The sequence below is a fragment of the Nuphar pumila genome, chromosome 14 (genome assembly GCF_984573655.1).
Source record: "Nuphar pumila chromosome 14, dmNupPumi1.hap1.1, whole genome shotgun sequence".
In the NCBI taxonomy this organism is placed as follows: Eukaryota; Viridiplantae; Streptophyta; class Magnoliopsida; order Nymphaeales; family Nymphaeaceae; genus Nuphar; species Nuphar pumila.
In genome coordinates this window covers 10,185,479-10,257,567 of record NC_143262.1, presented here as the reverse complement: position 1 = coordinate 10,257,567, position 72,089 = coordinate 10,185,479, and the positions used below count along the sequence as shown (strand labels likewise).

The 72,089-nt window shown below is 37.5% G+C and overlaps 3 protein-coding genes across 8 annotated transcripts; all 3 read right to left on the bottom strand.

Annotated features, from left to right (window-relative positions):
* Nucleotides 1–12,145: 12,145 nt before the first annotated feature.
* Nucleotides 12,146–13,459, bottom strand: LOC149816324 (protein indeterminate-domain 4, chloroplastic-like). The gene has a single exon (XM_089987651.1). The coding sequence runs from the start codon at nt 13,372–13,374 to the stop codon at nt 12,277–12,279; it is 1,098 nt and encodes a 365-aa protein (XP_089843777.1). The 5' UTR covers nt 13,375–13,459; the 3' UTR covers nt 12,146–12,276.
* Nucleotides 13,460–21,583: 8,124 nt separating this feature from the next.
* LOC149816323 (putative protein phosphatase 2C 10) lies at nt 21,584–27,273 on the bottom strand. Its single transcript, XM_089988056.1, has 5 exons — nt 27,035–27,273; nt 26,166–26,411; nt 25,799–26,075; nt 22,097–22,251; nt 21,584–22,006 (listed from the first exon to the last, which is right to left on the bottom strand). The coding sequence occupies exons 1-5, from the start codon at nt 27,077–27,079 to the stop codon at nt 21,866–21,868; spliced, it is 864 nt and encodes a 287-aa protein (XP_089844182.1). The 5' UTR covers nt 27,080–27,273; the 3' UTR covers nt 21,584–21,865.
* A 13,655-nt stretch (nt 27,274–40,928) lies between these two features.
* On the bottom strand, nt 40,929–57,750 carry LOC149816322 (cryptochrome-1-like). 6 transcript variants are annotated; one of them, XM_089988053.1, is made up of 5 exons: nt 57,309–57,750; nt 56,937–57,155; nt 43,400–44,106; nt 42,165–43,010; nt 40,929–41,458 (listed from the first exon to the last, which is right to left on the bottom strand). In XM_089988053.1, exons 1-4 carry the CDS (start codon nt 57,616–57,618, stop codon nt 42,213–42,215), a joined length of 2,034 nt encoding a protein of 677 aa, XP_089844179.1. In that variant the 5' UTR covers nt 57,619–57,750; the 3' UTR covers nt 40,929–41,458; nt 42,165–42,212. The 6 variants fall into 6 exon arrangements, with proteins under 6 accessions (XP_089844179.1, XP_089844176.1, XP_089844181.1 ...); XM_089988050.1 differs by having other exon boundaries at nt 41,233–41,458; nt 42,217–43,010; XM_089988055.1 differs by lacking the exon at nt 40,929–41,458 and adding an exon at nt 41,470–41,798.
* Between the last annotated feature and the right edge of the window lie 14,339 nt (nt 57,751–72,089).

The following is a 72,089-nucleotide window of genomic DNA, read 5'->3' as shown; positions in this document are numbered from 1 at the left end:
ACATACAGAAGGAACACAGTTGGTTCATGCAATAGAGAGAAGAAAGATCCTAAAGCATGTCGATCGAGGCGTTACCGTTGGCCGGCGCCGATTGGGAGGATGATGGCGCAGAGTTCTCAGTGGAAGGTGAGGAAGAGGTACCGCCAAATCTGTTGCTGGATAGCTTGGAGGATCTTGGTGATGAGTCCTCAGAGGAAGGTGAGGATGAGATGCCGCCACATCTGTTGGCGGATAGCTGGGAGGAGCATGTTGCTGAGTTGTGGGAGGAAAGTGAGGAAGAGACACCGCCATATAGCTTGGACGTCAGGGAGGTCCTTTTCAGGATCAAGGGTTTGAAGCTTGAGGATGAGAAGCGGATGAAGCCGATGCTGAAGCAATGGGCAAAAGCTGTTGCTTCCTCCGCGAGAAAAATCATGCAAGACTGCCAAGAAAAAGATGGTGGTCATGAAGATCCTGCTTTGAAACAAGTTGATGGAGCTTAGCTATATGGGCTGCATATGTTTAACACTAGTACAACTAATCCAGGTGGAGAGAGAGAGAGAGAGAGAGAGAGAGAGAGAGAGAGGACACTATTGATTCTTTGTTTGATTTTGTTTATTCTTTGATTTTTTTAGTGGGATATACGAAGACTAATGATAAACAAGTTCTACTGAATATGTGTCATTTGCTGGTTCAGTCATGGTTTTTTGTGGTTTGCATAAAATTTGAGGAGTTTCTGTCAAAAAAAAAAAATAGAGAAGAAAAAGAGGAAGAGAGAGATTGGTTGGCTGTGAGATTCTAAAAGGTTTTAAGCGCTTGAAAAGCAATTTAGCACAGGTTTCTTCTTTGCTTGCTTATAGATCAATATGGACTATAATGGTTCGATCCTCGGTGGCAAAAACTCGTGGAGTTTTACACTGTGGATTCAGGCTCCAATTCACCATCGGCATGACACCTGCCGGCCCCGTAAGGGTCGTCCAAACCATAACCGTCGTTTCTCCGTGCTAATTAAAAAAAAGGAGAATAAGGTTCATCAATTTCTTTTTATAGCATTCATCACTATCCAACTCTCGACAGCATAGTTACAATCACTTGGCGCTCATATTAGCGTCATTGAAATTTCCCTGGCACACACAGAAAGTGCACCAGAAAAAGTCTTTCACTGGCACATCTATTTGTTGCACCAGTAAAGATTAGTTTTTTCCGGTCACCATCCAAAACAGATTAAAAAAGCAGACTTTTGGAATTATCTCTCTCTATTCATCGACCACCACCGCTGGCAACTCCCTCTCTTTGTCTCTATGTGCTCCATCTCTCTCTCTCCCTCTCTCTCTCTCCACTCTGTGTTCACCAGTGACCACTGTTGTCGGCTCTCTCTCTCTCCTTCACTGGCCATCACCACCAACCGACAGCTTTCACTTTGTGTTCATTGGCCACTGTCGTCTTTAGGGCTCGCTCTTACAGCTTGCCACCATTGACAAGGTATTTTTAAAAATTTTATAATTTTTTATTTTAAGATTTTATATTTTAATCATTAAATTAGAAATTTATTTAGTGAAATCATGCTAAATCTTTTTTTTATAATTGATTTATATTTTAAAGGTTTTTTATTTAAATTTTTTATTTTATAATTTATTTAGTGAATACAAGCTATTTTTTTTCTTATACATGATTTAGATTATAGGGGTCTTGTATTTTAATTCTTAATTTTGTAATCTATTTAGTGAAATCATTCTAAATCTATGTTTTTTTTCTTAAATATGATTTTGATTTTAGGGGTTTTGAATTTTTATTCTTAATCTTATAGTTTATTTAGTAAATGTATGCTAAATATATTTTTATTATATATTATTTAAATTTTTTGGGTTTTATATTTTAATTTTTAATTTTATAATCTATTTAGTGAAAGCATGCTAAATTAAATTTTTTCTTATATATGATTTAGATTTTAGGAGTTTTGCATTTTAATTGCTAATTTTGTAATATATTGAGTGAATACATGCTAAATCTAATTTTTTCTTATATATGAATAATTTTAAAAGTTTTAAATTTTTATTTCCTAATTGTATAATTTATTTAGTTAATGCATTCTAAATTTATTTTTTTTCTTATATATGATTTAGATTTTAGAGGTTTTACATTTTAATTTCTAATTTTGTAATAGATTTAGTAAATACATACTAAATCTGTTTTGTTTTTTCTTACATATGATTTAGATTTTAGGGGTTTTGTATTATAATTTTTAATTGTATAATTTATTTAGTTAGTGCATTCTAAATATTTTTTTTATATATGGTTTAGAATTTAAGGGTTTTGCATTTTAATTCTTAATTTCATAAAATATTTATTGAAATCATGCCAAATCTATGATATTTTTTTTATATGATTTAAATTTTATGGCTTTTATATTTTAATCATTAATTTTATAATATATTGAGTGAATACATGCTAAATCTATTGTTTATTCTTATATGTGATTTTAATTTTAAGGGTTTTATATTTTAATTCTTAATTATGTAATTTATTTAATGAATGTATGTTAAATTTGTCTTTTTTATATATATTTTGACTTTAGGGGTTTTACATTTTAATTCTTAATTTTATAATATATTTGGTAAATGCATGCTAAATCTGTTTCTTTTTCTTATATATGATATAAATCTTACAATTTTGCATTTTAAATCCTAATTATGTAATATATTCAGTGAATGCAGGCTAAATTTATTTTTTTCTTATATGAATTTAAGGGTTTTATATTTTAATTTTTAATTTTTTAATATATTTAGTGAAAGCATGTTAAATCTGTGGGTTTTTTCTTATATAAGATTTAAATTTTATGAGTTTTTGCATTTTAATTGCTAATTTTATAATATATTGAGTGAATACATGCTAAATTTATTTTTTCTTATATATTATTTAGATTTTAATTTATTATTCAATTTTCAATAAATGCAAAATCCTATACTAGTATCATCACAAACATCGACACAGGAATCTAAAATGAATGTTATTTATGGTTCAATGCATTAGCTAGGAGGACAAGAAGACATACACATGCTTTGGTTGCTAGAGCCTTTCGTCTGAGACATAAGCATAAGTTGTCATTAACAAGTATGGACAACCCATAGGACAAGAGACACAATACCTTAGTAATTTCATAAGAACCGTCACATGAGATCCTTTCCAAACACTTTTACATTTTTTTACTTGACGTGCATTACCACATTATTACAAGAAAGATGCTTTGGCTTTAGTTATGATATGTATATTCTTTATATATATATTATGATTGATTTAATCGTTAACATTTATTCCGTTAACAATAGGTAAGATACGTATATTATTAATGTAGAAAAAATATGAAATTTTGTAGATGATGAAAGGATGGGTGCTGAAGGAATGCTAGAGCATGTATAAACTTTAGTTTATATCTTAGGATGTTCTACAAACAATGTAGTACTCTCAAGGAGTGACTCGTAGCACTTTCACCTTATATCCCTAATAATGAGTAAGAGTGTTTAATGAATAATTTTGATTCTTGTAAATTGATGATTTATATTTTTTATTATATATTAATATCTAATTGTAATAGTCTATATATATCTCACTAACATGTCCTTATAGGCACTAAGTATAAATGAAGAGTTTTATATGATATCAAGATGAAAATGTGTTACACCCCTAAAAATTCAATATTTTTAAACTTTTTCCCAAAACTCAAAATTGTGAGAAAATTTTAAATTTTTTCATTTGAATAAAGTTTTTCATAACTTCCAAAAGTAATGTGTCAACGAGTTCATTTAGGACCATGTTTCAACTATTTCAAATACTGGATGACCCGCCTAAGCGCAAGCGCAAGTGCAAGCGTATGGCCTTCCAGTATCAGATACAGTACGAAACCATTCATAGACACAACTCGATTGAGTTTATTACTCTATAGGAATTCATATATTAAATGTGAAAGACAAAATTTATTTAAAGATTAAGATATTTGAGAAGTTACGTAAAAGTTGATATTCAAAATACAATTCTAATTTTTGTATATAAGAAATGAAACAACATCCATAAGGTGATCTCATTCCAAAATATTTACAAGTCTTTGGCCACAAATCGAAAACAAGAGTAATAATCCAGAAAAATAAAAGTTTATTGGTTTACAATCTTTTAAAAGTAAACCAAGTTTGGATCCCCCTAAGGATCATAGTATATAAGAGTGCCCCTCCAAGTGTGCACCAATCTTGTCCATCATTTCAATCCTCCAAGATAGTATCTGTAATGTTGTAGGACATTAACACGTGCCCTTAGAAAACCTAAAACCAAACTTGAAGAATATAAATTAAGTTTGTAATGACACAACCATAGTATGATTCTCATCATTTATAAAATGAAGGTCAAAGAAATCCACAAATATGACATTTATTCACATTGCATACATTCATTCATTTTCATAGCAATCATTTGCATAAATGAATAAGTAATCGAGCAAAGCACATGTAATTACATAAAAATAAATAGATCAAGTCTCATTGGCCATGTCCAACGTAAAACACACACATGTTTTTTAAACAAATCAAGACTTATGGGTCCTTCATAATCATATCATATGCATTTTTAATTATAAAAGACAAACAGGTCAAACCTATTTGACTAATTTAGTGTATATCATATGTGTATGCTTCTCAAGTATTCAAACTATACAAGTCTCGATAAATTAAGACATTCACATGCATTCTTTCATAAAAGAATAATAAGGTCATTCATATCACAAGTCATTCTATGACATTCACATTCAATCACATGCATATTCACATGTAAACCATATTTATCGAATACATAAATACAAGTCAAAACTCTGGACAAAAGATGCACTCTTGTATCTCCATATTTAAGGAACATGTCCATTATCATGACATTTTCAGTGTGAATTATACGCACAGGCATACCTAACAATCAAGACCTATAAGTCTATAACAGTTTATAACTTTTGCATTCATTCAATTGTATAACAGAGGGACAGGTCAAGCAACCTAGGATTACTGGGCCACAGTCCCAAAAGCATTTTATCTGGCGAGTGTGAACTCTGCAACTCACAAACAATTTAATAGGTGGGTGTAAACTCTACAACTCACAAACATTTTATTAGGTGAGTGTGAACTCTGCAACTCAAGAACATAATCAAAGGCTATCTTTATTTATTTAGACCATCAGTCATCATTCACAATTTTCACAGAAACCTGACCCTTTTTGGGTTGCCTCACAAACCACATTGTCTCACAAGACTCTATGCCACAAAAATCAGGATTAGATAATCACATTCATTAGGCACTCATGCCCCAATAACAGACATGCACCATAAGCAAATGCATATGCAACATACACAAGTGCAACTATATATCTCATAAATCCAATGATATATATATCTCAACCTAAGATATGCATGCATCATAAATTTTATATATAAGCATCAAAATTGAATACATATACATGATCTTTCTCTATGCATGTCATAATTTCATATGCACGTACTCTTATATCACTTGCATCTATGCACAATAAATCAAGAATGCATTTGTATCGAACCAAATGCAAATACCTATCCCATAAACAAATGCATTTTCAACATAGACCCATGAATATACATATTTTCAATCATACTTTTACATGTCCTAACCAATGACATATACAACATTAACACATTCATATCATAAAATCGACACAAAATTATTCATTCCTACAAGTCACTCAAACATCATGATTTACACACAAACACATTGCCTGTGTCTGTGGCACACCTACAAAAGCATTCCATAGTTCCCTTTGCTAAAACCATGTTGAGCATGGTCTCTGACAACAACTGCAAACACACTTCATATTTTTGCTAGTCTAAAATCATGTCAAGCATGATCGCCTAAACCACAACAGGAAGAGCACTTATTATACCCATACATTCAAATCATGCCCTTGCATGATCTCCAACTACTTTTCAGATTTGCATGATGCATTTCATCATACACACTTACTCAGGGTAATTTGCCTCTCGATTTCAACATAATGAGTGCAACTCACATGCATATCTTACAAACCAAAATATCGGCATATAGGCAATCATAACATTCTTAGACATCCCCAATTAAGTGGTGTATGAACGTAACTTGCATTTGCATTTCGGGTAAGCATTTAGGTCCATCAAAATATCCCTAAATATCCACAACTAAGTGTGGTGTATGTGCATAAACAATATGCAACATAACCTTAACTATGCACTAATACTAGCAAAAGCTGAAAATGTGATGTGCATATTAACATGCTTAATTTTGCATATTCATATATTTTTGTGTGCATTAATAATATGTATAATGTCACAATAAAAATCATTATTAATTGTACGCAAAACCTCTTTCGAAATTGGATTTCAAATGCACATAAACTTCGCTTAAAAATGGGTTTTGAAGCGTGCCAAATATCGCATTTAAATCTGAAAATTTTCCTCTCTTGGGCATTTCACCTAACACTTAGCGTGCGGGAAAATTCTCAAGGCAATTCTACATTTCTAGAATATAGAAACACTAAACATAGTTTATTATGCATTGTAAACAATTATAAATGTATATTAAAAATATTAATTCAATATATATTAATGAAATCTAATCATTTTGGCACATATATTACCCAATTATGCAAAACTAGCGATCAGGCAAATTACCAAAACCCACTTATGCGCAATTACACACGTTTGCAACAAAACAAACTAAATAAGCACTCTAAAAGTTCAGTTAGGGTACCCTCGTAGATCCGGCAAATAAATGCTACGAAACCCCAAAAATCATGGGATTTTGCAATCTTCAAAAATCGCTACACTCAAGCAAAGGATCGAACACTTGGCGTTCATGTGCAACACCTAAAAACTCAAGTAGCATAGAATGGGTTGAGCTAGAGCGCTCCCACGCTGATGAAGACAGTTACAACATTGCACTAAACACGAGGCAAGATAGGTTCTATGTTTCCCCCGAACATGCATTGTCGCTATAATGCATGTTCGAGGGTCCCGACTGAGCATCACGTGGTGCTCAGTTGGGTGTATGGGTTCCCTCGGACACCATCGTACACCCCGCAAGTAGGTGTACGACAATATATGAGGGGTTTCATACACTCGACTGAGCACCACGCAACGCTCAGTCGGGACCCCGAACACGCACTGTAGCTACAATGTGTGTTCGACGGAGAACACACAACACCCTCTTGAGAGGGGGGGGGGGTCAGGTGCCCACCCTGCTTCTCTTAAACTCCATATGCACCCTCCCAAACCGGGTCTAATTTGGGTTTGGTTTGGGTTTTATTCAGCCCTAAACCCTAAATTGAGTTACATGGTAAATCCAATATAAACAAATACAATTATAAGTTTTATAAATGTATATCATTTTGATTTTATAAAAATATAAATAATTAAGAAAATTTTTACTTATTTAAAATCCATAAAACCCTAATTTGGGTCAAGCCATAAAACCCTAATTAAGAATATCTTGCAGACATATATTAGAGACAAGATAACTCGGTTGTCTCATATGTGAGATGCATTCGTGGATGGCCTATCACGAGGGGATGTCCTCTCTCAGGTTTTGAGATGAAACAAATATGAACATGCACAAATGTTTGGCATAGAGATGTCCTACAAGGAAGTATTCAGTGCAGGTCCAAGAAGAACATAACTCTTGCATCAAAACACTGTGTATCGTGAGAAGATAGATGTAATGCAAGAGCAACTCACATGTTTAGAATATGAGGTCATAGGGTTGAATGAGATATTGTTGAGAATGGTAGACAACAATAATCAAGTTCCTCACAAACTTTTTATGAAAATTGATATAACTAAATACTTAATCATGTACATGAATTTGTATTTGGTTATATATATGTTTTGTGTAACTATGTGTATGTAATTCTTTCATCTATTTTTATTTGCAGGCCTTATCTACAAGCGTGGTGCACCTCCGGTTCTGAGACTGTCTCCCCTCGATATAATTCATGAACTTTCAAACTGTTTGTATATATTTGAAACAAAATTTATTTATTTTTTGTTATCGAACATCATTTATATGTATGAATTTTTTTTTATTGGTTTAAATATATGCATGAACTTTCAGACTATCTCCTCTTTATGCATGCATTTTTTCATATCGGGTTGAATATGTGCATAGAGTTATGTATGTGTGTATAAAATGTTGGAGTTATATAAGGTTTGAGTTATGTAGTGTTGAATAAAGCTAGTTATGTGTTTATGTATGCATATATATTGTGTTTTTTTGAGGGTTTCATATATGAATGTTGGAGGTATGTAGGGTTGAAATTATAGAGTGTTGAATGAAGATAGTTGTGTATTTATATGCGTATATGTTGTATTTTTTGCAAGGTTTCATATGTGAATGCTGAAGTTATGAAAGGTTGGAGTTATGGAATGTTTGGTGATGAATGAATGAAAGATTATAAGAGTTGATTCGTATTGAATGAAAAATATCAATGCATATTAAAGTTTATTCATTTTAGAATGAATAAACTAGTACATTTTGAATGAATGAAATGAATGAATGTATGAACTGATTCATTTTTGATGAATGAACACGTCAATGAATAAATGAATTTGTGTATTAATAGATTCATTATTGAATGAATGTATGAGTGAGTTATACATGAGACAAACTAAATTAGCGAAAAAATATCATTGACGCTAAAAGCACCAAAGAAACATTTTTTGGGCACTAAAAAGTGTCAAAAAAGCTCTTTTCTAGTGCTATTTTAGTACCAGTCAAAACTCATTCACTGATATATTACCAACGATACTTTTACTGGCACTAACGCTACATTAGCACCAGTAAAAATCTGATTTCTTGTAGTGGTGGTTTGTTGTTCATCTTTCATTGTATTTTTTATGAGGAAAGAAATCACTCATAAAAAAAACGAGTCACTTAATAGGCCCCCTTCCCTACCAGGTAAAACTCTGGGTCGAGGAAAAGGCATCCTAATCAACGGTAGTCAGGGATTATGGTCTAAAATGTTGATAGCAATATAAAATTGAGTTCCTGTTATGCACCAATCAGACTTAGACTTTCTGTTGAAACTTGGATGCATGGCCAGTCCAGATGCAACGTAAGTTCATGATCTCGTTGAGTTGTCATGACACCATTGGCTCCCTGACAATTCAAATTAAAATTATTTAATGTCCGAACCATATATGATGACTGATCCATAGAAATGCCTTCATTGATATTGACTCATCACCAGATCTATAATGGAGCCTGACTCCAGATCCACGTTGAAAACCCTGTCGCCCCACTTGAGATCCAGATAGAGAGAACTCGTAGGCAGCTCTCTCAAACCAGTTTTGAAAAGAGTCTTGTAATCGTCTCTATAACATGGGTGCTCGGCCTGGCTCAGAAATTGAGCTCTGCGAGCAGAGCTACGAGCTAGCTTGTTTAGGTAAATTAGCCGAGCACAAACATGACAAGCTCAGCTCGACTCATATAGGCTCGTTTTACATATTATATATATATATATATATATATATATATATATATATATATATATATATATATATATTATATATATATATATATATATATAACAACAACAACTACGCCTTTTTTAAACACACAAAAACATTTTTTTTTAAACAAGCCAGTCATGACGAGCTCACGAGCTGAGCCCGAGCAAGGGTATAGCCTTAACTAGCCGATCCTGAACAACCCAAGCTTGGCTCATTTGGCTTGTTTACCAACCCTACATGTCATTGGCTTACCATAGGGATGTCAACGGGTCTGTTGTATTCGACCCAGATCCAAATCTGATTAATCAGATTTGGTAGCTAAATCGGATTTGAGTTTGGTATTGCCACCAAACCTGAATCCAATTAAGTATAAATATAGGATTTCAAGCTAGCTGGATCCAGATTTGGTTTTATCTGCTTTTATTCTATTTTGAATCCGATTAGGTCAGACGCAATAATACTTTGATCTGAACAGAGTTGGACCTGTTTACATCCCTAGAATGAGTTGAGATCAAAGGAGTGGTTAAGTGCCATAGCCAATCACATGACAGCATTGTGATTGGCTATGGCAGCCACTCCCTCCATCCCTGCTCCCCCACCGCTCTATGATATAACATTTCTCCAACTTGAACCATATAATGCAGGTGCTGATAATTTCATGTTCTTATCAACCTCCCCAAAAGAGGAAAGACAAAAGGCAAACTCAATATCCAATTAAATCAAGGATGCATCATGAACTATATTTATACAAGAAATAAATAGCTCATGCAAAAGATCTATATCATGATAAGCATTAGAAAGGCTATATTGGAATATTTTTAATAGAAATTAATTTTAGAATGAACGTGAATAGAATGATAACATCAAATATGTTTCTCTAACTTTATAAGAAGAAGAAACAAAGCAAAAAATGGAAAATCGACAATTAAAAACCAACAAAAAGAGAAAAGAAAAGAAAAAGATAAAGAGTATGATGGTATGAGACATTGACTCTACCATGTCATGTACATCATATTTTAACAAGACTTGGTCGGCTTACGGTCTAGCTCATGAACTTGGCCAAGTCAAACAAGGTTTTGTAAAAACTTGCTCAGTCCGGCCAAGAACCAAGTTCAGCCAGACTTGCTGCTCCATGGTGCTCACATCAATATGACTTCCATAGTCACAAATCTCATTATCGGGGTTTACTTGGCAAAGAAAAAAACTTTCATGATATTAACTCATCACTAGAATAAGAATAAGGGCTACCAACTTTTTTTTTTTCATGAACGACCGGAATACCACCGTCGAGATCAGAGACCTAGTTGCGCTCGCTAAACCTACTGTACTTACGATCGTTGTTCGCGATGATGTAAACCTGTGGCACACCCTTGCCCCCAAGGAGTAACTCAACGTTGAGCAAGGGCTTATCCCTTGCCCTCATTAATGTAAGGAGCTCATGTTTATGAGAATAAAACCCTGACCACCTTCCTAGTGACCAAGGCCGCCCCCCTCCACTGCGCCAACCCCCATGGGGCAAAGGGCTACTACCAACTATAAAACAAGCATTTCCTCTAGCTAAGAACTGAAATAATTATAAAAGCAGAAGCAATGGTATCGCGTCCTAAAAATTAGATGATTTATAACTTTTTTTTTATTGACATTCTTGTCTCGTGAGTTGAGAATGTAATTATTTGTATACAGTTTTCATAAAAAAAAAAGTATTACATGGCACAATGTAATTTTTTTCAAACATTATTGAGTTAGTGTTTATAACCCCTTCTCTCTATCGGGCGTAAATAAATAAACTCTTTCTCCAAAATCTCTCTCTTTCTCTCCAATTTTTAATAGGCATAAAATAAAGAAATTTCCCATCTCTCTCTGATAGGTCATTCTCTACTTTTTTTAATAACCATAAAATAAATCTATTTTATAAATTTGTTAAATTATCAAATATGTTATATGTTTATGTGTCTCATTATTTTTACTTTCATTCTTGATAAATGTATATGATATAAACTTTCTTTTACCATTTGAATTATTTTATGGAGCCGGACCATATGGACAGACCGATTATCTAGTGCATAGTTGCTAGAAACGGGTACTGATACACGAAGACTTAAAAAGTTGTACATTTTTATTTGAAACACATATTGATACGAGAAACATTGATGAGTTTCAAATAAACATTGATACAATTTCTAAAAAATGTATTTTTTGATAAAGATACATACAAATTTAAATAACTAAGCATAAATATGTAATCAATCATTATTGTATTATAGCTTTTTTTATAAATTATAATATATATATATATACATATATATAAATTAATAAAAATAGTGCTTTTAAAAAATAAAATGATTGTTTGTAAATAGAAATGTTAGAAACGTGTTTCTAAGTAAGATGCATTTCTTAAGTAATTGAAACAAGATTCTTGTACATTTGATACTTCTGTTTGTGGTTTTGGTTTTAGAAACGACTTTCGTACCGGTATCTAGGACTGATAAGCGAAGTACCAATGCAACTATGGTCTAGTTTCATGATAAAGCAAAATTATTGATTTTCTATTAAAGCAAAATATTTACAAAATTAAAAAAATGGGAAAAAGTAGAAAAAATAACCATTGATGGAGGAGAGAATGGGTGCAAGATTAAAGATTGTTAAACCCTAAAAAACTATACATCACAACCTCAAAACTGAAAGATAAAAATATCAAGAAAACCTATACAATGCAAAAGGCAAGGAAGCCTAAAAAGTTAAAAAAAGAAGAAGAAAAATTAAAATAAAATCTGAAAAACGCCTCCAAATGCGTCGTCATCAGCGGGAACCAGATCCGAAAACCCCAAACCCATTTCGATATCCATATCCATCTGAGACAGATGGAAGTCCTCTTCCAAACGCCCGAAATCCCTCACGTCGATCTTCCCCAACTCCTCCCCGATCGCCTCTCCGGCGAGACCGCTCCCGGACCCCTTCGCCACCGGCCGCTCCTTCCTCTCCTCGACGGCCGGCATGTGGCCCTCGAACAGAGCCATGTGGCCGAAGAACTTCTCCTTCCTAGAGAAGGTCGTCCCGCATGAGCACGCCCACTTCGTCTGCCCGCAACGCTTGAGGTGGCTCTTGAGATCGCCGGCGACTGAGAACGTTTCCCGGTGGCACTTGTCGCACGAGTACGTCCTGGGGCAGTGGCTCCGCTTGAAGTGGTTCCTCGCAAAGACGGCCGACTTGAGCGGCCGGAACCTCGGGTGCCGATTGTTCCGGTCAGAACCTCGGGTGCCGCTTGTTCCGGCCGCAACCGGCGAAGGGGCACGAGAACCGGGGAGGCGGTTTTCTACGCTGGCCTCTTCCTCCGCCGCGGCCGATCGGCTCGGCCGCGCGAGGGCCTCCTGCGTCTTGTACCGGTTCCCGTGGGCGCGCATGTGCATCCGGAGATTCGCGTCCCTCTTGGACCCCTTCCCGCAGATCTCGCAGAAGTGGACGTGCTCCTCCAGGAGCTCCACCGCGTCGATCTCCACGATGTCGATCCCTCCGCCGGACGTCGGCGGAGGAGGAGGAGATGAGGAGGCCGGGATCGTCTTCATATCCGGCAAAAAGTAGGAACCTTGATCAGTCACCCGTCGGCACGACGCGAGGAGGACCCATCCGTTGGCGACGATCCCGCCGATCGCCGAGTCGATTTCCGACGATATCGCCACCCTCTGCTCCCGACTCATCGTCGACGTTTCCCGATCGAGGATCCGACGGACGGTGTCCATCCGCGTTTGGAGAATCGCGAGGTTCTGCATGGGAACCCCGAGATCGACCGACCCCCGGCCGGAAAACGCCGCAACGGACGGTTTCCTGTTGCCGGAGCCAGTACAGAAAGAGAGATTCATCGCCTTCTGTTCTGGGATCGCGAAAACCCTAGCTTCCTCTCCGTCTTCTTCTTCCTTCTGCAGTTGCAACGACTCAGATGGAGAAGCTTCCTCGATGATCCAACGCACGGACTTCAAATAGGGAATAAAATATAATTAATTCCTCCGCGCGTGTGGGGTGGCGCCATGGATCTGCGCAATAAATCGTGGTTTTTTAATTTTCAGGGTTTATTTTGTCTATCAAAAAGTGGAGGGCATGAATGGCCAGGATCCAACTGGGTCAGTGAGACTTGGATTTGGATTTGAATCGTGTTAGAAACAGGGTGTAAGCCTGAGCCATAAATCATAAATATTTGTCATGCTCTGATGCTTGAAAAAAAAAAGTTAATATTTCAAAACACTGCCTATTTTGAAAATATCAACGTTTGTTCATGATAATGAGAATAATGAGAGAAAAACAGCTTTTGAACATCACTATATATTTTTAGTTTTATGAGTATTTTAAATTTTTACCTCTCAAAAAGAATTTTTTTTTATTTTTTAAAACAAAATATTCAATTTATCATGAGATTTTCTTCACTAAGGTTTTCCTAAGAATGAGACTTATGACGTTCCTGTGAAGAGGTTGCATAATGATAAACCGTAATGTTTATTAGGTCTGAATGAAGATCCGAAATTCATATGAAAACAACAGTAACGGGATTTTCTTGGCGAGGTGAAATATTGGGAGAAACTGAAACCTTTTTTTGGGGAAATCTCAAGAAAATGTTGATGAATATAAAATACAAAAAATGTAAATAATGTGGAAGAAAAATATAAGAAACTTAATAGTTTAAAAAGTGGATTTTATCCCATAAATATCGCATGGATACAATGATATTGTCAAAAGAAATGTTATTTTGAAAATAACACGAAATTTAAAAGTTTAAAAAGCATATGAGATATTGTGATATTTGTAGGTGATACCACCTGCCGCGCAGGAAGGTGGGCCCATTAAGTGACCTGGTTCTGAGAGAGAGTTCCTTGTTGTAAAGAAAAAAAAATATTGCCACATTTGTGACATGAGCAACTCTACATCTGGTAGTCAGCAGGAGTTTTACATTTAAAAAAGTGCAAGCATATCAAATTAGATCCATATCCGAGCCAACATCAGACATAAAATGTCAACCCCCGTTTGAAGAAAAGCCGATGGCAATGTATTAGATCCTGATCAAGGGTCTTGTTCGAATCCGATCCATTTAAATCCAAGTCAAAAGGCTTTTTACCAGATTCAAATCATTAAGCTCCCTCTCATCGGCCTATATATATATATATATATATATATATATATATATATAGAGAGAGAGAGAGAGAGAGAGAGACGATATGGTGCTCTAGGAGTACCTACTCCCACATACCAAAAATCATGGTTGTAGGGTTGTATCTTCTCAATTAAACCTTATGGATATACTCAACATAGTTTATTTGATAGGAATCATGCTTTGGATCATGTTTTTTAGACACAAAAGTAGGTCATAAAATTTTGATACATTGTGAGCTAATTGATTTTTATTCAATAATGCTTATATGTTGTAATCACATGATCCAAAACTTGTTTTCTATTCAATAATTCTTTTAGATCATTAAAAAAGTTTAAGAAATTTGACAATCTAAACCTTCTATTAGATGAGAGTAGGTATGATGCTCCGGGAGTACCTACTCCCACATATTAGAAATCATGGTTGTAAGTTGTATCTTTTCATTTAAACCTTATGGATGTATTCAACATAGTTTATTTGATAGGAATCATACTTTGGATCATGTTTTTTTGACATAAAAATAGAATTTTGTTTAAGTTTGATACATGGTAAGCCGTTGATTTTTAAAAGTCATTAAAAACAAACATGCTATAATCACATGATCCAAAACTTGTTTTCTACTAAATAATACTTATAGATTATGTCTATAGGGTTTGATTAACAAAAAAAAGTTTACATTTTTTGAAAATTTAAAGCTTCTATTAGGTGAGAGTAGGTAATCCGGGAGCACCTTATTATATAGTAATGATATGGTTATAATAAGGTGCTCTCGGAGCACCTACACCCTTTCAAAAGATCCAACAGCTGTAATGCATGTAAAAATATGACCCACTTTAAATATGCTCAGCCGTTACCTTAAATCTCTCTCTCTCTCTCTCTCTCTCTCTATATATATATATATATATATATATATATATATATATATATATATATATATATATATATATATATTGCGGTGGTGGATCTTAGACATGGACATGAATTATGGCTTATAAGCACATACATCCATGTACTTTTTGGTTTTCTCAGAAAAAAACTTTGTTTCCAATCTCTCTCTCTCCTGTGGGACGAGAGCTCCGCTCATCTCTCTCTGGATTGCTTCCCCAATACCTTAGTTATTTATTTTCATTCTTTCTTTTATTCTTTTCTTTTTTTTTATTGATTAATTGAATGTCTTTCATTCGTTATAGTTTTTTAACTACGAGGGACATTTATGAATTCAAGATTAGATAAAGCTCCCCACTACTACTTTCTACTAGAAAGTACAGTACAGTCAAGTGGACCAAATACAATACCCAATATTGAGATCTTAAAACCAACTGTGGCCCCGCTTGCCCAATAGCTAGGGTATCACAGAACCTGATTAATTCAAATGGGGAAAGTCAGAGAGATAGAGACTCATGAGGGGGAGAGAGATATTGAATTGGCTATCCTAACCTACATTTTATTCACATTTAACTCAAGTTAATTTATACAAATTTTATTATCAAACATGGTTAATAAAAATATATATATAACTAAAATATGTAAACCAGCAAAATATGTAAATTGGTATGCATCAAGATTTTTATAGTTTTTTACTAAAATTTCACCATAAGAATGTGATCTAGATGATCGGTTTTATAGAAATAGGCTATTAGATCATCTGATTGTGATGTATGAAAAGGATCTTTTAAGGCTTGAAAATCAATTGTCTAGAATTTTTGAGCATATAAAATCACATTTCTTGATTCGATTACAATGATCCAGTAATCTATTCCAAGCAAATAGACCATGCCGAAATGCATATAGATTTGCAAAAAACCTATAAAAATCTTAGTTCATAATAATTTAGGTTTACATATTTCAGTCTCCCATATATATATATATATATATATATATAAAGAGAGAGTGTGTATTCGATCTTATGAATCTGCGAAACGTGGGGGAAAGGATGACGGTAGAGGGAAGGTATCTTATGGTGTTTGTGAAGTCAAACAAGGTGGAAAGGATGACGGTATCCCATTCTCACACATGCATTGGATTGAACCCCTTTGGCTTCAGACTTCAAAAGGTAAACTCTTCGACATTAATGAAAGCCCCACAAACAGACAAAAATTTGAGAGATTGTCACCTCACAAGGACACACTCAAAAAAAAACGAGACACGACGCTTTTTTTGATATTTTTTATTAAGAATAATCTGGATAGCCCCAATTAAGCTTGCGTCTTTTTAATCATGTAGAGGTCTCTCTTTTTTTCTCCCTTCGTATGCCTTATTGGGATGGATAAACCCATCTAATCTAAATTAGTTTTGTTGGATTTGGGCATCCTAGCTCGGATACTGTTCGGGAGCCTGGTATTTTCATTTCCAAATACATAAAAAAATAATTAAAATGTCTCTTTTTGACCGATATTACAACTTTGCATCCGAAAAATCTTGTGAAATTTTTTAAATTCTCTTATATATATATATATATATATATATATATATATATATATCTGTGTGTGTGTGTGTGTGTGTAATCTAGTTAAAAAATCACATGCAAGTTGTATCCACTCAATTTGACTTCATAAATGTGTTCAATATGGTTTGTTTGATAGGATCACGCTTTGGAACATCTTTTCTGACTGTAAAAGTATGCTTTTTTGAGTCATAAAATTTTGGTATATTGTGGGATGTTGACTTTTAAAGCTCTTAGAAAACCAACTTACACAACACAAAAACATGATCTGAAATATGTTTTCAATTATGTAGATCATATCTATAAAGTTAGAACTAAAAAAAAGGTAGAAAGAAAATGTGAAAAAAGATTATTTTCTACTAGATTGCAGGTACAAACAACTGCAACAAATTTATATCTATTTATATTATAGTAATAATAAGTGCACCAGGTGCACCTTAACCCGTTTGGTAGGAGACCATAATTTTTATAAAATTTGAGCTATTTTTGGGGATAAGACCCTACAAATATAAGCTATAGGCACTGTTTAATAAAAACTGAGTTTGATCGTATGATTGTAATATACATACAGGTTTTCAAAAGCTTAACAAATCTACAGCTTACACTCTACTAAAATTTTGTGACTCAAACAATTTTTAGGTCCACAAAACGTAGTTCAAGGTTCCATTAAATATTATATACCAATTACTCTTCTATATCTTAAACATGTTTTTCTTGTTTTTTTTTTGTATTTTTTACTTATTTCCTTTTATATATGTATTTTATTATCTAAACATGCTATGAAATAGAGTTGAAAAAAAAGCCAGTTCATTGCAAATCTACCTGAAACTAAATCTTGAAATATTTCTATAGCAATTGGTTTGAAAATTGTGGGAAAGTTATGAAGACATAATTTATGGTTCGGTTTCAATTTTTCTCTCAAAACATTAACTTCATTAATCTTTTTTTAAGGGGTGTTATGTATTTATGTACATATTTTACTTGTTCACTTATAAACACACTCTTGTTAAAGAGGCAGACCAATTGGAAGATGTCTTGGTCAAATGTCTACTATCCACCACTTAATGAGGAGTGTAAGTTTGCTAAGTGATACATTCAGATTAGCCTTTGGGATTAATCATTACAATCACTGATGGATCAAGTGTGTCTTGAAAATTGGACCTTTATCTGTAAAATATTGCAATCTAGAGAAGCTAGTCAGTGTCTTTCATTAGTGCATTACGTGAAGATCTTAACATAGTTAAGGCCATGAAGGCTGTAGTTCTTAGGCCAAGTGGAAAGGTGGTATGTGATGATTCATCAAAAATTCGATATTACACTGATAAAAGAGGAAAATCTGACTTTTGTCCTCTAGTTTCAAACAGTAATGTGGACAAAACTGTGGTGCAATGGTGAAGATTAGGCTTGTTTTATCATTCTTTCTGCTTTAAAAATGGTAACTTAGATGGGTTTATTTGCATTCATTATCGGTTTCTCAAGGAAGAAGCACAAATAAATAAATTGTCAAGATCTGTTAAAGCCAATTGTCGTAGTATGTCTCCAAGTCAGAGGGAGTAACTTTTTCTTTGAAGCGTCTATAATGGTCGAACCCCAGCATAGTCAAACAAAATGGCAGAAGAGCGTCAAATGGTTGCATATATATATATATATATATATATATATATATATATATATATATATATATATATATATATATATATATAGAGAGAGAGAGAGAGAGAGAGAGAGAGAGAGAGATTACCGTGATGATGTAGGGAATCGGGAAAGAGTCGGTGGGTGCACGTCAATGACAGGAAAAAAAGAAGAGAGAGAGAGACATAAAACGTGATGATGCCCGGAAAGGTTTCCGGTCGGTGGGTTCCCGTCAATGGTGAGAGAGAGAGAGAGAGACGTTGGGACTCTTTAATTATGGTGAGAAACAAATAAAAAAGATAAAATAGTAACTTCTAAACATGAGTTAAGGTTAACCCAAGAACAACCCAACATTAATTTATGATTGGAGTCATTTGATTAACCAAAGTAAAAACTTTGGTGAGCATTTGCAAACTCCAAAAAGTTTGGTGTGCAGATGAATTAGGCCGAAACGTTTGGGGGTATTTGAAAATTTTCCTTATTTCTGTTATTTTAAAAACATTTTAAGTGCCATTTTTTCCGAGATTTATCAACTAAACCTGTATCATCACAAGAAATTGCATTGCCTAGACCGATATTTGTGACTATAGTTGAGTAAAAAGCAGTTCATAAATCTTGGTGTTTTTGGGCCTTCATTATTCCGATGTCCAGCCCTAATATGGTGTGACCGGGATATTGAACCCTCCAACATGAAAGACGTAGAAGTAGCTCTATCCATCCTTGGATATTATAGATTTTTTGCTCTCTCTCTCTCTCATCCAACAAAGCCACACGATCTGCAAGATCAGCAGTGACGGCAAGGCCACGTAGGCGAAGTTGTCACCGAGCAAAGCCTGTGATAGCCATCAGGTTGGGGAAGTCGGCCAGGATGCTGTCAAGCAGCGCTGGCTCAGAGGCTGATGACAAACAAATTGCAGCAGTTCAAGCTCAAAAGTTTTGATCGCAGGGTGGTTGATGCTCGAGCGTTTGTTTGTTTTTTCTTTTCGACAGAGAAAGCTGGGGTTAGGCAGACCCTTACCAGTTATACAACCATTCCATTTGGGGTTCGAACTTGCAATGTCCCAACACAAGGTGACGTGCACTAACGGCTCCTGGTTGGTCGCATCCATGTTTTACAATAACCTTATACACCGTTGTTTTACTTGATCCACTGCTCTTGTTATCAAGCAGGACCGTACATAGCAGAAATAAGAAACCCATATCCATTTATCACTCACTCTGCAGCATGAGCTTCAAATTACCCTCAATTTCCACCAATATCAACCAAAAAATTTGCTAAAATCCGTTACAAAATTAACGAACACCTTATTGCACGTATTACGCACCAGATCACAAGAGCATCCTACTCCCAGAAGTAACTATTTAACTATAAAATCACAAAATGTTACATAGAAAGGTTAGTAAAACTCAAATCTTTTTGGTCCACAAGCACTCCACTCATCTGGTAGGGGCAACTTGTGAACATCACCAAGTTGATGAAAATCATGAATTCAAAGCCCATGAGGGAAGTCCCTTGCCACAAGGTCGAAACTAGGTGTACTCCCTGGTAGTCAAAGGTGACCTCAAGGGTTTTACCAACCGAAAGCTAACCAACGTGCAGTCAGTAATGGGAGGCTTTTTTCTCACCGTAGCACAAAAAAAGGAAAAAATCCTTTTGTGACAGCTTGCAAAATTATGGATGGCAGGAGAATCTTGTTCCAACACAAGACAACATATATATATATATATATATATATAAAAGAGAGAGTATCTTTACAAATTCTTCAAAAATTAATGGTCATGCAGCTTGTACTCGCACAGGTAATGTGCATTATTTTGTATATCTGCCCGGTTACCATCAGTACGACACGAACATACTGCAATAACCTTTTCGGTTAAATGCCAATTTAGAAGAGAGCAGATCAGGTCCACGGGACCTTGGACAGAAAACTGTCCTAAAGCAAGGTTGCCAGACTAAGAAGTGGAAGCGGGAAAAGATACGGGAAGTGAAAGCGAGAAGCGAGACAATTACAAATTTATAAGAAATGTGAAGCATCCATTTGAAAGTGAAACATGAATAAAAAAGGAAGCATGAGAACAGAATAGGAATTAAACAAGAAACAAATAAAAACTAAAATAAAATTGATTACTTATATTTCATGATTTTTCAATAAAAGAATTAAATTTTTGTTAAAATCTAACCATGATGGTTACCAATTTAGAGAAAGCACACGAGAAGTGAGTGGAAGTCTAAGAGCAAGCACATGGAAAACATGAAAAGAAACATGAGAAAAACATATAAGCATGGACAATGCGTGGGGAATTGAGATTCCCATGAAGCTTCGGAAGCGAGGAGTATCGCGCTTCTGAAACGAGTTTTTGAGAAGCGCTTCCTACTCACCTAAGAAGCTTCCGGTAACTCTGGTCCAAAGTACCTTGGATGTCGTCCATCATAAAAAAGAACAGCACCCAGAAACCATCTCAAGCTTCTTGTGTTGAACAAATTTCAGCTGTCCATTTTTCAAGCATAGATGCGGTCCATCTAGGAAGTGAACGGCATCCAAAATTTCTGTGGAACCCATCTAGATGGCGACCATCCTTTTTTACTGCTTTTAGGTTCTGTTCACCTTGATGATGGACGGCATCCAAGAGATCTTGGACAGTTTTCTGTCCAAGGTCTCTTGGACCTGATCCACTCTCAATTTAGAAGCCACTGACTTGACACCATGGATACCATGTCCCAGTTCACACACACACACACACACACACACACACACAGCTTGAATCAGGCAACTGATGGTTTAGGCTTCTAAAGCCAAGGAAATGGATTTCTTATGAAAAAGATCTCCAAAATTTTCAACCACAATGACAATTCTCACCACCAACAGTTCTGCAATCATATATATTATTTTAACAAAGCAATCAGCAAAAAGTCGAATAGTATACATCGCAACTTCAATATCTTAACGAAATCATAAAATTTTCAAACGGAAAATACTGGGAAAGCTAAAACTTTACAAGAGAAGAACGTGGGATGCTATCTGAAGATGAGAGATCCCTATGACATAGGAATCACAGTGGCAAGAATGGTGATTTCCATTTTAGATGCCCTCAAAACAATCAAATTTCACAGTGATCAAGATTCATGGAGAGGAGTACCTTACAATCTGAATTTAACCACAACACAAGATATATCATCTTTACTTTCTCTATTCACAGCTTCTGCTGTTAATTGCTTTGCTGCCACCATGGGATCCTTGATCTTTCTGGCAAAATCAACCACCTCCTGATTATCCATCACCTAATTCACATTGAAAAAGAAAGAATCGTTAAGACAAGTTTAGTCACAATATTGAAAAGATCATTCATGCAGATGGAGAAGGTAAACAACCTTCCACAGACCATCACTTGCAAGAATGAGAAACTCAATACTGCTGTTGATATCCACATGCTGTGTGTCAGGATCCGATCTTAAATGTGATTTGAGACTCTTATCTCCAAAAGCACGAGAAACAGCAAGTTGACCATTAACTCTGGGCACATCACCTGTCACCAGAAGGTGGAACACATTTAAAACAAAGTTGAATAAAAACTTTACTTGTAAGTTGACATCATAATTGCAACCAAAACATGATTGAGAATTGGATATGGCTGATAACAAACAACCAGAGGTCATGCTTGTGCTTTATCCATATTGGCTGAGATTCTTAATCGATCCATTTCAGTGAAAGTGCATTTCAAATCAATTCATATGCTAGAGTTCTGAAGCATTGCAACTTCAAACAGTAAATGCCATTGCAGAGGAATCAAGTCATGAACTACTAACACGCAAAAACAGATCCATATATTTCATCAGCCTGTCTCAAGATTTCAATCACAACCAACACTCCAACAAGAATTGTGCATTTTGTAACTTTAAGAATGAAAAGGACCATTAATTAGAGGCTTGATCAACCCAAATTAAGTTTGAGGGTGAAAAAGGAAAGTAAATGTCCTCATAATTTCACACTACCAAAAACTCCCTAGTAGCTCAAAGACACATTGAAATATACTTAGTGGAAGGTGTTCATTTCAATTATTAGAAAATTGTCTCCAATTACTAGGAGTTACTGATGAATATCAACAATTGCCAAGCAAGTAGTAAAGTGGTTAGTTTTACATTGAAAAAACACAGTCTAAGAAGCATTCCCTAGCAAACAGACCATGATGAACACAAAGCAATATGACTCGCACCCATGATTTCCAGCTAGAATGGATGGTCATGGTGCCTATATCTAATGTTAAACTAGCTGGAAATCATCAGTGCAAGTTTAATGTTTTCCTCAAAGCTAGGTGACTGGCGTTCATTAACATGTCAAGACAATACCTAGCTCCTAAGGGTGTTTCAATCAGTAGAAGAGGATCACATTTAAAGTTAATCAAATTATTTCAAGACACTCAATCAATTGATTTATACATTGAATTCTTAAATGAATAACTAATAGGTTATAATTTTGCAACTCGAGACATGGAGGACAAGGTATGGTACTAAAGGAAAGTCATGTGCAAGGAGAAGAAACATAATGATGAGATAAAAGATGGCATTTTTTGATCAGATTTTCAATTAACAGAGTTCATTTGTCCGAGAAGCATTAAACTTCTTCAACCTTGATAATGACAGACATGCATCCAATTGAACAGAACTTTTATATATTCTAAAAGAAAAGATTCACCACAAGGAAATTGGACAACTTTTATGATCATAAATAAAAACAGAACAGATGCACTCATCACTGTCAGTAATTTGATATGAGCAGTCCTAGTTATTGACTTCAGCAATTGTAAAGCGAATAAAATAAGACAGTCAAGGTTATCATGAATGTTTATAAACCAACAATATCTTGCTAGAATCCAAAATAGAATCAAAGAGATGTTTAAGAAATGGAAACAACATGCACAAGTGCAGAACAAAGAGAAAGGCCATCCGACCAGACTGCAGCTGATCCATCTAAGCAATTTCATTCACTGGAAACAATTCCAAAAGGCTGGTGCTGTAGATGGTCTATGGGTGTGAACACATGAGGGCTTTTTCCTTGGTTTTAGCTGACATATAAGGAGTGAATAAAGCAATTTTAAATGACCAAAGAATATCATATGTAAAATAGATTGGTGAGCATAGAGACACAAACAATCTATTTTGAAACATGAAAAGACTTTTCTGGAAAATGATACCAACAATTTTCTGCATCCAAAATTGCAGCATGATACTCCTTGAATGAACACATGAGCTTAGGGTGGAAAGGAAACAACACACACACCACACACACACAGATTAGCGTGGAAAGGAAAGATACAGTTTACAATTTCACACAAATTAGTTATTGTAAATTATTAAATCCTTGAGCAATAAACAAATATATCTGAAATCATGCTATATCTTAAGATCTTGTTAGTAAAGGAACATAAAGAATATAATTTAATTTTTTTTACATATCTGTGGTTTTGGTCATTTTCTATTTTTGATCTCAATAAGAAATTTAAATGCCAAACATTTTTTGTCAACCTGTTCATTTTATAGAGCCCAAACATATGAATGGTCTGATAGACTAGCATGCACAAAAGAAGCAACAAGCTTCACAGTAACTTGGGTAGATATTTCTCGATTTCTAAATATATCGAAGCCTTGGGTAGGCCAAATCGGCATATTTCCAAACCACGTCCCTGTTGCCATGCCCGTAGATATTGGTATTTTAAGAGTACACCCTATACCCCTACGGAATGGTTGATCCATGTGAAACATAGGGTCTTCCTCCCTCGGAACCTTGTCAGTAGCACATCTGAGGGTCCTGTTGTTCTATATATGCTTGGGAATAGATGAAAATCAAGGAATTGACCACAAGCGCAAGAAACTACACAAACCAACCTAATGTTATTTCAGTTTTCAAAACATGTAATACTTGGCGTGCACTGGGTCCACAAAAAAACCAGTCACTCTCTTTCCTCCCAACGGTCAACTAGCATATATGCCAATCTATGCTACTATAACATTACTAAATTGCTAAGCCCTTCCTCTAGCCATGCTCTATGTCAAGTTTGGAGCATGGGGTATTCAGCCATTGCTCCCCTCAAAACAAACCATACACAACATCCACCACCATAAGCTTAGATGAACCATTCAGATGTATGGTTTTCTCTCAACCGAGCTCAAAGTGCACATGCAGGATATGAGGATTAAGATTCTCATGCCACTAGTACACAAGTGCTACTCTTTATTCATGCAAATGCTTATATATTGTAAGGCAACTTAACTTTTGTATGACTTACTGGCCACAGGTAACTTGCTACAGCCCAAGCACTGCCAATACATTGAGCTTGGTTGATTGTTTTAACATGTGCAAATATGTTTGCAACCTAGAAATATGTTCAAAAACAACTGCCGGAAAATACAATAAACTGCACACAAATAACAAAGAATACACGTAACTGGAACACAAAGTCACACTATCATAACCAAGGGGTAGTTTTTTGGTTTTTGAATCCCATAGGGGTTATTCTCCTAGCTTCCTTTTCCAAAAAAAATTAAAAAGAAAAAAATGGATAAGGGACCAGAAAATCACAACATGCGCTCTTCATTTGGCTCTGAAACAACCCAGAAAAGTTCTAAATAAAACATGTGGCTGAAAATTAGAATTTGAGTTACACCTGCATCAAATGAAGGCTGCAAAAATGAACTTCAGATGTAAAGTGTATCTACACAACATTGTCATCTAGTGTTGCAAATCCAATCTATACCCATAGAGAAAAACATTGCATTAAACATACTTCAAGAACACCAGATGAAGTTTCATGGTGATGCATTGATGTTGTGACTCCTAGTCACACGGTGATTCTTACAGAAGGAACACAATTATATATCAGCAACTACTTTGAAGGAAACATATTTTGTCATCAATGATCGAACTAAATCATGGATTGAGATTTTCTGGTATGGGACTCTGGCAGCCAGACACTTTAGGAACAAAATCCATATAACCTGTCTAGCTGGTTATGATTAGAGATTGGTGAATATGACAAGAGTTACTTTTCTACTTTCCAAAAGTTATTCATTACTCACCTGGCAGATTCGAGACAAATCCACCCTTTGTCTCGATGCTCCCGCGATCCATATTAGGCTCATGGTCAGTTGTCAGCTGCACCGCAGTTCCACTTCTAGAAAGAACCGCTCTCGAATCACCAACATTGGCAATCCAAAGCTTCTGCCCGTCTACAGTAATGGCAGTAACAGCCGTCGATCCGCCTCTTCCCAAATCAGGAGTATGAGTCAGAATCGCCTGGTCTGTCTTCTCATAGGCTCTCAAGATGGATTCATCAGGATGAGACCAGAATTCTTCCTGCAAACCAAACACCATGCAACAAACAGGTCACCCAATATAACAAGGCATCTATAGCACCCCCACCACACACTGAATTCATGAGCCCACCTCCTTCAATATATTGTTAAACAGATGTTTCTGCAGATACGCAGGAACACTGTTGCCCAAATGCCCATCGTAGATAGCAAATAATCCAAGCTCGTGACCGTCGACTCGAACGAACTTCGCAACATGATAATCTTCCATAGGATGACTAGCTTTGCCTTTCACCAAGCTGAACCCATAGGTAATTTTGATAGGACCCTGCTGATTTTTCCCTTTACCTGAATTGCCCGAAGACCGAACTCCTACCAACTGAAACACGGCAAAACCAACTTCAAATCAACTGAAACGCTCACTTCAATCGCTACCAACACTCAAATCAACTCTCTCAACAAAGAAACACTACAAGAAATCATATTTCCAGCAACTGATGGAGAAAAGGTACACTAAAACCCAAATCCACCCCAACCCTTTAGCCGAATTATCCAAATAACGAACTCCAACCAACTGAGACACAAGTAAAACCAACCTCAAAGCCGCAGTAAAAACCCTTAAATTCCAACACTAAAAGAAGTCATATTCCCACAACTAATGCAGAAAACGTACACTAAAACTCGAATTCACCCTAAATCACAACTTTCCCACTCAGAAAACCCCATCGAAAAACACTCAATTCTCCATAACTTAACGCTCAAAACCCATCGGAAAAGACCGCCAAAATTCCTCAACTTAATGAAGAAAACTCCTACCAACACTCAAATCCACTCCAAAACCCAAAAAACTCCCAATAAACACCAAAAACTCATCAAAAGCAACAAAATTCAAAGAAAAAAAAACACCCTAACTACTTTAATTCACATACCCACGAATCAAACAACACAAAATCAGAAAGAGAACGACGTCAACGGATGTAAGAACGGAGTGCATGAGCGTACCTGCGAGTAATTAGCATTGAAGCAACATAGCCGATCGATAAACATCTGATACAGCGTGTTTTCCCCGATAAAAATTCGATCAACTCCTCCTCCTCCTCCTCGTTCACTTCCACCACTCAACCGATCCGCTCCATCAACCCCACAATTGGTGAATCAGAAAACCCTTAATTCTGTACCAAAAGCAGACCCTAAACCCTCGGAAATCCCAGATTACGGCCACCGAGATCCCCTCCTTTCCGCTTTTCTCCTCTATTTCCTGAATTCGTAGAGAGAGAGAGAGAGAGAGAGAGAGAGGTCTCTCCTCCTCTTCTTCTTCTTCTTCCGCTTTTTTTCTTTTTCTGAAAAAAAAACAAAAGGCAGAAATTTACATATAGCGCCTAACTTATAGAGAATTACGTTTAACCCCCTATGGAACGAAGAACCCCATATAGGGCCCTGAAGCTTCCACAAATTACTCGAATAAATGGTTATTTGCTCATATCTGTCAACTATATGTTATTAGTTAATTATCTTTCCTTAAATAGCTTATAAGTTACAGTTTTACCCTCACTAGGGCTCGTAAATGAGCCGAGCTTTGAAGTGTTCAAGCTTGGCACATTATTGTGGTGGGCCAAGCCCAGTTTGAGCTCATAACGAGTCAGTTGTTAAATGAGTTGAGTTTGAGCTGGCTTGTTTCTAGAAAAGAATAGGTTGCTTTCGAGCTGAAAGCAATAGGATTTGCCAAAAAAACGCGGTGTTTTGACTGCTAGAAGCAATAAAAGTTTACACAACCTACTTACATTTTTGCAAACCAAATAGCTCAATCATGTTTTTACATATATTCTATGATGTAAAATATATGTAAAATATATTTTTTACTACTTAACAAGCTCATAAGAGTCAAGCCTTGCTGACTACTTATTGTTCATGTTCAGCATGAGTGAGCCTGTTTTATGAGTTTGAACAAGCTCTTTACCAGCCTGAACATGAGTCATCTTTGCGAGACTATTCACCACAACACATCACAGCATCAGTTTCTTATTGTAATAAATGAAAAAAAAAATCTAATAACTGGTAAATCATAATTTCACAGCCATTTTTATCCTTTTTTCCTTTGAAAACCAGTCGAACATGAACTGGAGCACCTATTTGAGAAACTTTCAGATACTTATTAAGGCTTCTACTTGAGGTCTTAAAAAAAGACAAGCAGTAAACCAAAAAATAGTAAAGATTTTGGTGGTTGAATGTAATTTTTCAAGGCAAAAAGCAGTGAACATAAAGTCGTTTGATCAACGCGTAGAATTGATAATAATGAGGTGACAATTCTTGAATTTCAAAGTCAAGCTCAAAGTATCTTGTTGCCAGTTGTGCAGAACTTTAAGAGAAGTACTTTGAAGCAGAGTTGAACATTTTAATAGGGAGCGAGCGCTTCTGGGAGCTTTTTTTTAAAACTCAACGACGTGTCAGGAACACGTTTCCTGTCTGAGATGCCGTCTGAGCGGTGCTGACAGTATACTTTTGTCCGCTGTTGACTTTCTAAACTTTTGAATTCCCAATCCTGTCCTTTTTTATTCACCTATTTCTCTATAATGCCCTTATTCTTTTTCGTTATGACCGAACTTTCCCTCAACGCCTTTTCTAGAGATATTAGTTAGACGGGCGGTTTAATTTCCTTGTGACCAGTAAATGAGGAGTAATTTACAAAAGCGGCCAACTGATTAGCTATTTACAAAGAAGCTCCAAATGTTTGAGTTATTACTACAACAGTCTGAAGTTATGCAGTGTAAAAATTGACGTTTTTGTCTATTATTACAAGCAACTTTTCTCATGTCTTATAATCTTATTAAGGGTGTCCATCGGTCCGGGCCCGGTTGACCCGAATAGGGCCCAACAGACTCAACTAGAACCCAAACCCAACATAAGCTCTGCCGGATTATTATCGGGTTTGAGCCGGGCTCAAGTTGGGATCTGGCTACCCAGTTCCCTTCAGGCATGGACGTGTGAGGCCCATTCAACTTTTATTTGGAGTGAGCCAGGTTAAAGGCCCAATTTGTGTCCGGGTCGGGTCTGCAATTTGCAGCCTGGGCCCGACTCTTATTTTTTGATCAACAAGTCAATAATCAGGCCATTGCAACCCTTCTTTTTATAACTAAACTGAGGTCAACCAAATGATTTTAATGACAAACATGCTTTTGAAACAGATTATATTAGCCAAAAACCCCTTCCAAATAGAGGGCTTAAATAAGAAAAGCTAGAAATCACTTCAGTAAGAAAGATATATACATAATGAAATTACAATAATTTTACCTGTGGTGAATTTAGATAAAAAAAAACTATAAAAAAAAAGAAACATATTGGATTATGTTTTCCAATGAAAATACATGATTTTATGACCCAGAAAAGCATTGCACATTGTAGGCCGTTGATTTTTTAAACATTATAAAAACCTACCTATGTGTCATGATCAGACGCAAGGTTGTTAAATGCGATGAGGCGAAGCGAGGCGTTGAGCCTGCGCTTCGCCTCTGAGGCGTACGCCTCTCACAACTGGAATGGAAGTGAAGCGGTGGGAGGGGAGGCAGTAAGAGAAGGACCACCGCCCAGCTGGTACGGAAGCGAGGGATATGCCGGTCGTCCGGTGGTCGGAGAAGACTGAGCAGCAGCTGCAGCACAGCAACTCCGGTGGTCGGTGGTCACAACTGGTCGGAGGTTGATGAGGGGCGCATCACAGCAACGCCTCAGTACCTTGAGCGTGCGACCTCGCCTCTGAGGCGTACGCCTCTCACAACACTGATCAGACGAACTAAATGCTGATTTTCACTAAGAAAAACATGTAGATCACATCTGTAAGGTTAGTTTCATAAAAAAAAATTAAAAATTAAAAAAAGGTATTTGTACCTTGTCAGCTACCAAATGTTATTCCTATATTACATTGATACAAATTTGCATTGCCATCATCCATGTTTACCTAGTATTATGAATATAGAAAAGCAAGAAACTAAATATAGTACCAACGGGGCTCCTCATGGTTGGTAAGAGCTGTATGTGCACGTCTCCTTGTAGTGAGACATTGCAGGTTCAAAACTCAGTGGTACAGCTGAATAACTGGTTGGGGTCTGCCCAACGCCAACTTGCCTTTCAAATAAAAAAAGAAGCTAAATATAGCTGCCAAAATGTAAAGCAGTTTTTTATAAATAATTGATGAGTTATGTGGGGTTCTGCAAATTGTTCTAAAAACAAGCCAACCATTTATTTTTATTTTTATTTTTATTTTTATTTTAAATTTTATTTTTATTTTTATTTTTAATGACGAAGGAAAACCCTCACCAAGAACCTAGTCACTTAGGGAGCGTTTGCATGTCACGGAAAATTTGGGTTTTTCGCAGAAACCGTGAGTTTCCGTGGAGCCCACATTGCCAAAACAAACATGGCATCGTGGATTTGCATCAATGCCTGTGTAATTTTACATGATGGACCACCTTTTCCGTGGAAACGGTTCCATGGGTGGCTCCGATTCTGTTTCCACAGCAGTGGCCTTGATGGGCCTGCCTCGCTGCCAGGTAAAACTCTGGCTTGAATCACCAAACAAGATCTTTTATCATCTTTAGGACTAGCCATAATTTTGGAAGTTTGGAGCATATACAATCATAAATATTGGCGAAATTTTTGAAATACAAAGCAGGATGCGAATTTATTTTGACATTCAACCGAATCGGACTCTGTTTAGTTGGATTGGGTAAACTAAAACCATATTGATTACATGTGAATATAGTTTTCACTTTTTAGAATCCGATGAATACATGTAAAAAGGCGGATTTGGTATGAGCTTTTCACTGTATGTTTCCGAATCTGAATTTGAATCAATTGATCAAATATCCAATTAGTCATCCGACCCAAATCCGAATTGTTTACATCCCCATCGATGGCATAGTGAGAAAATCAAATTATCACTTATGTTTTAATTCATTACAATAAGGTCACGTTTTAAAATATTTTATTTTTCATATTGTACATGTTGGTATATTTCTCAATGTTAAATAATTATAAATGCATCAATATTTTATATTTTTAAATTTAATTTATCACAAAATTTTCCCTTGCTGAAAAAAAATCCCAAGAACATGGTTTGTGCCAAATGTTCGAGATTTTTAATAGCTAATAAATTCATGTAGGTAAGTATTGGTTGAGGGGTCTCAATGATATGCTTATGAATGCAACTTGTAATTTTTGAAACAGAGGAATTGTTGGCAATTTGTGTTGCTGAATAGCTAATTTAGACATCACCCTTGGGTTTTGTCATCGGGTTGATTAAACTCTTATAATAAATTAGAACTTTTTAACTAAAAAAATCTTTAGAAAATAGAAGCATATATAAAACAATGTATAAAAATATAAAAGATATACATAAATAATAAAAAATATAGAACAAACTTTTTATTGCATTAATACCAGGTTAAAAGAGTAATATTCTCAAAAAAAGTTGACATTTTAAAAATATCTGCTTTTCTGCATAATGTTTCATCCTTTGAAAATATCACGATAAATATTTTCAAAATATCGATAATTGTGATATAGATACTTGTAACTATAGGGACTTTGGCCGTTAATGCAACACATCAGAGTTGGTGTATATAAGTGTAATCAATGGTATATGACCTCTAGGCGATGCCTTAATTTAGCTCAAGAATTAATCAAGCAACTTCGTTCTTAAGATGGAATTCAAGCGACTCCGAGAGGGGATGTAAGGATACATAACAACATTTGTATGGGTCCCACAGCAAATTTTTTTTTTATGATGAAGTTTCCCATCGTAATCTCCGGGTGGGGTCGCCGGCACGGAATAGCGACGGAATGAGGTCGTTGCTAATCCACTGCTTTGTTGTAGTGTGGTAGGAGTCTAACATGGGATGAAGTGGTCATCACCTTCTCCCCAAGCCCGCTACCGCTTGGGTGACCCGAGTGGGTGTGTGGGTACCACAACCATCGAATGCAAGCCCCATACAAAATGCAGCCATGTGATTGGCTCCGTCAATCGATCCCTGGACCCCAATACTTGCATTGGTACTCGATACACCCGAGTGGTATCACCTATCAAGCGTATCAGTATCAAATACTGGTACGAAACTCATCTCAGAAACCATAAGCCTCAGTATCAAATGTTTAAGGAACTCGTCTCAATTACTTGAGAAACACACATCATCTTATATGTAAACACATTTTTATTACATTATAAATGAGTAAGCCGGCCTGCACCATTTCCTGCAGGTGGCTCTTCTTGTTGCAAACTTCACCCTCTGTAACATCCTGTTGCTATTGGCTTTCCCACCAGCATACATATTGTTAAGCATCAGAGGGTCGTTGTCATCCTTGGCCACTGCCTCTATCAAGCTGTTTCAACTTAGGCAGATCTGTCTCCAGAGCTGTCTGTGTTCGCGAGGCCATCTTCTTGGCCTGTTGAAATCAGGCTCCCTGCATCTTGTCTTCTCTGCTGCAGCACGTTCTAGTTGCTTGCCATTTCAAGATTCAATTCATAGATAAGTAATCTTCTGATCTCTCTCTGCTTGTTTCGTTTAAATGGATGCATCAGTTTCTATTTCTTCAAATTCTTCTGATGAAACTGCAAGCCCATCAGGAACTCCCTTGTGTCTCAAACTCTTGATGGAGACAATTACGCTACTTGGAGTCGAGCCATGATTATCGCTCTAAGTGCTAAGAACAAAATCCGATTCATAGATGAATCTGTCTCAAAACCTAAAATTGATTCACTAGATTATCACAATTGGGTGAGATGTAACAACCTGATTTTGTGATGGTGGTTGAATTCCATCTCTTGAGATCTAGCCAATAGTGTTATCTATACTACAACTGCTCATGAAGTATGGTCAGATTTATATGAACGGTTTTCACAGAGTTATTCTCATTGGATATATCAAATCAAATGTACCATGGTTCATCTTCCTCAGGACAGTTGCTACTTATTTTTCTAATTTTAAAGGTTTTTGGAATGAATTGTCATCATATAGTCCCTTGCTCACATACCCTTGTGGTGCAGCCAAGAAACTAAAAGAGAAATAAAAACGTGAAAGGGTCTTCTAGTTCCTTATAGGGCTCGATGACTCATATGATTTGGCTAGAGGCCAAATCCTTCTTAAGGACCCACTTTCGTTGATTGTAAAGGTATACTCTCTCATGATTCAAGATGAACTCAATATAGAAGCTCGAACCATACCTGTAATAACCTCTAACAAATCAACATTGTATTCGAGGTTGACTCATGATGATCAATTAAGTTCAATGGTAAATGTGGTTCAATTTAGCTCAAGTGATCGTAATAAAGTCCCTAGACGTGGACGCCCCATATGTTCTCACTATGGCATTGTTGGTCATATTAAAGAAAAATATTACAAGCTCCACGGTTACCCACCAGGATACCAGTTGCATAAAACCACAGTTCACCTCCTACTTCATCTATCGACGCAGCTTCATCCCATGAAAGCGAGGTAAAAGGAGGCACATATGAGACTTTTATGTTCACCTGGAGTGAGAACAACCAGCTCATGGCATTTATCAAAGGCAAATTTTAACAGCCAACTTCGTAGGTCTGTCTTTTCATTCTCCTTCTCATGCATCTTGGATCGTTGACTCAAGAGCCAGCGATCACATTGTTTCTTCTTCTAATTTTTTTGATAAATCTGAAAAATACAACATTCATGTCAAACTGCCAAATGGGTTATCCGTAGGTTAATCTCATCAAGGTCTGATTCAATTTTCAGATATCATCTCTTTAAAGAATGTTTTGTGTATTCTTTCATTTAATTTTAATATCATGTCTGTTAGCGAGTTAACTATGTCCATAAATCTAAATTTGATCCAAGAGCTAAGAGGTGCATTTTCATTGGTTACCCTTTCGGACAAAAAAACATATATTTATATGATTTGGAATCTCATAAGTGTTTTACTAGTCGTGATGTCACATTTTATAAAGTCATTTTTTTCTTTCATACGATATACGAGGATGACAATGGTGTGATGTTGCCAATCCTTTCACCCATGTATGAATCACCTACTGAGATAGAGCCCAACTCGCCACCTACTTATGCAAATACTGAAAATGACATTGTACCTTCTCCATCCGAACCACCAGTCGTAGAGAACAACCTTAGAAGGTTTGTTAGAGAAAAAAGATTGTATGTTATATTGAGAGATTCTACTATACAGCTACTCAATCCCAACATGTTTCACTTGTCTCTTTAAACAATAGATCAAGAGGTACACAATTTTCATTAGTCAATTGTGTCTCCTTCAATAAATTCTCTTCATCTCATTAAAAATTTCTGTTAGCTATTTCTTCTATAGAGAAACCCAATCGTTTTAACATGTTCAAGACAATTGTTGGCGTGGTGCCATAAGTATAGAAATAAAAGCTCTGAAAGAAAACAACACCTGGTATGTTACTCTCCTTCCTGATGATGTGAAACTTGTGGGATGTAAATGAATATACAAGATGAAATACCAATATGATGGGTTCATAGAACGATACAAGGCCAGATTGGTAGCAAAGGGTTACTCTCAGTAGGAGGGATTAGACTATCATGAAATTTTTGCCCCTGTGGCCGAATTAGTCTCTGTCAGATACCTCCTTATAGTAGCGGCCATAAAAAACTAGACCCTCCAAATAGACGTTCAGAGTGCCTTTTTGCATGAAGACCATGATGAAGTTGTTTACATGAAAATGCCTCTCAGGATTGCCAAACATGCGGAGAAACAAATCCTTATATGAACTCAAACAAGCTACCAAAAATTAGTTTTCAAATTTTTTGTCTACATTGGTCCAATATGGCTTTTCTCAATCCAAGGTTAACTACTCATTATTTACATATTCCAAAAATGATGCTTTTGTTGTCATTTTAGTATATATAGATGACCTGATAATAGCTGTCATTGATGAGTTGAAAAAAATATCTAAATAAGATTTTCTGTATGATGGATCTAGGTTCATTGAAATATTTTCTCGGTTCATAGACCTAAAGCTTGGAATATACCTTACCCAAACAAAATATGCCTTGGATATTTTAAATGAATATGCATGGATCAAAAATTGTCTTTGGTGTTTACATATGGGGAAGAGCAGAAAGACCCATATGCATATCGAAGGCTTGTTGAGTGTCTAATATATTTAACTATCACTCTCCTTGACATCATGTATGTTGTTTATATTTTGAGTAGATTCATGCAAACACCAAGGAAACCACATATAAAGTCATTTCTACGTGTGATACGTTGTTTGAAGAAGAGCCCTGATCAAGGTATCTTTCTTTCAATCACATTTGAGTTACATGTTAAAGCCTATTGTGATTCAGATTGGGCAAGTGGTTTGGAATCTCCAAAGTGTGTTACAAGATATTGCATTTCTTGGATAAGAGTTCAATATTGTAGAAGATCAAGAAACAAAACATTGTTTCTCGCTCGTCTGCAGCAGCAGAATACTGCGCCATGGCTAATGCTACTTGTGAAATAACGTGGATGGAGTTCCTCTTTACAGATCTTCCAGCTGAAGTATCCTATACTATGGATTTAATGTGTGACAATTAGACAACAATACATATCCCAGCAAATCCAGTGTTCCACAAAAGAACTAAACATATCAATATTGATTACCACTTAGTTTGAAAAAAGCTCTCCAGTGTGGTCATCAAAACTATCTATATTCAGTCAAAAGATCAAGTTGTTGACCTTTTAATTAATAAACGCCTTGGAGAAAGAGCAGTTTACAACCTTAGTAGGCAAACTGAGAGTCTTGGATCTCCACTCTTGAGTTTGAGAGGGAGTGTTGAGATTATGATAGGAGCAGGTTAAGCCTATCCAATATCGTCAAGGATAAGGGCTATCGATCCAATATCTTCAAGGATAAGGGTCATCCAAACCAACTGTGCGTGTGTTCATTTGCCAACCTACATTTTAGGAAGATTAGTTGCTATGTATAGCATTTTTTCTGTTTTCTTGATTTGTATTCGGAACTGCACATAAAAAATAATCGTAACCCATTCTGTGATCATAAGGAAAATTGATTCCTTTCATTTCACGTCTCTGTCAATTTCTCATGACCAAAATGCATACGTCTCAATTTTTTTTTAATTTATGAGGGAAACAATTTCTTTTTTTAGAGAGAATCCATGGTCTTTGCCCTTTTATTGAGTTTACAAGATTTATTTATATTTTTATCCATCAAACATTTATATAATATATGTATTTGTCAGCCTTTTCTAGGTAGCTCGATGATATTTTGTAGAAAGTCACAGTGACAAGCTTTATTTAGTTAAATTGACCTGTGTAGAAGTGGTTTTTGTTTGGTAAGGAACATACAATGGTTCAAATTGTTATTGTTCTTTTTTGTGAAGTGTTGGTACATTTTGAGCCTTGAGTATGAGATTCTTTTCAAGAACTTGAAACTCAGAGGAACATCTGAAGTTGGTTACTCGCAAAGGGGTGTGATACAACTTTATATGCGATGCAGAAGTAGTAGCACCATTTACATTCCTTCTTATACATTATTTGATATATGTATTTCACATACAAGAACTTGGAGCGAGGATCTAACACAATAGCAAGTGCCAAAAATTCATTTATTCTATTTCAATACTTATCAAATTTTTTCATTATTGTACAAGCTGCATTCTTTAAAGTTTTATCATCTCAAGTGCTAGAACATTCACGTTCCATTGCATACTTCATGAAGAAAAAAAAAAGAGTTGTCACATGCTTTAACCCCTACTGCAAGTGTAATATAATAAAATACTTCTAAAAATTTACAAAGCTTCATGCATACAAAGATGAAAAATCCTTAAATTCAAAATAAATCTTTGTACTTCAACCACATGAACACTTGTATAACACGTTCGAACATAAAAATAAAAAAGTGGATTTTCATCTATTCTCAACATCATAATAAATTTTCTTGTTATGAGGATCTTTACATTCTCTGCATCTTCTTTAAATGAAATCCATCATTTTTTGACCCCTTATAATGCTTAACAATAGTACAAAACTCTTTAACTATGTGTTTTACTATTTTTGAAATCATTTTTTTACAATGAGATTAATAGTATGAGTATTGCAACGAATATGAAACTATTTTTTTCTTAAAAGAAATCAAACATTTACCTCATTTTGTCTCTCTCAAATCTTCTATAATATAATCATTTGCACTTCATTAACTTTGATTTAATGCTCAAATCTACGAAAGATTCTTTCTAACATAGTATCATGTTAGCAGCATTGTGCGAAGATGAAATTTGTAAAAGTCTTTTGGTGCAAAAAAGACGTTGACCATCCATCATGCCGTGCGATAGACGCTCAGCTTGAGTGACCTCTGTTTGAGCACCTAATGAGCAAGCAGTTACGCATCAGTATATATATATATATATATATATATATATATATATATAGAGAGAGAGAGAGAGAGAGAGAGAGAGAGAGAGAGAGAGAGAGATGGGTATGTGCTAAATCAAATATGCTAAATGGGTGTTTTTTTCAGTTCTGACCCCATAAATGTGTTGGGCATGGTTGATTTTTGAGGAATCCACACCAGAATCATGTGTTTTTTATGAAAAAAATGATATTTGGAGCCTCAAAAAATTACAAAGATTTTGGACCGTTGAATTTTCAAACGAATAAAAACCCACCCATGTGTCGTCGAACACTTCAAGATCTGATCCCTATAAAATCAATTTCATAGATCACTTCTGTATGGTTAGAATTTAAAAATAAAACCAAAAAACCCTGAAAGCACATGATCCAGGTGTGAATTCCTCGCAAATCGACGGTGCCCAACACATTTATAGTCTCTCTCTCTCTCTCTCTCTCTCTCTCTCTCTCTCTCTCTCTCTCTCTATATATATATATATATATATATATATATATATATATATAGATCGAGAGACCGGCTGTAAAATAAAGTTCTGCTGAGCTGTGGTTGCCATGACCGATAATGTCAAACCTAGAGCTACCACCCTTGCCCATAAGGCACAAAGGATTCACACCCCAAGTATTGAAACTTGTGACGTCCTTCAACTTGAACGTCCTAAATGTCATGCCCCCAACCCCATGATAAACCATAAGTGATACCTAATTACTAAAACTAAGGTGTCAACGGGTCAGATCTGGTTTAGACTCAGGTGAGTTCGAACCTGGATCTGACTTTGAGGTGCAGGTACCAAGTCTGGACCTGGGTCTGATCGGGTTTACCATAAGAAAAATCATGCCCGGGTTCTATAAGGATTACATGAACCACACCCGGTCTATACTTTATAAAATAATATTTTTATGTCTTTTATATTAAAAATTCATGAATCATAACCAGAACTCAGTTCAGCCCAATGTTGTCAGTATTGATATCGTCCCTGAATCATTGGGCCATACTTCTGTATCGGCTCAAAAATAATAAAAAATCTTTATGTGTCAATCATAACCCAACACGTGTTAAAATTATTTAAATAATTAAAATAATATTAAACAAAAATCTTTTGTATTTTTTTTTACATTTATTAAAAAATAGCCGATTCAAGCCTGCAGCATATCGAAATTCTGTCTATACAATGCCCATATGCACCGATACTGATAACATTGGGTCAGACCTGGCTCTGGTATGAAACTTCACAAATGGTACCCAACTTCATATACTAATCGGACCTTTCGGGTTCGACACAAATTCTAATTGGACCTTCTTATTTATCACCAAACCTTGGCCCTACCCGGTTTGGTATCTGGGTCAAACCCTACCCATTGACACCCTTAATTAAAACCATAGTATAACTCAAATACTAAAAGGATATATAAGTATTTTGCTTAATTGTATGGCTGACCCCATTTAGATTGGACAAAGCTTGATGACAACTGTGATAATGATATAAAGGGACTGCTTTTCTAAATGGGCCTAACATGTCCATCATTATGCCAGCATAGTTCGGTCATTTTTAAGACAACTTTTGGCCTGACAAAAACTACTCAATGGTAATTTATCTCATGTTGATTGCATCTTTGAAACTGACTGTTGCTAGGGATGGCAGTGGGGGCGGGGCGGGGGACAAGGTCTCCACCCCCGCCCCGCCTCAAGATTTTATCCCCCGCCCCGCCTCCCTGGCCGGGATGGATTTTATCCTCCACCCCCGCCTTCATCCCCGTTTCATGTCCTCCATCTCCGGTTCAAACGGGGATGAGGCGGGGCGGGGCGGGGCGGGGAAAAGTACACGTCCACCCCCGGACGGGGATGGATTTTAACCTTCGTCCCCGCCTCCATCCCCGTTTCATATCCTTCATCCCCAGTCCAAACGGGGCGGGGCCCCGCTTTCCCCCGGTCCACTGCCATCCCTAACTGTTGCACATATTTACAGACAGTGCTAGTGCTAATTGACAGTTTAACTCACTTGTGCTCTACTAACCATGAGCAGATCATTGGACAACACTTTTGGAGATGCACACATATAATATGTCACAAATCATGGTCTCATTAAACATTTCAAAGAATGAGAATAGTGGGGAAGAAATGCCAATGTCACCAACAAATGTTCTCAGCATCGTTGTGAATCGGCCTGAATCAGCCAGCTCATATTGTGTCATCTGCTGGTTAAAAATTAGTGGATTCAGTTCAAAATCGAAATCGACGCCGATCCTCGAATCATTTTGAAAATCAATTTAGGGTTGATACTGATTCTGGCAACATTGTCACAAAGATATGAGCACCACTTGACATGTGAATCAAGTTTTTGTGGATCCAGGTGCAACTGTGTCATTGCTGTATCCTTACCCATCGACATTAAATGTGTCGAATTTTGTCTCACTAAAGCTATGTCACTCCAGCTTCTTACTCGCCCCACAAGAATCTTTAACAATCTCAAATGATTTCACCGATGAAGCCATCAGAACCCGGTAGAAAAAAAGTGTGTATGTGTGTGTGTGAGAGAGAGAGACCACATTCACTGGCAATTTAGATGAAACTATCAAAAATTGGTTCCTTTTTTTTTTTTGTTTTTTTACAATGAAGGAAATCATTCATGCGGAACGGCTAGGGATGAATTCATAGGCATGTCCCTTGAAGACCTTAGGCTTCGTTTGTTTCACCCATTTTACACATGAAAATGAGAGTTTAAGTACGTAACCCTTCATTTTTTTCATGCAGGTGAAACAAACATGCCAACCCCATTTTCCTGTGAGCCCACAGTCAACAAGGTTTTTTTTCCTGTTGGCCATGCAAGAATCCACCCCCCTACAAATGGATTTGCATACAAAACTTTTTGCACATGGGATGACCTTCCCATCATGAAATGTCTTTCCCATGAAGGTTTTTTCTTATTGGTCGGAATGAAACAAACGAAGCCTAGCCTAAGTGTTCCTTCAACAACCGTCCCTCATAGATGTAAAAACTTCAGATACCCAAGCCCACCAGGGATGTCTCTCCCCTGCTCTGGCATCGCAGCAAGGGACGCACACTCCAGGGCATTGAACTCACAATGTTCAACTTGGGGCACCTTAAGACAACTAAGAGATGGTTGATTAGTTTGCTTTCTCAACATCAAGATCATAACAAAGTTTATTATAAGTTTATCAAGTTGTATCCACAGGCTTCAGGAGCTCCCATGGATCTCATGTCCCTAAATTGAACGCATTTTTCATGTTTGTGTGCGGGTAGTTAGACATGACCATGAAATGAGGTGACCACATGTGGTTAGGATGGCAACAAATTATGGTTGTAAGTTGTAACCTAACATTAACGATACTACTGGCTTTAGCAGCCAATAAAGTGATACGAGCATCTATCCAATGTTGGCAGCACAGTAACTTAGTTCATGTACTTTGAAAGCTAAATCTAAACTAGATTTTGTTTAAGCAGAGTAGAAGTAGCTGGGTAGCACCCTCTGTGAAACAATCGCCGGAAATCCGTTATACTGAAGAAGCAATAAGGTGGCTATGGTAGTCATTGAACCAGTGTCATGTGCACTAGGTCTGTGGGAAGTAACAATAGAGGAACTTGGAAAAACTACTGTCATAAATTTTTTTTTCGACAGAGAAAGCTGGAGTTAGGCAGACCCCTTACCAGTTATACAACCATACCATTTGGGGTTCGAACTTGCAACGTCCCACCACAAGGTGACGTGCACTAACTGCTCCTGCCAGACAAGCGGAACCCCCAGTTGGTAACTACTGTCATAATTTTACAATTGGTAGTACTAAACCATTGCCAGGGTCAGATTTTTTTAGCCTAGCATCGTGATTACACAACCACTTTGGAATGATATTGCCATAAGACGCTACTTGGTCTTTCACCACTTACGTAACTTCACAATATTAAGACGCAGGCTTGATCATGCAATAGAGCCACAATGCATTGAGATGATACATAAAGAACCAACCAAACCAAAGAATATGGGAACAAACATTGCATCCCACCGCCTGCAAACAGAGAGAAAATTTTAAGAAATATAAATTACTCATTCTAGAGAACATATAGTCATAAAATCAATAGAGGCCAACGATGACCAGTTTATATTTAAAAGATAACACAGCTGTTTACTATACAATATGATAAATTTATGATACAAAGATATAGATGCATTTGGTTTAAGAAAGGTTGCAACCCGCGAAAGCTCCATGGTTTACATTCAAGAGAATGCAACGGAAATCTCCAGTCGCAATAAGTAAAGATGAATAGACTGGCTATGTCTAACCAACAGCTTTAGGTTGTATGGTCTTGTTCATATCCAACTCCAACCTTCTTGGCCTGTGTTGCACACTATACTATGAGTGAGAGAGAGGTTTGAAAACGTTTGAACGGTTTTTTGTTGTTTTTAAGGTTTTCATAACATTTAATTTTGAATAGTGGTGATCCCACAACTACTAAATAGCTTTTTGGACAAAAGGAAAACATAAGTTTTAAGCAGTACAGATCATAAATTGTATCACTTTATGGGTGATCATGATCAGACGTAAAACGTGCCTAGAAGTGAAGAATAAGAATGTTATTTGGTTATGGATGATGATGGATTTAAAGGTATTTACTGAAGTATCAGACTAGAACAAACTGAATTTTTTTTCTGGAAAAAACACAAAGAAATAAAAAGATTGTGAAAGATATAAAAACCACCAACTCTTAGGCTACCTGAAAATATAGAGAGTCGTGCTGCTAGCAAGTGCTCCAGCCATTAGCTTACCCAGTCTGTGATATTTGTCTCCAGTTCAAGACTTGATGAGACTGAGTATGCCTTTGCAGAAGAGGTCCACCACTTCCAGTAGCAGAATCCTCACCTACAAACTGCTCTGAACGACTTGGCGATGAGGGCGACCACACTGGAACAAGATCCCCATCCCTTTCTCTTTGGCTGATCGATGACTCTGCAGTAGAGTCCTCAGCAGCTCGCAGCCTGCTGATACCGTGAAATTGAGAATTATCTCCAAAAGTCAGTCTTCCACCCAGGATTGATTGTTCTCTTTGAGTTTCATGATTTATGTTTACTGTCGATGGAACTTCGGGCCTACTATCTTGTGAAAATGTCTGATGATATGAAGTTGAAGGCTCCTCCTGTTCAACTCTAAGATAAGAAGAACTCATGCTGGGGACCATCTGATCATGCAGTCTCCTCATTGTGTTTGCAGTATTGATCCTATTGGGCTGATGATCAACATCCATGCTGACTTCTCGAGGATAGACATCCAGTAGTGCTTCTGATGAATCTCCTAAGCCTTCTTCTCTTCCATTCTCGATTGCAACTCTTGAAGCTGCTTCTAGCTGCCACATCTCTGACAATGCCTCCTGCAATCTGTCTTTTGCTGCTGAAATTTCTACAATTGGGAATGGGTAGTTTGAACCGAGTTCAACTCCAGCTGCTTCCAGTACAGGTTCAGGTGCATTCCATGGATGATGTATCCACTCAGTTGGTAACCGGGCTAGTTCAGGAAGCCACCTTCGAACATACTCTCCATTGGGATCAAATTTGTAACCTTCAAACTGCAAGAAAAAACATTTGGAATCCAATTCAAGAATTTTATGACTGGCACCTAAGATGCCAAAGTGATTGTATATGATAAAGTAACATTAGTGCCAGTAACCCAATTTTTAAATAGAATTGTTCCAAGATTCCAAGTGTACTTGTTTCACCAAATCAACCTATTTTTAAATTGCTTTAGGGTGAAAATAACCTAACTTGTTAGCAGAACCAAAACCAACTTATTTACTCTAAAACAATCTCAGGTAAGCGAAGCATAAGTGTATCGAAGACAATCAAATTTGAAAAGGCTTTTTTGAGTAACTCCAAATTTATGTACACAAGCAGGTTAGGGACAAATTCAGAAAGGAGGTTTCAAAAGGTGAGGAACAGTTTGTCAATACCGTCATACCTGTGGATTATCTATACGATCAAATTCACGCCCATCAGGTAGAGTCCCAGATATATATTGCCATCCTAAAGCATCACTTTCAAGATCAGCATCCAGCAATGTGTCCCAGAAATACTTCATTCCCCATCTCCAAGGAAGTTGGAGGACTTTCACAAAGAAACTCGACACCACCACACGTGTACGATCATGCAGCCAACCAGTCGCCCAGAGCTCTCTCATTGCAGCATCAACCAATGGATAACCAGTCCGACCTTGCCTCCATGCCTTAAAATACCCCTCGTCAACCACCCATGGGAAGAATTTCAAGTGCTCCAGCAAAGGTCTTTCATGACCACAAGGGTGGTTAAAGGTAAAATATCTTGAATATTCTCGGAGACCAATGGATTTGAGAAATAAGTTAACACTCTGTTCCCCTGCAATGTTTCCTTCATTTGCCCAGAGGACTTGCCTCATGCGTACTAGGTGAAAAACCTTACGGATACTTACTTCTCCAAAGTGCAGATGTGGAGATAGCAAAGATGTACTTACACTATCTGCTTTTCTATGGTTTGTTGAATAATCAATCAATGGGCCATTAATAAACACAGTTAGAGTTCTATCAGCATTACTCCATCCTGGTGACCATGCTCTGGCAAGAAGGGCATTGCTTCCTTTCTCAGATTCGTCCTCAAAGATTAGTGTGTCTGAATGGCACCTTGAAATATCAGCTGCAAAGACCAAGACAAAGTGCAGATTAAAGGACTTGGCCCTTTCTAGTAAGTGCATCAAAGTTCAAGCACTTCAAATGAAGATTAAGTTGTGCATAAACATAAGCCCATATGACTTGAAAAAGATTCACTTTTATTAGCAGTTTCTCCTTATAATTTCTATTTCCTTAACAATTATGTCAGTAAATACAGGTTGCCACAGCCACCAATCTTTAAGGCTATAGGCATACAAACACCTACTGCTTGTATAACTTAAACAACCTTTTAAGCCATCTTGGTATTTTTTTTACATCTGTAATCTGGTAATAGCATAGTTTTGGTTAAAATTACTCTTTCTCAACAATGGGTTATATAACTGAAAAACTCACCATTGACATAACTATTCATATTGCACAATCACAAGTCCAGGTAAAGACTAGAGGCCACTAAGAAATTTAAATATAGCAAATATGTTCAAGATTGTACATGAAAGATAAGATGAAATAATAAACATGGTGTTGATCACATCGTAGACAGGTTTGTCCATGTCCATGAAAGTGTTGTGGCAGGTCCGTCTGTGTCAGTTCTTATTGTGTCAATGCAAGACATACAGAATAATGTGTCCCACTGACCTAGTAAAGCATGGATAGATGTAGATAAAATTAAAACCTACTGATAGTTCACTAAGTTGATCTGTTATATGGATAGTCTGAATTAGATCCAGCTTAGTTGACATGACCCAATAAATCAATCAACTTACACCAGGACAGTACTTATCAAGAGCACAAAAAACTTTAAGCTGATCAAAACAGCATCTGAGACCTAACACATTTTTGGAAACTCCCTGTAAAAATAGCAACTGCAGATCTTCCAAACAGATGTCCACAGAAAGATGCATATGACAGATAGAAAAATAGAAGGGCTAGTCAGTTGCCTTCAAACCAAATGAAAGTAAACTAAGAAAAGACACCTGCAAGATCAGAAAACTGTCAATTGCAAGATTGTTATGCAAACCACAACTGGAACAAAGCAAACCACGAGATAAAGAGAAGAAAAAAACAAGAGAAGACGAGATTTACATGGTTCAGGACTCAGGCCTCTACATCCACGGGCGAAGGAGAAGCAAAAATCCACTAGAAAGATGGGAGGAAATACAGAGGCAAATACAAAGCTCTCAAAACCCTAATCTCTAATACACCTGAAACTCTCATACCCCAAATCCCAAAAGGAGACAACTATATATATAACGAGGGCATAAAACCCTAGCCGGTACAAAAGGAAAAATTACAAACCTTGACAGGTCCATACAGTGGGGGTTCTGCCCCCCCACCCCTGGAGGGGTTTACAGCAATGTCAAACAAGTGCAGGTGCAGGTGTGAAGGGTGAGACATGGCAGTTTAAAAATACTTGGGTGCATATATATATATATATATATATATATATATATATATATATATATATATATATAGAACTGAACATATTAGGCCCCCTTTTTTTGTTAGGTCTCGTTAGGCCTCAGTTTTAAGTGTTTTATTAGATCTGAACCCTTAGATGTGTTTAGCATGCTCGATTTAATAGGAATCGACTCTTGGATCATGTTTTTTTATGGGAATATGTATTTTTATGAGGCAGGAAAAAATTGATGCCTTCATAGCCATTGATTTTTGGATCACCGAAAAAACCTATATATAGGTCAGATTCCGGCAATCCAAAAGTCGGTTCCCACTAAACAAAACCTATAGATCACATCTATGGTGTCAGATGTGAGAAAAAAATACTTAAAACTATGAATTTTGAAGGGTACTAACAAGACCTAACGAAAAAAGGGGCCTAAGGAGCGCATTACTCTCTCTCTCTCTCTCTCTCTCTCTCTCTCTCTCTCTCTCTCTCTCGTGTGCTATATATATATATATATATATATACAATGCAAACCATTTGTGCATTTTAATAACATGCATAATAATGTTTAAGACAAAAATTTGCCCCTCAACCCTCAAAACGACTTTTTTGTAATAACCGTTTTGGTTTTCTTGTCATTTACCAAAAAAATATTGTTTAATTTGAAATCATAATGTTCAATCTACCCTTTCTTTACAACTCCCGACCCTTCCCCAAACATCTCATCCTCCTCACTCATCAGCTGCCCACCACCATTACTGGAAAACCAACAGAAAAATTCTAGAACTAAATCTAGCTTGGGTATTGTTAAAATATATATATATATATATATATTGTCATAAATATGACCATTGGGAGCTCCTAAAAACTCTGTTTGGGAGCTCCCAAGTGGCCTCCCTCTCTCTCCTGGAAGTAGATTGGGCAAGGTCATAAGAGGAAAATCTCTACTTTATGGATTCTTTAAATCTTCTCTCAAAATCTTTTTGTAATTACGTTTAAGATAAAGACATTGCAACTTGGCATAAAAGACTTGGACATCCTAGTTATTCAAAGATGTATCTCTTCCATTTTGGAAAAAAAAATTGTAATGAAAAAGATGTCATTTGCTAAGAATGTATTCTTGAAAATATGAAATCTACTCCATTTTCTAATAGAACCTTTATTTCTACAAAAACTTTTGAATTAGTGCATTCGGATATATGGGGACTTTCTCTGATCATATCAAAAAGAGGCAACTCATATTATATTACTTTTATTGAAGATTTCACTAGATATGTGTGGATATACTTCCTCAATCTCAAGTCCGAAGTTTTTTCTTTCTTTAAAGAATTTCATATGATTATCAAAAATTAATTTCAAGGCAATATTTTTATTCTTAGATCCGACTCAAGTAGTGAATACTTGTCCAATGAATTTCAAAATTATTTAAGACAAAATGGCATTTGTCATAAAAAAACTTGCCCTTAAACTCCTCAACAAAATGGACTAGCTGAAAGAAAACATAGGTGTATTTTGAAAACAGCTAGGACTCTACTTATTTTTAAAGATATTCCAAAGAGTTTTTGGGTTGAGGTCATTCTAACATCAACTTATTTGATAAATAGAATGCCCTTATCATCGTTACAAAACATTTCTCCATATGAAAAATTATTTAAAAGAATACCCGATTTTAAGTGTCTACGAATTTTTTGTTGTAAGTGTTTTGTTCTCTTACACAAAAAAGATAAGTTATCTCCAAAAGTCATTGAATGTGTCTTCATTGGATATGGGGAAACCCAAAAAGGCTATAGATGTTTTTATTTTAAGAATAATAAACTTTATGTTTCTAAAAATGTAACTTTCTTGGAAAATGAAAATGGGCTTGATAAAATTGAGAAGAAAGAAGTAGATTATATGTTTTTATTCGATCTCTTACCAAGTGAAGGTAATTCTTGTGATATTCCTTTTAATGATAATGAAGAAAACTTAGTAATGATAATGGGCATTCTAATGATGAGAATGTTGAATCACCATTAAATAATGGTGATATTGTTACAAAACCTATACAAATTTATACTCGGCGTGAGCAAAGATATCCTCCTAGTGCCTTAGAAAGATACACATAACTCAACTATAGAAAAAACCTCACTTAGAAGATCCAGCCGTGCCTCTATCCTACCAAGTAGGTTTGTGTCTTATCACACTTTGACACCAAACTATAGGGCATGTTTAATAGCTTTACACTCCTATCATAAACCATTACATTATAATGAAGCCAAAAACATTTCACATTGGGTTGAAGCTATGAATATAGAATTAGACTCCCTTAAGAAAGCTATCACTTAAAAAATAGTTACATTACCCTTAGGAAAGAAAGTCATAGATTGTATATGGGTTTTTAAGGTCAAAACCAACACTGATGGGACTCTAGAAAGATATAAAGTTAGGTTAGTGGCCAAAAGATATTCTCAGGAATACAAAATTGACTATGAGGAAACATTTGCACCAGTATCTAGGATGACTAGTGTTAGGACCCTCATAGCAATTGCATCTATTAAAAAATGGTCCATATATCAACTCAATGTTAAAAATATTTTTTTAATAGAGAATTAAATGAGAAAGTTTATATAGATCCTCCGTCGAGATTCAGTATTGAAAAAGGTAAATCTCTTAGACTTAAGAAGGTCTAGTATAATAGATTTAGTAGTGTTATGATAGAGACCTTTGTTTGTATTTTCTGTATATTTCATTATAGGTACCTGCAGTCTCCCTATCTCTACGTCCCTAGACAATCTCAGGCTAGGGTATTTGATTTGGGTTTTACGGTTTTGCTTAACATTTTGTATTGGTTTTGGGTGATTTTGGTAATCTTGAGTAGTATGCTTGAGGTTAGAACAAGATGACTACTGAGAAAACAAATACAAATAAAAATGTGAAGATGTTTCTTGAGATTTGATGGTTTTGTTAACCTTAAAAACACAAATCCATAAATTATCAGAGTATTTGAATTCTAGGGCATGTATCCCTTCACAAGGTGAAGATATCCTTTGGGGATTCTCTGATTCTAGCAGGAGTGCTCCCAAGTGCACGGTCAAGCCTGTGTAGTTAAGTTGACCTTGCCGATAGAGTAGCTAACCGGTACCCATGCGAGATTGGATGTCGGCGATTTTTTGGTGATGGTGGATAAACGGTGAGTGAGGATGGGAGGTTAGTGAAGAGGCCGTGGTTTTAAAGGGAAGGTAGGTTGGACATTGGGTGTTCAAATTAAATAAAGTATACTTGTCAAATGACAACAAAACAAATATAAAAAATTACAAAAAAGTCTTTTTGAAGGGCAAATTATGTCTTAAAATTAATTGTGCATATTATTGAAATGCTCGAATGGTTGTGCATCGTAACACTTCCCTATATATATAGTGAGAGAGAGAGAGAGAGAAAGGGGACCATCCAATGGAAGGAAGTCCAAAATCTACATATAGATCTAGACCGTCTGAATCTTACCAATCGGACGATCCGCCTTCTATCCCACAACCTACCTCTCTATTTCACTCTGTCGATGGCGGACCACACCTTGTTCCTGCCTTACCCTCCTCTATACCACCCCCATGCCACGGCCATCCCCTGTCCACCATTTATTTCACCGACAGGCGACCACTAGAAGGACAACTCTCTCTCTCTCTCTCTCTCTCTCTCTCTCTCTCTCTCTCTCTCTCTCTCTCTCTCTCTCTCTCTCTCTCTCTCTCTGCTGATAGACGTTGAACACCGGCAGGTGCTGGAGACTTTGGGTTGTTTGGAAACCGGCATCTGCTGGTGGTGGGGAGGCGCAGACCACCCTTAAATAGCACAATGGAGGGTAGGAAAGGGGTGAAAGGCAGCACACATCAGGGGAATGAGATGCGGTCATCGGAAGAGAGAGAGAGAGAGAGAGACCATGAAAATGGATGGTGCTACTATGGAGGCATATTATGTGAGAGGAGACGGGGGTGTGGGTGTCGTGATGGGAGATATGGAGCTGGATGGGTGAGATGGTTGTTAGAGAAAGAGAGAGAGAGAGAGTTTGTTGGTTAAAAGGGATTGTCGGATTGAAATAAATCAGATGGCCCCTTTTGTTTTATAGATTTTGGACCGGCCTTCCATTGGACGGTCCTCTCTCTCTCTCTCTCTCTCTCTCTCTCTCTCTCTCTCTCTCTCTCTCTCTATATATATATATATATATATATATATATATATATATATATATATATGTTGCATGTGTGTTCGAAAAAATATTTAAGTATATACTATAGATAAAACTAGACATGTTTAGGGTTAACAAAGTCCATTTTTGTCCAAAAATGGACCTCAAAGAGATTGACTGCACTTGACACTGCAGAAGCCATGTCCAAATGTCGCACGCACACGAATGAGAGTGTGACACGGGTGCATTGACCTTTTAAAAGAGTCCATGTTACAGAAGTTTACAGTCACCAAAAATATTTGATGGGGACATGGATTGGGGCGTATACAAAATCCAAGACACCTACAACAAAGATGGCTTCAAAATTGTAGTATTTTCACCCAATTATCAAGTCTAGACAAGAATGGAAGAAAAAAAATGGACGGATGCACTAAAAAAAATGAAAATACGCCCAAACGTGAGCAAGACAGAGTGGTAGGCTAGAAATGTAAGACTAAATATGTCCAAGGCCAGAGACGACAAACACAAAAAAAACATGTGTGACATTGCAAGACTGTTGAAACATCAAATTTGGCAAAAGGGTGACAGAAATGAGAAAAGGACAAGTAGTGTTGAAATGGAGAGAACATGAAGGTGAAGGACATGCATATCATGAGAAGGAAGTGGTCTTGCTTATAAAGCTCCCCACACAATGTTTGATATAAATATCATTGAAAAAAAGCAAAGTTTAGCAAAATGGCATATTCAAACCAGAAATAGAGAAATAAATTAGTACAAAAACACAAGCATAAGAAAAAATAAAAAATTACAGAAAAACTCTGACAGTAATTTGTAAATGTTAAGAAGGCCAAAATAATGAGACAACCCAAATAAACATATCAAAAAACAAAAAGGAAAAACATATAAGTCAGCAATAAGATGTAACAAATGACATAAGAAATTATAGACAAACATACGAGTCAGCAATAAGAGAATTCCAGCACACTCAACAAAGCATATTGATAGCATATATTTTGTGAAAGTATTTTATTAAGTGTTTTCTCTCAAATACATATCATCAGACACTACAGAGATCTCTCAGTAAGCAATTGCCGGAATTCACACAAAGTTGAAACACTTTATCTTAAAGCAGCAAAGAAAAAACAAAGTTGAAAAAAAAAAAGCATGCTTCAACAATTTTCAGCATATCCTCAATTTATAACAAACTTGAAGAGAACATAGAGTGGAGCACTACTATTCAGCTGGATAGCAAAATCATTAGAAAACAAAACATTATTTTGCCAATAAATTTCATACAACCCAAGAAACAGAAGGCTATGTGAATCTTTTTCTCTTCAAAAGTTTGCCCAAGAGCATTTCATTTATCCTTCGGTACTCCATACAATCAAATTCTAGCAAGTGGATTGCTTCAATTAGAACCTATTTCAGATTGAACAAAGACCTTGAGAAGAGAGAATAATACCATTTGATCATTATAATATATGAAAGAAGAATGAAAATTATATGCAAAGGCTTAGATAATTTATGGCCTAATTCATAAAGAAACTCCACCAAGAATCTCAGTTCACCTACAAGCAGGTCAAAGTTTAATAGAAAAGAAAATAAGGGAAATGATGCAGTGCATCAGGACCAATCCGACGTGTACGAGCAGCTGGAGGTCGATCTGGACGATCTACCATTGAAGACTCGCTCCGGGAAATCATACTTGTGCATACCCAAGGCAAAAACAACCCATTCGGGCCAAATTGGGGTATAAGGGTATTTTTGTCATTTTATACTTTTGTATTCCTGAGATTTTGTCACTAATATCTCAAAAACTTATTTAGCTAGCTTAGTTCCAATTTTGAGAATTTTTTAAGCTATAAAAACATTTTTTTGTATGTTTTTATTAGGTGTCGGGTTTTACGGATCCGAATGGTTCTATTACCCATTAAGATCCATTAGGGTATTGGGTGTAGGGGTAGCTTGGTTAGTTTGTATTTTAATCTAACATTGAATCTAGACTTTGGATCTTTTTTATCCTTGGGTTTAAAAGGTCCAATCCACTCAAAATTGGACTCTTCTCATTGGCCGAGGAAGAGGTGGCCTCTTGGAGTAACCAATCCAAGAGATGCCAACTCATTAGCTCTCCAGTGGCCAAAGGTGTGGTGGCCACTTAGGAGGACCAATCCCAACGCCCTTAGGGATTTCCCATTGGCCATAAGTGGAGGAGAATAAGACAAAATGAGTTGACCTTGTTTATCATGGGCCCTCAAGTGAGGTGGCCTCTAATGAGAGCAAAATCCTCCTCCTCCCTATTTAGGCAAACCCAAAAATGTGAAGGCAGGTTTTTTTTTTACTTCTGAATTTTGTGAAGTGCTTTGAGCTGAGAAATAATGGAGTGAAGGCTGAAACTGTGAACCCTAGTGAGGTTGAGCGAGATTGAGAGAGTTGAGAGTGAAGAAGGATGTAAAGGGTGACACCATCATCTTCAACGTCTTCTTGCTTGACGTCTTCTCAAGTGAACATCCAGTTTGGAGCTAATATTGTTACCAGCCTTGGCTGTTGAGTTGAGGTCCTTTTGGGCGTGGTAGTGAGCTATTGTGGAACTCAACTTGGTGGTGGAACCCATTCCTATAGCCGGTGTGTTTGGTCGGTCTTCAAGTGGACGTTTGGTGGCTTGGTTGTTTCGGTTTGTGCCATTTAACTTGTGTTTGTTTGTGAAACTTGTAACCATGATTGTAGTTGACGTGAGGTGTGAACTCACACCCTGTATACAGTTCCGAAGTGAGCCTAGACGCTGGTCCTATGTGTTGTTCATTTTATTGCTTAAATTTAGTGCCTTATGTATAGTCGGTTTTTCCCAAAATCTGACACATAAATTTTTTTTCGTGTCTTGCTCATTAGGGAATGAACCAAGCTCAGTCCTAGGCGTGTTCAGACTGTCATCACAGCCTTATTGGCATGCCCAAGGCTATCGAACCTTGGCTGATTGCTTGATCTTGAGTTTCATGCATGAATTTGACTATATTTGCCAATATATGCATGTTTATTGAATTATTGAACTAATTGAAGTTGGGATTGGCGGAAGGCGATTCAAATTGGATAATCAACCATTAGAAGTGTTTGTTTTTGCATGTTGAACTCTTAAACATTAAAGATAAAATTGGCATATAAAATTGTTAAATATAATTTTTGTTTATTTTGCCGTAAATCACATCCTACTTCAAGTCGCTCGGTTTGCATTCGTGCATTAGACCAGGTCTGTTTTAAATCATGCATAAGCCCTGTTGAGTGGCGCATTTAGTGCCTTAGGGTGTGTATTTCCGCTGCATACTCATTTTTCAAGACAGGTTCTTGTTCTTGGTTGTTTCATTTGCAAACTTGGTTTTAGTGGGCTAATGTACGCTCGTGCTTGAGCTCAGGCAGGCCATCTAGTGCTTAGTCCGGTTTGGAGTGTCGCCATTGATAAGGCCTCGCATTAGAAAAAACGAAAGACCGAAGACAAGAACCAGATCCATTATATTTCTCATAAACAAAATGACCCCATGAATTACATTAAGATTGCAAGTTGCAACCTATCACCTACAACTGGTTCTACATATACCCTTATGTTTCAAGAAAAGAGCTGATAGGCATCTAAATTGCAACAAAATACCCACTCCAGATAGCAGATATAAATATTGAAAGTCAAAAAGGGAAAAAAATGCAAAATGTTTGTTAGTCTTATCTAAATATAGCCAACAATCACCAGAATTTGTCATTTATTACCCTTTGTTGGGTTGTAACTCGTGAACTCTAAAATCTGTTTGTTGCTAGTTTCTCCTTTCAACTCAACCTTCCTCTGGTTTTCTCAATGATGTTATTATATCCCTTGCCGTGAGCTTACACAAACATCTCATTTGACAGGAATCTGATGCAGTTGAAAATGAAACTTGATTTTGTACAGATAACAGTAAAATACCCAGTTGATTGCCTTTTTTATCACTATTCAATAGGACTAGTTCATTGTTAAAGAAACAAAGAGTTGATTTTTTTTACAACAGCTACACTGATGTCAGATAAGCTAAAAGAAAAACAAATCAAAGGAGAAGACCAAGCAATATCTTACCAGCCAAGATGAACTCAACACCTCATGCAAAGAGTAACTAATGTTATATCATTAAAAGAACTTCATTAGCTTCAATAATTCATGATTAACATCTCTAGCTATCACAAACAAAGAACAAATATCTACACTATGGCCTGAAAGAAAGGTTTCTATTTGCACGCAGAGCATGTTTATAAAAGTTATCTCAATACAATGGAGACTATATGACAGAGTCCACCTTGCTAAATAATGATTGCATTTTCTGGTAATGTGATAGCCAAGATATTCCCAAAGTTCCTAATTGTTCAAGATGAATTTTAACCTGGTTGTGATCCATGTGTGCTACTATAGTAGCCATGGCTTTGAGGACTAGTGTGTATATAATCGGTACAACTTTACAATTATGCATCAGGGAAAAATGTTTCCAGAAATCTTCTGTCTGGCAATGGAAGTATAGCTAGTAACAGATAATAAATCATTTCATTTTAAGTTTTTACAAACAAAAATGGAGATTGGGGAAAATAGAGACAACAATCACAAATGCAGCAAGGGTATGTTGTGGCCAAAATACAAAAATAATCAGAACCAACATGTTGTGGCCAAAGAACTATTGATTTGCTTGCAGAGTTGCTAGTTGGGGAAGCGGGAGCGGGAAGCAATTCGGAAAGCGGAAGCAGGAAGCGAGGCACTTACAAAATTTTAAGTGGAAAGTGCAAGATGACTTAGAAGTGAACCAGGAATCGTCTCGGAAGCAAGAAGATAAGTAAATCGGAAGCGACCTAGGAAGCGAGGTGGAAGCAAGGAGAAAGCGAAAAAAGGAAAAAAGAAAGAAAAACAAGAAGAAAAAAACATAAAAAAAGGGAAGCGAGGGGAAAGTGAGCTTTCCAAATTTTTTTGGTGCTTCCCAGCCAAAGTCACACGGACTCGGCTATAAGGTCGACGCACCCGCGTCGACACGGGTGCGGCTTCGGACAGGGGGCGGACACGGTCAACCAAGTGTCGGACTCGGTCAATGCACCGGGGCCAAGTCTGTCCACATTTTGGACTCGGTCAACTTTGACCGAGTCTATTTTTATCCATTTTTTAGGGCAAAAGATGTATAAAAACTAAAAAAAAATCGATCTTTTTATATATTTTTTTAAAATTATATATACTGTGCAACTGCACAGTCTGTCTTTAGCATTAGCATACTGTGCAACAGCACAGTCTTTAGCAAATTGTGCAGCTGCACAGTCTGTCATTAGCAGATATATTTTTTTTAAAATATATATAAATATATATAGCTGTGTCCCCGTGTCCAAAATTTTTGAAATTGTGTCACACCCGCACCCATGTGACATAGTTCCCAACACATTTCGGAAGCGCCACATTTCGTGCTTCTGAAACGCGCATCGAGGAAGCGTGCGTCCCCAGGGCCTATGGCGCTTCTGGTAACCTTGTTTGTTTGCTCAAATCAAGTTTGGTGACTCTGAATCGATTCAAGCAATTTAAATGGTCCCCAGATATATGCATACAAGTAATATTGTTATTAAAAAAGGAAAATAGAGCATAAACCATAACACAAAGGTTTACGTGTTTCACTCGTAGAGGGCTATATCCACAAAAATTCCAGTAGGCAATAATCCACTACCAACAATGAGATTTACAAGATTAGAGGACAGTAACTTTACCTCCATAATTCAGTGAAAACCCAAAATCTTGCAGCCAAAACTCTAGCAATGTTAAAACACACCGCAAACCATTTTCATTACCATATACATGATACAAGAAAGCCCATGATGGCAAACACCTCCTAGAACACCTTTAGGATCTAGGGATTGGATGTGGGATGGTTTATAAGAGAAACCCCCCTCTTTTTGACTCTTTTGAAATGAGAAAAACTCGACGCTATATGTTATGAGACCTGGGCCTTTTCTCTCGGATGTTAATAAGGAGATATTCTCCAAAATACCCCTCAATAATGAGAAAAGTACCTCTTGGCCTCAAGTTATGAGATGGCTCATGAGATATCACCTAAACAAACACGGCAGAACGTAATGAGATTTGGACTCTAAAATCTACAGACTTCATTGATGAACTTACCCAAGGCCCAGTTCTATACAAGGAAGAAGGTTTAGCAGCCGCAGATGGATTACCAACCATAAGAGTCATAAGAGATGAACGCATTAATTATATACCATGATTAAAGTCAACCACAAAAACAGTAACCACAGCAATCATGACTCTAGCAAACACAGGCTTTAAAGGCCTCTAGACAGACACATTTAACTCAGAAACTGTTTGTACCATCATATTGCATCACTAACCACAAGTGTTCATGATCCACTATTAAAGAATCAACATGTCACAATCGGGCAAAACCAACCCAAACAAGCTTGAAACAACATGGCAAGCGTCGAGTTACTTACAACCTCAGCAGACCTCTTGTTTACCAAGTACAAACCAACTGACTTGGCATGAAAAAGCACTGTCCCCAAGAGCCATAATGACATCACAGGGGACATAAAATTAAATATTGACATACAGTGATACACAATCTTTTTCAATACTCTCATCATTACCATATATCTAAGGTGATACACAAAGCATGTTTCAGCAGAATACAACATGGGCGTGCAGATCACCACGTAGAATTTCAAAGCAAAGTCAGCAACAATACCCAGCCAACTAGTATCAAGTAAAATTACCAAGTTATCATGATATTTTCTTTCCACCCCCTTAGGGACTGATGTAAGCACATGGAATTGAATTAGAAGAGGGGTCAGAACTAATATCTCACAATTGGGTAAGTGTTCAACTGAGTAAGCAACTCATGGTGAAGTATAATTTGACATTGAACAGTGCAAAGAATACAATAAGAACAAGGACGACAAGAACCTGAGACTATCCCCTTGGATTGGTGCCACACAATAGAACAGGGTCAGTGTTAATCTCGCAATTGGTGAACGGTTAATTGAGCAAGCAACTCATGATAATCATAATTCGGCATTTAATGGCAGGACTACAAGAGAAATACCATAAGAACAAGGATGACAAAAGCCTGAGACTATCCTCATGGACTGATGTCACCCCCCCTGCTGTAAAATTAGAAGAGGGTTCAGAACTAATATTTCACGAATCCCAATTGGGTAAGCGTTTAATTGAGTAAACAACTCATGATAAACACAATTTGTGATTGCAATAGCACAACCACAACAGGAGTACCACAAGAACAAGGACCGCACAAACCTGAGACTATCCTCTTGGGCGGAAGCAGAGGCGCCGCAGGGTCATAAGGCATGCTGAGGCACTTGCTCCAGAACTCGGCGAACGTCGTGAATGCCTGCCCGTTCTCTTCCTTCACCTCCCACGGATCGTAGAGCAAATCGGCGTTGAACGAGCGCACGGCGATGCCGTGCGCCCCCAAGACCTCCTTGGTTCTGTGGTCTCTCACCAGAGAGATAGGGTCTGAAAGAAACAGAAGCAAAGAAGAAGAAAACAACAAAACCAAGAACCCCAATAAGCCACATAACGAAACAATGAGAAGAGGGGAAACTAATATTTATGGAGACCCCAATTCTTCCAAATAGCAAGGGAAGAAGAGGAAGAAAGAACCCTCACCGTAGAGATGGTTGAAGAAGAGCTGAGTGGCGCCGGTGGAGCGGAGGACGTCGAGGAGGCAAGAAACGCTATCGGTGGCGCGCCGGGTGAGGAGGGGAGCACCGAGGGTTCTGAGGGAGGCGTCGAGGTGGGCGAGGCTCGCATTCAACCACCATCTGGAGGCCCTTCCTGGGTAGTAGTGGCCTTCCTCTTCGGGCGCCCATATGAAGAGGGAGATCACCGGCCCGGCCCTCACCCCTGCAGAGAGCGCAGGGTTGTCCTCAATCCTCAGGTCCCTCCTGAACCACACTATGCTACAGGCGCTAGACATCTCTCTCTCTCTCTCTCTCTCTCTCTCTCTCTCTCTCTCTCTCTCTCTCTCTCTCTCTGGCTGCAAGATAAACTTCACTATAAACGATGATGGTGCTCTCTCTCTCTCTCTCTCTCTCTCTCTCTCTCTCTCTCTCTCTCTCTCTCTCTGGCTGCAAGATAAACTTCACTATAAACGATGATGGTGCTCTCTCTCTCTCTCTCTCTCTCTCTCTCTCTCTCTCTCTCTCTCTCTCTCTCTCTCTCTCTCCTGCAAGTGGAGAAGGAGGAATTTCAGTATAAACGATGGTGGTGGTGGTGGTGATTATGCCCTTGTGCAATCAACTCTCTTCTCTCTCTCAGAAGAGAGAGAAAGAGGGTTCATTCAATTGGGCATCGGATCATCATGGAATACTGATTCAGATATACTTAACGTGCATCTTTTTGGTTTACTTTTTGTGTATTTTTTGGGTTTATTTTCGCAGGGGAGTTGGAAATTGCGAGCGAGCAAAAGATCAGCCACACATTTTCGGGTGTTCATCTCCTATCCAACAACTTTTTTGTTCTTAATGATGAGAGAGAGATGATAACGATGAGAGAAACAACATCCTGGTCGGCGCGGTCCACAGCGAACGGGCCAGGCCCGTTGCCCACCCCTAATTGTGTCAACGGTTCAGTAAGAGATCAAGAAGCTGATCAAACACTACTGGCGCACGAGTGTATCCACAGCTTTCAGAGGTGAGCCGCGTAAGGCAGAGTGATCATGAAGCTCCATCCGGGGTTTTCCTTGCTTCGGTTTTCTCGTCATGAAAAAAGCTTAAGAAGCTGGAAAGAAAGCCTGAGGTTAGGCAGACTCCTACCAGTTATACAACCTGAAAAATAAAGCAATGAGAAAGAGAAAGTGGTTCGGCTGCTGAGCCTACGTTCACTAAACAACGGTCTCTTTTACAGTATTATTCTTCTATATGTTACATTTTACATCCTACAACTTTATAAATCTCTATCATCCGTACGTGACAACATTTGGTTTATTATCATCTAAGATCTGTCCTAATTTGCAGGAGGGTGTGATCTTCATTTAATAACCACCTATGTGGTTATATGCAGTTTCTCTATCTTTAGCATCCCCCCGCAAGCTGAGCGATCGAGGAAGGATGTTCAGCTTGGTCCGAAGAAGTTCAAAGGCAATGCCGACAAGAGGCCAACTAATCATGACTGAAAACATACCGAACTTCAAGGTGTTTCTGAGCAATGTGATCCTGCACAAAATGCACATCGATTTTGATGTGTTTGCTTCGATTGTGAAACACGGGATTCGCTGATAGAGAAGTTGCACTGATATTATCACACCAAAGACGAGGAGGATGAGGTTGGGATAACCTGAGCTCACGAAGAAGATAGGTGAGTTATAGAACTTCGGTGGCACAAGAGGCCAAAGCACGATACTCGACTTCCGTACTAAAATGAGCCACCGTTGGTTGTTTTCGAGCAGACCAAGAAATGAGAGATTTGCCCAAGTGGATGGCATAGCCGCCAGTGGATTTGCGATCATCAATATTCCCAACCCAATCGACGGCAGTGTAAGCATCAAGCTAAAAAAGGTGAGTGAGGCGTAGAAGCAAGCCATGAGATAAAGTTCCTTTGACATAGCGTAGAATTCGCTTAGCAGTAGTCATATGAGTAGTAGTGGGTCGATGCATGTATTGACACACTTTGTTGACTGCGAAGGCCAAATCTGGTTGAGTAAGATTGAGGTATTAGAGATCGTCGATGAGTTGCCGATATAGAGTTGGATCAGAAAGGGGGTCCTCATCATGTAGAGACAGTCGGACAAAAGTAGCCAGGGAGTAGGAAAGGGTTTCGCATCGAGCATGTTGAATTTGTGAAGAAGCTCAAGCATATATTGCAGCTGATGGAGAAAAGGGCCGCTGGTTTGGAAGGTCGCCTCAATGCCCAAAAAATAATGTAAGGGTCTAAGATCTTTAATAGTGAATCTTGTATTCAATTGCTAGATGACGGCCTCAATGGTGGTATGATGGTTGTCAGTGATGATGATATCATCAACGTAAATGAGTAGATAAATAGTGATGTTCTCCTTGTAACATAAGAAGAGAGAGGTATCCACTTTGGAACCAGAGAAACCCAGGGATGTCAAAAATATACTAAGTCGTTGAAACTATGCTCGAGGAGATTGTTTGAGCCCATAGATGGATTTGTGAAGCTTGCAAACATGAGTAGGAAACTGCGCATTTGTAAACCCAGGTGGTTGAGCCATATAGACGCCCTCGATGAGAAGCTCGTGTAAGAAGGCATTATGAACATCAAGTTGGCAAATGGGCCAACCCTGAGAGATAGTTGTGGTGAGAACAACTCGAATAGTCGTAGGTTTGACAACAAGACTAAATGTCTCAAAGTAGTTGATGTCGGCCTCCTGAGTGTAACCCTTTGTAACAAGGCGAGCTTTGTAGCGTTGAACTGTTCTATCACACTGTCTTTTAATACGAAAAACCCATCTAGAGCCAACAATATTAGCCGATGATGGAGGAGGAATCAAGCTCCATGTACTATTTTTGAGAAGAGCCTGAAATTCGTCTTGCATAGTTGTGGTCCATTGAGGTAAAACTTGAGCTTGCTGGAAAGTGGTGGGTTCGAATTCAGGGTAAGCTTGGGTGAGGTAAAGTTAAGGCAAGGCATATTTGGAGCTGAGATAGGTTTTGGGTCGAAGAGATCCAGTTTAGGATTGGGTGATCATATGATGGGTATGGGTATCATTTGCGGAGGCATCAGGCAGAGGTGTCGGTCTAAAAGGAGAGCTAAAGGAAGGTGTGGGAGAGGTTAAAGGAGGATCCACATATGGTGGAATCGGGTATGCTAGAGAGGGTGATGATTGGAGTGGGGAGGGTATGGCTATAGGTAAAGAAGAACAAGGTGTTGGTGTAGACGGCAACTGGTTTTGGACCTTGAATGGATAGATGGTTTCATAAAAAATATCCTTTATACTGGCTATTGTACCCAAGAAAAGTGTATTGCTTACTTCGAAACTCAAGTTTATGCCTGTTGAAAGCACGTAAACATGAGTAACATGCACATCCAAAGATCTTTAGAAATTTGTATTCAGACTCATGTTTCAAAAGCATGTAATATGGAGCCTTCATATTGAGAACTTTAGTGGGCATCCAATTTATGAGGTATATAGTTGTTCGGAAAGCCAAATCACAATACTTGTATGGCAAGCCTGATTGAGTAAGAAGGGCAAGGCCGGTTTCTACTATATGTCTTTGTTTGCTCTCAACACAGCCATTTTGTTGATGTGCATGAGGATAACTAATTTGATGGTTGATACTATGTGACTGCAAGTGGGCGGAAAGAGTGTGGTATTCTCCTCCTCAGTCGCTTTGCACGGCTTTAATTTTTCTGTCAAACTGTCTCTCAACGTACAATTAGAAATTTTTAAACACAGGAAGGACATCTGACTTATTTTTAAGAACGTAAAGCCATAAAAAATGAGAGAAAGCATTCACAAAAGTGACATAATATATGTATTCATGCATAGAGGGAGTAGCCATCGGTCCCCATACATCTGTAAAAATTAAATCAAGTGGTGCTCTAACTTTATGCTGGGATGGTGGAAATGGAAGGGCATGACTCTTTCCAGATTGACATGCAGCACATACTTTATTAAAGGTCTTATTGATAACAGGCAAATCATGCTTATTTAAAACTCGTAGAACAATCTCTTGTGCTAATCTTCAATCGAAGCTCATTCTCTTAAATTTATCAGTTTCTTGCCACTATAAGAGGCTCCATCAATCTTTTGCAAATTGAGTCGATACAGACCATGGCTAGTTGGTCCTTCGAGGATCGTCTTCCCTGTTGCAGTGTTCTTAACCAAACACCGATTTGCATGAAATTCAAAGAACGTGTTATTGTCGTGAGTAAATTTATGAATCAATAACATTTTTTTGAAAATATCAAGGACATGTAATATATCTTTGATAAGAAAATTAGAACCAGCACCATTGAGAGTAGTGTAACCAATATTCTTGATTTTAAGGTCCATATCATTTCCTACGAGAAGTTGGTCAGTCCCTTGATAATTTGTGTGCAGGGACAGGTTGTTCAGATCAGTGGTAACTTGGTGCGTAGCCCCAGTGTCGGCATACCAATTTACATCATCGAGATATGGTCCAGATTCCATATGATAGGCTTCAGAACATGTAGGCTCTTTCTAAAGCTTGTATTGCTTACATTGCAGAGCTCCATGATCGGATTTCCTGTAGGCTTGACAAATGGTGCAGCATTGTGCAGAAATATGACCTTTGTTACCACAGGCATGACAAGTGACTGATCAGTTATTGGGTCTGCCTTTCTGCTGGAAATTTTGGCTCTTGAAGTTTTGATTTTTAAAACTTTGATGATGAACTAAATTTGCCATGGGCGGATCCTCAACGTGATCAGTTCTACCTAATTCGGCCTCATGGATAAGGAGCATGGCATATAGATCTTCAAACCTAATGGGATCAATGCGAGTGCGCAGCGAAACTCTAAGAGCACCATATTTATCAGAGGGAAGACCAGCCAGAATATTCATTATTAAGTCATCATCATCTTCTGGTTTATTGGCCATGGGTAGTTGATGTGCTAGGCCCTTGGCTTTGTGAAAAAAACAACGTGATTGAATCACCTCCTTTCTTTAAGTTTTGGAGTTGTGATTTTAACTGTTGAATTCTTGCTCGAGAAAGAGCCGCATACATACGTTTGATAGTCGTCCAGGTTTCATAAGAGGTGTTGAGTCCTATGACTTGGCTATGGACGGTTTCTGTTAAAGATGACAAGATCCAACTAAGGAGAAGTTGGTCTGCCCGGTGCCATTCAATATAGGTTGGATTTCTTGCAACCACTTTTCCTGTTTCAGCAGGAAGATATTCAGATGGGCAAGGCAGTGAGCCATGTATAAGGCCCATCATATTATATCCTTTAAGTAGTGGAACAAACTGTGATTCTCATAGCAGGTAATTATCGGCAGACAGTTTTATCGACAAAAAATATTGCAGGTTGTTGGGAGCAGAGAGACTAGGGAAGAGGGCACTTGTTTGCTGAGAGCCGATCAACGCTGATGAGGATGCACCTTGTGACGCCATTGGATTGTGAACAATCAGGCAGCCTGGTGCTCTGATACCATGGAAAAGAAAGCAATGAGAAAGAGAGGCACACATAATTTTAAAGTGGTTCGGCTGCTGAGCCTACGTCCACTAAACGATCTCTTTTACTGTATTATTTTCCTATATGTTACATTTTACATTCTGCAACTTTATAGATCTTTGCCATCCTTATCTGTGGCACTATTTTGGTTAGGCATTTTATCTTTAGTAACAACATTTGATTTATTGCCATCTAGGATCTGTTTGCTCTTAGTAATTGATCCTGATTTGCAGGAGGGTGTGATCTTCATTTTATAGTGGCCAGCACGATAATCACCTACGTGGTTATTTGCAGTTTCTCTATCTTTAGCACATACCATTTGGGGTTTGAACTTGCAACGTCCCAACATAAGGTGGCGTGCACTAACTGCTCCTACCAGACAAGTGGATCCCCCTCGTTGGTCACAACCCAACCCAACCCAATCTTACCAAACTCACGCTGGCCTAGGATGTTCTTGGGCTTAGGACTAGGATCTGAGCCCATGTATACAGGTAACCTAGTTGGGCTCTGGTTTGCTTGGGACCATGCCTCATTGGGTGATCTATTCATCAGATGAGATGGTTGGTTGGTTAGGTCACACTATCATAACGGAGGGACCATAGATTTAAAATCCTATGGAGGTTGTTTGTTCAGCTTGCCTAGGATCTCAGAGTCCCAGTGCACTCGGAGAGCGGTGAAATAGACATGTTTGTGAGGGCACGGACTACCTGCACCTGGACAGAAAGACCACACACGCACACACACTTGTCATGTTAGACTGGGTTTGACCGGATATCCAATAAAAACAAAGCCCAAACCTGGCCTGCATAGTAATTCCCATGCTCGAGAATTCATGTTCATGGTCAGGTCCGATTCCATAATCCAAACACAGATCTGACCCATGGACAACCCTACATGCAACTCAAATCAGCCTCAACATGGGTCAGGATCTCCAAAAATCTCAATCGGTAACCCGTCCCTATGTTCACCAACCTAACACCATGAGTAGAAGCAGCTAAGAGAAAACGAGATTCACCCACTTGGTCTGACCAGATTATGTAAGGTCTCAGTTGGACCCGGGTCCAACGACATGGGCTCCAGAATTGCGATGGACAAAAGCATGTATAAGAGCACCTGGATAGACGTGGACCACCCGTTTATAGCACCTGGATAGCCGTGGATCCACCCCATTTAACATTCTCTGTGGGTCATTGGATTTGAAAGATACAAGGTCACGATTTGTCACATCTTGATGGAAAAAGTGGGTCCGGTCGTGAGAGCTGGCAGCCCGGTAAGGTGCATAAACACGATAACCTGGAAGGCTATGATTCCCCAATCCCATAATTGCATGAGTCCAAGGTTCATAAGGCCCTCGTGAATCTACCATATTCGCTTCAATATATTTATCACAAAATAAATAATTCTGAATCTTTAGAAAATTGTAAATAAAATTTAAATAAAATAATAAAATGATGAAAAATATAAAAATTGTACTTTCCAAAGATTTTGCTGATAAAAATGTAAACATCACCATGTTTCGTTTAAAAAAAATATGTCACATATTTTTTAAAATATTGTGATATAAACTTTGCTAAAAGTGCCACAAAAATATGGCCATATTTGTCACATGAGAAAGTTCGTTTCTTTGGAAGTGTGCGTTCTAAGTGGATATGAAAAAGTTGATTAATTTTAATGGGAAACCTACTTTTTCTTAGTTTCTTAAATCGATTTTCTCTTCCTTGCTTAATGTTGTTTGGCTAAAAATTATAGCCTTTGTTAAACCATGCTTTTTGGCCAAATAACTTTATTCGCCCAAGTTTTTGAGAAATGAGTTTTGGACAGAAAGTTCATTTTATAAAATTTATTTAGTCTCACATTAAACTTTTTTTTTAGAGTTGACTTAGCAACACCCTAAAAGAGTTTGTCAATTGAACTTTGAATTTGGATTTGATTTCGAATTAGGCTCGGTTAAGTTCGATCTTGATTTGACTTTGATCAATCTTTTTATCATTTTTTTAACCTCATAAAACCACTTTAGAAGAGTCAAAGGTCATTTTGAACCAATATTGGGTGTGCCATTTATTCTTAACCGCGAGCCCAACGTTCGACTTATTAACCAATAGTCTAACCCATGTCTATATATACCCTAGAAGGTTTGCCTGGTTGTGACTCAACTCATTTAAGGTAAATGGACTACTTGTTGCGCAGCTCACCACCTACACGATACAAGTACGAACGAGTTCTTAACAAGCCAAACCGAGCTAAGCCGCGAGTTGCGCGGTTCGTATTCCAGCCCTGAATCGAACTAACATTCTAGTAAGGCTAGGATCGATCTAAGGTTTGACTTGGGACCAACCCAATTTACACACAATTGTGAGAAAAAAAATGGAACTGAACCCTCTTATAACTTCAGCTTGGGTCCTGGCTGGCAGAATCAGACCAGATCCATGCTTGTTCATAACCCTTTATGCTTATGGGACAATATAGGTCAGACCGAGTTAATGGGACATCTTTTTCTATTACCAAAACCCAGATCCTACTGGATCCAGTTGTGGTCACGGGCCGATTGACACCCTAGTTTGATATTCGATCAAATTAATATGGATCTGGACTTTTGTCGTATCTATGATAATGCGGATCAAGCACAAGTGGATCTTCAGCCCGGCAGTACTCCAAGCTACATGGGCTCAGCACTCACACAATCGTTTCTCTAGTGTGAACGCGCGATTGTCTGAAGCACCCAATACTCGTCGGTGTGGGCTCCACACAAATAGAAAGCTACATCGTTTTTGGTCGTTTCCTGAACTCGGTGGGGCCCACTTTTGCCCTCCCACTTGTGAGTTGTGTGACTTGTGGCCTTGCGGGCAGTGTGACACGTATGGCGACACTTGTGAAAAACTTGCAAAAACATTGCGGGAAATTACATGAAAGTTTTAAACTTTAATTTCTTGCGATATTTTTAAAAAATACCATGATTTTTTCTTAGAAACATAAATATTTCATTTTAAATACTATATTTATGTTTATATCAGCTATTTATAGTAAATAAACTGTTTATGTTTTTAAATACGTTTTATTTGTATTTCTTTGCAAAAATGTGCTTTTAATTTATTTTTTATTGCCAGCATTTTACGAAAAAAAAAATCTATTTCAAACGAGTTTTTGCATGCCAATATTTTGCTATTTTTAACTTTTGTTTATTTATTTGACTCAAAGAAACAGTCCTAGACATAGAGACCTAGCTGTGCTCGCTCAGCCTACTGTACTACGGTTTCTGTCCATGTTGGCGTAAAACTCTAAGGGCTTACCCCTCAACCTCAGGAAGTCGCCAAGCTTCAGCTTACTCAGGGAATGACGCCCAAGAGATTTGAACCTAGACTGCCCGTCTAACAATCTAGGCCACATCCCACTAAGCCAAACCCCTTGGGTCTAAAACAATATGTTTGTGAGTAATGCTATTAAAATTTGGTTCAATAAGGAGCCTTTGATGTGCGGGACAAAGCAGTCCCATCGGAATCGGTTTGTCCTGCGTATCAAACGTGGGACAGCACTTGTGCAGGGACAGGTTTGTTGCAGCCCAGGTGCGTTCCATGTGTCAAACACCCCACAGGTGAACCAATTTTTTATTAGAGAAGGTCCAAATTGGATCAGAACATTTTTTCTAATTGAACCGGCATGACAATATTCTTTTTATATTTAGATTTGGTATTTTTTAAATAGTTAATAAAATTTTCATTTCTTAACATATAATCTTCTTAATGAATAGTTTATTCAAGTAATTTACATGTTTTTTATTGGCAGGTAATTAGGTTTAGAATGTCAATCTACCAAGATCAAGCTGAAACCCAAACCCGTTAAGGCATATGGGTCTGCTTTTTTCAGCGTACCCATACCTAAATCTGACCCGAATCAAAACAGTTCTATTAAAGACCCCACTCAATACACACCTGAACCCGTTAACCCATCCAAACCCGAATTAGATTGGGTCAAGTTTGGGTCTTACTTTTAAACCCTATTTGAAAACAAGTATGATAAAACCCAAACAAGATATTATTTGTAGCAAATCAAATAGACCTACTACGAAAAAGATATTATTTGATGAAGAGATATTATATATGAAATAGTCTTGAATAAGCACTTAGGGATTGTACGTGTTTGGCCTTCATTTATAATACCCAAGACCGATCCATTTTTTATTTTGGGTTTATATTTTAGACTCAATCCGAATCCATAGGTCTACTAAAATCGGGTAAAGTATAATCGGTTCAAAATGTCAGGTCGGGTTGGGTATACCAGACCCAGTTGCACACCTACCTATGGAATTCAAACTTAGAGCCCTCGGTTACGATAGTGTGTCCTAACCATATAGCCATCTCATTAGACGATACAATTTACTAATATATAAAAAAAAAATAGATAAAATTATGACATTGACCTGTTATAGGTGTCTCCCTCGCATGGTGGACCCGATAATATTTATCTCTACAATATTCTAGAATGTAAAACTATAGGGCCCGTTTGCTTGTCATAGAAAGTGGGCGCTTTCTTGGGAAAAGCATCGACCGGCAAGCATTTTTGCGGGGTCCAAAATGTGCAAGCAAACATGGAAACGCAGATTTGCCTCGATAGACGTGCAGATATACACGCAAGACCCATTTTTCTGCAGAAAGCAATTCTCCTCTTTGCGGAAGAGGAAACCGCGGAAGAAGTGCCACGGATTCCTCTTCCATGACGTGCAAACTAGCGCATAGTCTTCGGCACAACTTATACAAGGAGCAGCGTAGGATGCTGCTCTGTTTTTTTGTGGCCAACAGCATTAGGGACTGTTGCTCTTGAGTTTTTGGCAGGCAAGATGATGCTAGCTTCCCACCTCACCTCTCAGCTGCAGCTCAGTAGAGCCTGGCCACCGCGACCGAACCCCTTTACTGCGCTCGGTGATCTAAGTTGGGCTCGGCCCAGCTGACCTGCGCTCAGCCTGTATATCCCCCTCCACTTCGGATCTGCCAAACCTCCTTGGTCTCATTGCTCCATCACCGACGTCGAACCCTCTTTGTGGTTTTAGACCATGCACTCTCTCATGCTTACAACACGGATTCCAATATGCATGCAAAGCCTTGCCTGTGCTCAGATCATCAATGTATACGATCCATGACATGCTTACCGAAGGGGATATCCAAAGCTATTTTGAGATTTCTCTGTTTTCCACCGCATGCATCACGAGCTAGGTTTACTAAACTTACATACATCCATAGTTTTACGTTATTTGAAATGTTGGATTTTCGTACGTGTGAAGTTTATATATATATATATATATATATACAACAACAACAACACCTTCATCCCAAACTAATTGGGGTCGGCGATATAAACCAAAAAGAAAATCATTTTGGGTCCTCCACATGAATCCTTCTCCTCCAATCATTTCTATCCAATGGCATGTCATCGGTGAGGTTCAAAGCCTTCATATCCTTTCTTATCATTTTCATCCAAGTCTTCTTAGGCCTACCTCGACCTCTTTTAGTTAATATATTTTCCCATTTCTCCATCCTTCTAACCGGAGCATCATTAGGCCTTCATCGAATATGCCCAAACCATCGTAAACGATTCTCACTCATCTTATTTTTAATGGGTGCAACGCCTACCTTCTTACGTATTTCCTCGTTCTGAATCTTATCTTTTAGTGTCTTTCCACACATCCATCGAAGCAAACACATCTCAGTTACACTCATTTTTTGAAAATGACGTCTCTTGGCAGCCCAACATTCCGTACCATATAGTAAAGCAGGTCTAATTGTCGTCCTATAAAACTTTTCCTTCAACCGCAATGGCATTCTACGATCGCACAACACTCTCGTTGCACTTTTCCATTTCATTCACCCAACCTTAATCCTATGATTTACATCTCCATCAATTTCTCCATTCTTTTGAATGATAGATCCCAAATATTTGAAACAGTCATCCACCGCTATTTCTTGCTTACCAAGTTTCACTACACTCTCATCACTACTTCGTTGCTTACTAAACTGACATTCCATATATTCTGTCTTACTCTTACTCAACCTAAAACCTCTTGCTTCCAAAGTCTATCTTCATAATTCTAACATAGCATTAACCCCAGCTCTAGGCTCATCAATTAAAATAATATCATCAGTAAACAACATACACCACGGCACATTTTCTTGAATTGATCCCGTAAGTTCATCTAACACTATAGCAAAAAGGAAAGGGCTTAAAGCAGATCCTTAATGTAACCCAACCGTTATAGGAAAATTGTTCGTCACCCCTCCACAAGTGCGAACATTGGTTACTACTTCTTCGTACATATCTTTAATTATACTAATGTACTTGAGAGAGATACATTTCTTCATCATTGTCCACCAGAGAACATCCATAGGTACTCTATCATATGCCTTTTCCAAATCAATAAAAACCATATGCAAATCTTTGTTTCCCTCTCTATATCTCTCAATAAGTTGTCTAAAAAGATGTATAGCTTCCATAGTTGATCTTCCTGGCATAAAACCAAATTGATTCTCTGATATCATGGCAACCTTCATCAACCTATACTCAATCACCCTCTCCCAAAGTTTCATAGTATGACTCATGAGTTTTATACCACGATAATTTGTGCAATCTTGTATATCACCCTTATTCTTATATAGAGGCACCAAAGTACTCTTCTTCCACTCATTAGGCATCTTATTTGTCCGTCAAATCTTGTTAAAAAGATTTGCCAACCAGACTAAACCTTTCTCACCCAAGCATTTTCAAGCCTCGATAGGTATATCATCCAGGCCAACTGCCTTTCTGGATTGCATCTTCTTTAAAGCCTCTGCAATTTCTTTCTTTTGAATCTTGCGCATGAAGTCACAATTCATCTCATGAAAAGGAATGGAGAAGTCTCCAAGATCCTGGGCATGCCTTCCATTAAATAGCTTATCAAAATAATTTTTTCATCTCTCCTTAATCTCCTCATCTTTAACTAAAACCCTTTGTGTTTTATCTTTGTTACATCTAACCATACCCAGATCTCTCGATTTCATATCTCTCATCTTTGCAAGCCTATAAATATCCTTTTTGCCATCCTTGGTATCCAACTTGTCATAGACCTCCTTATATACCTTATCCCTCGCGTTTCGAACTACTTTTTTAGCTTCCTTCTTTGCTACCATATAGTTCTCCAAATTCTCATTATCGCGACTCTTACTTAGATTTCTATAACACTCTCTTTTAACCTTAATAGCTAATTTGACATATTCGTTCCACCATGATGTATCCTTACCTAGCGGTGCACCGCCTTTAGACTCACCCAAAACCTCCTTCGCCACCTTTCGCATGCAACCCGCTATCTTATTTCGCATTGATTCTGCATCCTCCTCGAGACACCAATTAGCTTCCTTAGCTACCTGTTCTATAAACATTCCTTGTTTAGCTCCTTTCAGTGCCCACCACTTAATTCTAGGATCTATCCTATGTCTATCCCTTTTGTGGCATTTTCTAATTTTAAGATCTACAATTAAGACTCTATGTTGTGTAGCTACACTTTCTCTCAGTATAACCTTACAATCGATGCAACAACCCCTATCTCTCTTTCTGAGTAAGAAAAAATCTATCTGACTCTTATTAACCCCATTTTTAAATGTTACTAGGTGAGACTCCTTCTTCCTAAACCATGTGTTGGCTAAGATCGAATCATAGGACAAACCAAAATCTAAAAATCCTTTCTCCACTTTCGTTTCTTTCTCCTATACCATAGCCTCCATGGATACTCTTAAAGTCATCCCTACTAATGCCTACATGTCCATTAAGGTCTCTGCCGATGAAAATCTTTTCTCCATGAGATATCCCTTGTACTACTCTGTCTAAATCTTCTCAAAATTGACGCTTAATGAAATCGTCTAAACCGACTTGAGGTGAATAAACACTAATAAAATTATTAATAGCCGTACCTACTACTAATCTAATAAGTATAATCCTATCCCCCTTCCTACAGACCTCAACTACATTATCTAGAAACTCACGATTAATAACAATCTCAACTCCATTCCTATTCCTATGTATTCCTGAATATCAAATCTTATATCCCCAATGTTGTATCACTTTTGCTTTCTCACCTACCCATTTGGTTTCTTGTAAACATAAAATATCAATCTTTCTCCTATACATAACATCTACTAACTCTACCAACTTACCAGTTAAAGACCCTATGTTTCAAGTAGCTAACCTAATTGTATGGTCTTGAACTATCTTTTTCACCCTCACCCGTCCAACAAAGTGCGGGAACCCTTGCCTATTTGACCCCACCCCCGGGCGCCGGTTTGACGCATCTCTTCTGGGCAATGTCCTAGCTACCCTTGCCCACTTATCACTGCCTCCGGGCCTATAGAGTACAAAGTGTCGCTTAGTAGGGAATGCTCCAACGAAATTCGCATATTGGTTCATATTCATATGGTGTGACTAAGTTTTTACGTTGGCTGTCACTGGCCTACCGCAACCCTCCTCCGTTATCCGGGCTTGGGACTTTTATGTTTTAGGAGAAAATTGTATATTTACTAAACCATTGGATGAGTTGAGAGAATTGTTCATGTTTTGGACACATTTGAAACATTCTACATTCTAGAATATTGCAGAGATGGCTTTTGTTGTATTAGATAAATATCATCTGCTCCACCATGCAAATGCGCCACTTATAACAGGTCAACCTCACCACCGAGGTGGTATCCCATGTGCTAAGCGGGGTCCTGTGTCAAGTTGATGGCCCACGATCGAACCCTGCTGTTACATGGGGTTGCTTTTGCTTTTGCTTTTACTTTTACATTGTTGGGGCACGTAAGGTCATGAAATCATTAAATTGAATATTTTCATAAGCCCAATCCAACTAATCAGATTCAGAAAAAAAAGGAACCTCTATCTACTCTGCTTTCATGTAAGCACTTGGCTATTGGAGCAAAATTTGATAAAATTTGGTTGAAACCTTTGATCCGAATCTTATACATTATTCTTAAATATGGATCTTGAAGAAAAACCTATATATTTGATTAGACCAGACTTAATTACATGATCAGACTTTTTGGATTTAGATTCAAATTCAGATTAGTACTTTATATTAGATTTTTAGCGGCAATGAGTCTGCATCTATTACATGTAAAACTTTCTTTTTAAAACTTTGTTTTTATGACTCCAACTGTTGCCATTGAACATCTGAATCCAGATTCAACTCCACAGTATTGAATATAATTGGATATGGACATAGATTTGGAATTGTTCACTCAAATGAGGATCCACTATGTTCTTATGACTCCAACTGTTGCC

Bases quoted from the DNA above. Each gene is read 5' to 3' on its own strand.
- LOC149816324 (XM_089987651.1), bottom strand. From the start codon at position 13,374: ATGAATCTCTCTTTCTGTACTGGCTCCGGCAACAGGAAACCGTCCGTT.
- LOC149816323 (XM_089988056.1), bottom strand. From the start codon at position 27,079: ATGTTTATCGATCGGCTATGTTGCTTCAATGCTAATTACTCGCAG. The intron at 26,076-26,165 runs GTGGGCTCATGA...TTTGGTTTGCAG, and splicing joins TTAACAATATATTGAAGGAG to GAAGAATTCTGGTCTCATCC. The intron at 22,007-22,096 runs GTTGTTTACCTT...AATGTGAATTAG, and splicing joins CAAGTGATGGTCTGTGGAAG to GTGATGGATAATCAGGAGGT.
- LOC149816322 (XM_089988050.1), bottom strand. From the start codon at position 57,618: ATGTCTAGCGCCTGTAGCATAGTGTGGTTCAGGAGGGACCTGAGGATT. The intron at 43,011-43,399 runs GTATGACGGTAT...TTTTTCTTGCAG, and splicing joins ATCGTATAGATAATCCACAG to TTTGAAGGTTACAAATTTGA. The intron at 41,459-42,216 runs GTAAGCTAATGG...CTCTGTTTGCAG, and splicing joins AGACAAATATCACAGACTGG to GCGGTGGGATGCAATGTTTG.